This window comes from Opisthorchis viverrini (genome assembly GCF_000715545.1).
Source record: "Opisthorchis viverrini unplaced genomic scaffold opera_v5_2, whole genome shotgun sequence".
NCBI lineage: Eukaryota > Metazoa > Platyhelminthes > Trematoda > Opisthorchiida > Opisthorchiidae > Opisthorchis > Opisthorchis viverrini.
Genome location: NW_008751658.1, coordinates 3,595,402 through 3,667,490, shown reverse-complemented (window position 1 = coordinate 3,667,490; position 72,089 = coordinate 3,595,402). Strand labels below are relative to the sequence as shown.

Sequence of the window (72,089 nt, the reverse complement as noted above, 5' to 3'; positions counted from 1 at the left end):
AAAGTGAGCTTTCTTTCGGATGGAGCGAACAATCTTGCTTTGACTGAAATTGCGAAGGTTTTCTTTGCCAATTGTATGACGGGGAAACATGTCCGTCTTTAGCTTACTTAAGCATTTTCGTTCCCGCGTGCTCCTTCTTAGGAAGGAGCTTTGCAGTACAGGACGCGTGCAAAAAATTTAAGCAAATTAGCAGAAAAATTTGTGGAAGCTTTTACTAGAAATAAGAATTGGTGTGTTTTTCCTAGCTTGGACTACGGATCACTGCCACCTGGACGCCGAGCTGTGTTACGTTTGGCTCCACAAAGCATTTAGGAGAAAGCGTGTTTGGTTTACAAGTTTACTTCGGGTGTTACCGACCATAAAGAGTGCAAGCTTAGGGAAAACAAGCACTTTTGGGGTTAGTCTTACAAAAGCGAAATAGTGGGAAATTATCCCCTTGCGAACTTTACGATGAAAGCTGCGTGACTTGGGAATTCGGACACAGGGGGAGAAACCACTTAAATGCACTTACATAGTTGACTTTGGTTATAGCGGATCGGAATTGGTCGGAAAGGTGTCGCAGTAGGTGTTGAAATACAGAAACACCCTGCATCACGGAGTTACGGATGGATACACAGGATCGAGGCTTTTGCCCAAGTTTCCCGGGTCGGTTTTGTTCTTGTCGGTCAGTGGCTATCGTTCATCGGGAAGAGACAATTGAAAAAAGGGTGTAACACTGCTCTTTATGTTCTCAGCGCGGGGCAGTATGCTTGCTAGCGCGAGGATTCGCATAAAAAAACGTCTAATAGTGCTTTAAACTGGGTTCTAGAAGGAGTGTGGACAACCGTCGGAGTAAGGTCATTCCACGCAGCTACTACCGAAATGAGAAACAATTTTGTTTATTGAATGTGTGTGCCCTGAGCTTGAAAATTTTCTTACCATGCCCCCGCCGTGTGTTTGCTGGGTCAACGGTGAAAGAACCTGTTTGCCAAGCTTTGTTCGAACAGGGCATAAGTAAGAGTTAAGTCCCCTCGGAGGCGACGGTACTCCAGGGGAAAGAGATCGAGCATCGCGAGACGCTTTTCGTAGTCCACGGATTTGGGGCCGGCAACCATTCTCGTAGCGGCCCGCTGGACACGCTCAATGAGGGCGACGTCTTTCATGCGTCCTGATTGGAAAACTTGGTTGGCGTACTCCAGGAGCGGTCTGAGGTAGGTCACATAGAGTATTTGGAAGTCCATGCGAATAATACGGGAGAAGGTGCGTCGGATCATCCTTAAAATGGCGAATACTTTTTGGGCTGATTTCTCATGGTGTAGTAAGAAGGAAAAGTTTGAGGAGACCCGGATGCCCAAATCTTTTTTGGCATCTATCCTCATGATGTTTTCTGGTCTCTTTTCACCATGCATAACAAAGGCATTCGCTGAATCCCCTCCAAGCGACACATGGACGCACTTTTCATCATTCAGAGGACGGTGATAGTCCAACGACCACTGCTTGGCAGCGTCTACATCCATTTGGAGGGCAATGGCATTGGAACTCCAGTATTTCAATTCGTCCGCAAAAAGTAAACATGGACTCGCAAGGACGTCTGGGGGGTCGTTGACGTAGATCAGAAGCAGCAGTCGTCCCAAGACGGAGCCTTGAGGAACTCCAATGGAGACCGGCGCTGGAGAGGAATAGGTCAAGCCTATTCTCACTCGGAATGATCTGTCTGATAGGAACGCCTTGATCCAGCGAAGGATTTTCCCTTGAATCCCGTAAGACCCGCGTTTGTGGAGCAGCGGGACATGTGGGACCCTATCGAAGGCTTTTGAGAAGTCTGAAAATATGGCATCCGATATGAGTCCTTCGTCCTTGGCTTGGGTTAAGCTGTCCATAAACACGAGCATGTTTGTCACGCAAGAACGGTTTGGGAGAAATCCGTGTTGAGCTGGAGATATCAGATTGCTGGAAGTAAGGTGATCTAGGATGGCTCGCTTCAGAATGCGTTCCATCACCTTGCACGGCACGCTAGTGAGGCTTATAGGCCTATAGCTGCCAGGCGATAGTCGGTCACCAGTTTTGTATATTGGCGTGACAATCGCTTCCTTCCAAGCAGGGGGAAGGCGGCCTTCGTCAAGCGACTGACGAAACACCAAGTGTAAATGGTTTGCCAGTGTGGAGGACGTTTCTTTCAGGATCCTCGGATGGACCTCGTCGGGTCCCAATGCGCAGAATGGGTTGATCTTGTCCAAGAGTTGACGAATGTCCTCCACCGTGAAGACCAAGTCGGTTAGAGGCTGTTCGTAGTTTCTCCTTGACAAGAGTGGATGTGACGAGGACGCTGGGGCTGAGTATAGACACGCATAGTGTTCTCTGTAAGCCTCAGATACCACTGTTGGGTCATTCGTCGGTTCTCCGTTTCTGTCCCTCAAGGAGAACGCAGATGGCTTGTTTCTGCGGCGATGTCTCATGTACTTGAACAGTACGTTTTTGTTTTTTTCGAGCGAGGTCCAGAATGGTGGCTTGTTTTCGTATGTTCCATTGGCGGATTCCCGATTTACAGCGGTTCCGCATTTTGCGAAATGCCAGCTCATCTTCTGTATCCCCTGTAGTCAACTTTCTGGAAAAGAGTTGGGACCAGAAGTCGCCGAATCCTTTTTGGCATCCTGTGGTTCATCCGAGTGCGTGCCAGTTTTATTGGGACGAACGTCGCGCCAGCCTCGTGATTTTTCTGGACAACGATCCTATATAGTTCCTTCACCAGAGCTGGTCCCAGGGTGACTTGTTCAAGGAAGATGCGCATTCCTGAAAAGTCCGCACAGCAGAAGTCTCGAAGCCACGTTTGAGGTTTGGGATTTCTGGCCCAATAGCAGATAAAATCAAAGGTCAGCACACAGTGGTCGCTATGTCCCAGTGCAGGACGCACAAAATCTGGAATTAGAATTTCGCTGCTGATGTTCATGTCTTGAGTGCTGATAAGAGGTTAAAATGTTCGTTTGTAGGCGTTATGGCGAGCCGATTTATTCTGGGAATTCGGGTGTTGCAAACGGAGACTTAGAGGATGTGTTACCGCACGACATGCTGCTTACGTATATGTAGGGCTTTAAATGAGACTGCTTGCCTGAAACCGGAGGTGTTTATAATTCGCTTTGAATTTTAGAAAAAATATTGGGAGATTTGGACAACAAACCTGTAGTGGATAACGCTAGCAAATACCAGTTCAGAGTAGTTCAGTCAAGTGAGTAAAAATAGGCGAGATGATACAACTCACAGTTCATTGGTACAGTTAGTTATTACCTCCACAGTAAATGCAAATCAATCTCCATCCTGGAATCTTCCTTAATATATTCCTAGATACTTTCTATCCCGTCGTAGTCTGAAAGTTAGCTCACCGCCCGTTAATTCACTGACAGCTTAACTCGACACAGCAAGAAGGGAACACGCCTTTCACGAAGTACAGAATTTGTGTTGTGTGTGTGCGTCCATATTTCTTTGCTTTCATTTAAACAAAAGTTATTCGGTATGAAGAGAAGAGGAATAAGCTGAGATTTAGTGAGAGATAGAAAGTGGTACAATTTGAGTAATGAAAAGTTACAAAGAAAGTACTAATGTACAATGGTCAGAAGAATCGCCATAAACCAGCCAAAACCTCAAGCAAATTTGGACGGTCGCAAGAGAGTACATGGGTTGCATTTACAAAAGATTTTCATCGTACACCGAAGCATCCAACGGATTCGACGTTTCCCCCTAAGTTTTTACTTGGTTAGTCCTTTTCGCTCTTCTGTCTAGGTGAGGATCCCAAGGCCTCTCTACGTTGAGAATTATGTTTTCCGAGGCATTAAATTTCTCGTTCAGATTGGACGGCTTTAGCAACTCAATTAGTTGGCGAGATGGAAGCCAGTTGAGTGGAAGATCGTAGTGACAACTGATGGGAGGGACGTGTTAGGGAACTCGAAACTTTGAAAATTATTTCAAAGTTCGCGCGGTTCAGGAAAGCGGATGTTGTGGCACTGAAGTTTAGCAGTTCCAGTTTTGAGAATTCTATGCAGTTAATAATAGTAAAAATTGTTTTTTACTTTTATTTGTTTTAGTGGATGTAATTTCAAGGTCACTTATCAGCCAAAATTGGAAACTTAGTGAATGCTCAACTGATGTTCATATGAACCAAGAACCCAGTTAGTGGGCGTCTGCGTCAGGGTTCAGAACTTGTGAGGAATCTGTGCAGAACTTCTGCTCCAATGTTTGGCTTTTAGGCCGTGGGAGATGGAGACGTTTAAGAGGCAGGAAAGCTTTATTTGTTTCGCATTAATAAAAAACCCCACAATGCCCTGCATATCGGGGTCTCTACGGAATGCAAACCGTCAACCTATTTGGGCAGTTTTGTTTTGGTGCACCACCTTTGGACCTGGGTGCGGCTTGGGCACGGACTTGTTTCATTTATGCACTGTTTCCGCTTATGGATGCAGAAATCTTCGCACACTATGCGGGAATTTCCGCACCCGGGTGCAGATATGCTGCAGATATTTGTGCATCGGCGCTCACTGGGCAGTGAGGGCTCAAAGTTTCTGATAGCTTGTTCATAATTTTTCAAGAAGAAATCCGAAGTTTACAGTAATATTGCCTTCACCTGTTGGGTTGTGGTATACTTACTGTGTGAAATACTTGCGATTCTCATTATGTAGCTGACGTTTGGGTGGTTAGTGTTGCCCTTAGTGGTGAACGCTCCACCCTTATTCAGAAGGGCTCATAGAATTGCTGGATTGCTCTGGGTGCATGACGCTGCGAACCCACTCGCATTTCATCTAGATTTATGATTGATTAAATTAACTTTTGGATGCGCTAGGCAATCTCCTGATTCTGATAGCTAGAGGACTGCAAATGGACCATCTTATCAGTCGTTTACTGGCGTTTAGAATGGTTTACTTGAAGAAACTCCTTCTTCAGTATGCGATCCAATTTCGAACACATGAGGCTTTCGTGGTTGACAGGACGTGGTAGTCCAGTAAATTTTTTAACATGCTTACGTAAGTGGTTCCAAGTATGGGTGGTAGAAGTCCGTCTCACCCCTTGGTAACTACTTGAAAGTCGGAAAATACGTAATAGACCACCTACGACATGGAATTCCGGTGTGTAACTGCAATTACACAAAAATGCCACTTGTGGCCATGTGTTGGAGGAGGTGACCCAGTCTGTTCATTGACATCGGTTCTTTTCAATTGACGGCTAGGTAGTGAAAGGTAGCCTTGGTGCGACATCATCATTGGCGAAATAGTACAATCTACCACTGAAAGTCAAGTTGATGCCACAAATGTCGGTTGACAAACGCTGATCGGACTTTCTCAGATTGGTACTTAGTTTTGACCTCCATTACTCCTCCAGGACTTATGCCGCTACCCGGTTAAACAAACCAGGTTGATTTACCATATCAATCAATTCACCTACACTTATTAAGTTTGGGTTTGGCCCCATTCAACTACGCAGCAACATGTTCAATGTGAAAAACGAATGAAGAGCTTTGTAAAAGAATTATTCCATTTATTTAAAACGGTTCGGCTTTCTAAAAGTCTGTTTGAAGAGGAAAAGCTCGACCGGGATGTGCTTTGTCCACGAGCAAACGCCCTGAGGGCATTTGTACCTTTGAAGTGTTAGCGAAGTATATTCGATCGCATATCATTTGAAAGTTCAAAGACAAACCGCAACAGAGGGAAGCCTCACTTAACATCACCAGATGTGACGGACTCAGGAGTGAATATGCTGTAAACGCATATGCTTCACCGGAAGAAAGAAGAGTGACAAGAAGTTGGAAGGGAATTTCCTCATCGTCAGACACTGTTCGTGTCCGTCAGACACTGAACCGTGGCATCAGCCTGTTAGCTGTGGCATCGAAGGTGCTTTCTGGCCTTATCCTTCGAAGGTTGATTGAACACAGAGATAGACAGATCCGTGAAAACCAAGCTGGGTTCCGTCCTGCAAGAGGTTGCGTCGACCATATCTTCACCCTCAGACAGATTCTGGAACAGCGACACTGCTTCCAGCAACCAGCAATAGTTGTGTTCCTTGATCTAAAAGCTGCCTTTGACTTTGTGGACCGCCAAACACTATGGCGCTGTACGCTAACTCCTGCGGCCGTGTAAAGGTCTACGGGAAGCTCTCTCCTGTGGTGTCCGACAGGGTTGTCCTCTTTCACCTTTCCTCTTCAACTTTGTCATTGATACGATCATGGAAGATTCACTACCAGCCTCTAATGCCTGTGGGGTCGAAGTGCTCCCTGGGCCTCCGCTCACAGACATCGAGTACGCAGACGACGAACCTCTTCTGGGATCTGACCCCGTGGTAATGCAAACAATACTAAATAATCTAAATAATTCTGCCTCGTGGTTTGGCATGCGCTTCACACTTGCAAAGTGTAAAGTGCTACTGCAAGACTGGGTGGGCTCCAACCCTAGACTCATTCTTGCGGATAAACCGATTGAGTTAGTAGACAAATTTGTTTGCATAGGCAGCTGTATCAGTCCCGGTGGTCTCGCAAAAGATGGTATTCCTATCCGGATTGTGAAGGCCAAAGAAGCTTTTAGGGACTTGTGTCACCTGTGGTGTATGCGCGACATCGGCCTATCTGTCAAGGGTCGAGTTTACAATGCTGCGGTGCGCTCCATATTACTATATGGATCAGAAACCTGGCCGCTGCGCGCCGAGGACGTCAAAAGACTTTCAGTGTTTGACCATCGATGTCTTCGGAGCATTGCCCGAATCTGGTGGGAACACCGAATCAGCAATGCTGAAGTACGTCGAATGGTATTCGGGTGAAATAACTCACCCTAGATAGATGAACTGATCACACTGCACAGGTTGTGCTGGCTCGGCCACGTGCTACTTATGCCGGTCAACCGACTTCATCGAAGGGCTCTTTTCGCCCAACCACGTGAAGGGTGGAAGAGAGCCAGAGGCGGTCAAACACTGACTTGGCAGCGAAGTGTGAAAGCCATTACCAGCAAACTCAGCTGCACTGGTCACTGCCGTCTTCCTGAATGGGGACCCCGAGACGGGCCACATCAATGGCTAGAGACATTATCAGACATGGCCCACTTGCGCCCCCAATGGCGCTCGTGCATCAAAGCTATTGCCTTCAATGCAGCGCTCCTTTCCCAACCCCCTCACTACTTGACAGCCCACTGACAGTGCTGGATTTATGCACCAATTTACCAGCTTGCGCGTGCAATGCGCAGCTACCTACCCCGCCTCCTAATCATCGCTGAACGAAACTGCGGCAGCTACAACCACTGTACGACGAGTACGCAGTTATTACAGCTGACAATGATGATGATGATGATCAGAGAGCTTCTGACTATTACAGGGGTCAAATGCAGATTTCGAAAGAACAACAACACATGTTTTGATCGTTGAGGAGAGTAAAACTGTTCCAAGACATGTCGCATGATGAAGACATGATCGACGCAACCGTAGCTAGGGCAAAACCCAGATCGATCTCCCCGAATCTTTCACTCGTTGACATATCAATCGGCGAAGGATAACACCAGGGAACATCTTAGAAGCTAAAGCCTCCAGTCCAATGCCACTACAATTTCTGCATGCTACTCTTGCACTAGATAGATATAAGACTTACCATATAAGTGCTCCGTTATTTCGGATTCCTACTGCGTATTCCAGACATTTTGGATTAGAGTCGTTGTGGCAGCCACGCCAAAGTCGATATCCTCATCAATGAGTACAGATTTTAATCAGTCTGGTTTCGATGCTTTTTTCGCTGAGGCCTAGAAATTATAAGCTGAGCTTATGTTGAAGTTGCTAGACCAATTTAACCGTCCCACTTTGTTTTCGCTGGTCCTTCTAGGGGGTCAGCGAATGAGTTTTAGATGAATCGTTCCTCACAATGTTTAGCCAGTCATTCAAGACAGTTTTCTGAATTGTTGGGGGTCCTATCTGTTGTCAAGGCCCTTTCACTAACATCAATACCTCATCAAACGTTTGATCTGCGCATTGCCGCAACCTGCATTTTCGTACACTTATGTCATCGGTCTATCGTTCGGCTTTATATATTATTTGGCGTTTGAAGGCTCTATGCGCATTATCAAAGTCGACTTTTTTAAAGTGTAGTTTTTATGGCTCCAAGCAAAGTGGTTAACCACAAGAGGACTCCGTTTCCTTAGGAATGCGCGCAGAAAATCCGGTAGATGATTGTGAAAGCTATGCTTATTTGCTGTTTTGACCTTCTATGGTCAACAAATTGCCAATAATCTAATCGAACTACGGGAGTTTCTTAGATAACGCAGTTTGATAATATTTAGCTATGGCGGTTATTTTTAGGTGAACCTCCCATACATTTCCATAACCTAACACATTTTATGGGTGATATAAATAGATGCACACGCTCAAACAAGGCCGTGATTCAAATTCAGCGGTAATCTTGTTTTAGAACTCCACACAGGTAAATGGTTTCCACATGGTCCATTTGAGTCCACGGCTTGTTTGCGGATAGTTACATTCAGGTATCACGGTGTGGGGAACTGTGTTGTCCAGAAATAACGGGTGGCTACCAAATAAAGAAGTCATTCCGAATTATCCATTCAATGTGCGCCAACGCTGAATCGGCCACCTAGTTGGGCCTCCTCAGGACCCGTCAACTGCATGGTAAACAGATATAATATAATAATTAATAATCGTTCAGCTGTAACACCCTTTCAGTGCCTAGCTAACGTGCCATCCGGAGGAAGCACGAGGGCTGGGATACTACCAGGTTGCCCAAGCCTAGACAGGGGAAGTCGAGAGGCAGATGTGGGTTTCGAACCACCGACCCTCCGATCAGTAAATTCGTGCTCTAACCACTTGATACATCTCGCCCAACAACTTGATCCATCTCGCCCAGATGAGTGGCTCGGATTTATTATGTTCAATACGTTAAAAATCCCACACCTGTACACCACGACTATATGTTTAGAGTAGGATTTAACTGCAATTAAATATTTAAGGTATAGGGCTATTTGTGTGGATTTTTGAGTGATTAAAAGCACTGTGGGCTGAGAAGGGATATGCGTATTTTAAAAAGTTAGCCGCATTTAAGAAGCGCTTCTATGGGATGTCTTCTGTATAAATTGCATGCACTGGTAAACTGGCCTTGTTAGCACGCAGCGTAGGGGCGTGTTCCTTTAGTACATTGGTAACCTCTGGAGGGTTTTGAGAACAAGGAAATGTTTACTATCTTCAATTCAAACGCGGCATTCAAAAGGATATTTTCTTTTTGCCAAATAATGTGGAGGTTTTGTTTATTTATTCTGTACAATAACTGTCTTTGATAAACCTGGGGTGAATGCTGTGGACATCCGCTTTATTACGCCGGGTTTTGCTAATAAGGACGCTTTATGCAGTTGTGTCCAGTTTTCTGGGGGAAAGGAAGTTATAAGTCTGTGAAGCATCTAAAAATGCATAAATGTTACGCAAGTAGTAATAAAATTGTCACTTCAGGCTCTCCGGTACACTTATTAAACTGTATACTGGGTGGCTGAAAATCAACCATCACAGTGTTATTCCAGGTGTGGTGATGCGATTGTAAGATTTTCTAAAACAGGTGCATGCTTTTTAAATTACTAAATGAATCATGATGCCATTTGGTTTATTACAGAAAATGTACCCCATCGCGCAAAAGTAGTTTGCATATGCAGGGTTTTGGTGCTGGCTTTTTGGTTTCTTGTTCAGTGAATTTATTGAATTGCGGTCACTGACAATCGTTTAAATAAAAATCCAAATGGGGACCATTAGGTTACATCCTGAAAAGTTTTGCTATAAATGCGGCAAAAAAGTGACATTCATGCCTGCCGGTTACTTAATGGGGTTGGCTACTTAGCTGGCACAGCCGAATTTTGAATCATTATCCGAAACAGGTTACTTTGGGACTACATCTCATTAAACACCAGTAGTTACTGCCAAATACTCCATTGTTGCTGTAAGTTTACACATTATTAGTCCATGTAGGTGCGTAGTTGATTTGTTTGCCCTAAATGCGGTTTCGGTAATACCACTACAGTACGGATGCTGCTTTTCTATGTGCTTAAGTACTATGCTCCTTAAATTTCACAAGTACGGTCCGCTGTTGCGGTTCCTTTAGTAAAGTAAAGAAGCAGGCCCCGAAAATATCTTAAGCAAAAGTTTCTTGAGGGAACGCCAGGCATGCAAGGCATCCTTTATTTCCGTAGAGCGTTGTGTTACGTGTTGAACAAGATTGATGGTTTGGGCTGCTCAAGCGCTATCCTAAATTATTGAAGTCGCAGATCGAACTGAAAATAGGCACAAGATAACGAAGTTTCTACAAGAGCCGAATTAAGGACAAAGGGCCAAAAGCAGCATACTGCCTCTCAGATATTGTTCTTCCTCCACGAAAAATGAAACTCAAAGGTAATTACTACGGTAGAAGTACCGCATATATTTTCGCGAAACTAACACACATCTGTTGTTGTACTCATGTAGAAAGAATCCCTTATAACCATGATATTGACAGATATATTCAACGCTGGCAATTTGTTTAACCCATGGGAGCAAGAATGCAACGTTTATTAAAACGAATAAAGTGGCAAACCTACCAGAGAATGAGGGTTATCACACCAGATGTGTTTGCCATGGTATGCGTTTTCGATCCAAGGTGACAACTTGGCTATTAAATCATCTAAAAAAAACAGATGAATGTTTGAAGGAGAAAATTGGCTGTTTCGTGAAGTCCGTTAGGGAATCTCCAAAATTTGGAGTAGGTGATAATCAGATCTTTAGTGTGAACCAACGTGAGTAACATGCAGAAGCAACAGACGCACCTTGAATCGGAAGCCGCCAAAAAAGCATCAGATGCTTGTGACATCATTGAAAAACGTCACAGCAAAAAATTCTAGAACCCCGTTGACCAGTTGTCCGTGGTTCGTGGCGTTTTTTCACCTTTCCGTGCATTTTAGTTGGTTGGATCCCAAGAGTAAAGGCAAAAATGGCATAGCTTATTCTCAGTACTAAGTGTTGTGACTTAATGCATTACCGGCCAATAATTGGTCTCTTACGGACAAATACTGAAAGACGTCAGATGAAATAAGCAATCTTTTATATCAGTTGAAGCGGTAGCATCCAATGCTTCTTAGCTTCAGCAGTTAGACTGTGCAAGACTTATCAGATTCTTTCGTACACCGGGGTACACAAGTATCATGATGCATGAAGATGTAGGATGGAATTATTTTAACCACCGGCTGCACTATAGTGGCTTTCTAATGGTGGAGTTCACATAGATCGTTGTGCTCCTTGCCCTAAATATGCATATCTACAACTGCGCCTGAGGATGTCTGTTAAAAGTACACTGTTCAGAATCCCTCATGGTTTCCTGCAAAATAAGGGTTTGCTTAGAGTTAAGGGCCTTTTAAAGGTCCTACGCTTATGTTAAGAATAATAGTCTGTTCATAATTTAGTATAATTATGTTGGAACTGACATCCGGTTGGCAATGTTTAAATTTCCGGGAGGTTGCTCCACTCATTGGCTACTCATTGGCTACTACTCGTTGGCTGGTTGGCGGACACTGGTCGTACTTCTGTGTGTAAAATATTGTTTTTAGAATCCATCAAGAGCCGTTTAAAATTTGGGCGTAATAATCAATAAGATGTGCGATCAAGCATTTGCTTTTCTTACATAAAAGCTAGTAGAATGTCGTAATTTGACACAAAAGGTTTGAATAGCGGGACAGTTTTGACTTTATTACACGTGCTTTATAACTACTGGTAAAATGGTGGCTTTTTCATGTATGCAGGAACTGTTCAAGTGCTGCAGTTACAAATTTCGTGGAATTTTATGCATTATCGGTGGGATTTTGATACACCTGACATATGGCTACTCGTACACTGTTGGTGAGAGTGATGTTAATTTTAATCCTTATTTCACAGGCAACATGGCACCTTACATCGTGGATTATATGGATTTCCATAACCTATCTGTGAATAGAACATCAGTTGTTTGGTTGGCGTCCGTTGACTTTTCGGCGCAGTCGGTTGCCATGCCAATATCCGCATTTATTGCAACAAAGACTGGTTTCAGATCTGTGGTTTTCTGCAGCTGTGTATTGCATAGGTCAGTTTCCTTAACACGGCCCCACGTACATATTTGTGAATGTTATAAATAAACCGAAAACTGAACGCTTAAGGTACTGCGAGCAATCATTTCTGCACTCGTTATATTTTAATTAGATCACTGAGAATCTTGTTCCGTTTTAGATCACGGGACAAAATTCACCTCATCCCAGTTCATTGTAGCTAAAAGGACAAAAGAAAATTTACGCAGGAGGTTTGCTTCAAACGCATCACGGCGCCGACAAAATCTCACAGAGGACCTTGGAAGTGCGTTTCTTTCCACACCTAAGCACATAAGTATCAAACCGCTCATTAATCACCATAACGTGCAAGGCATCAGCTTTATGTTAAGTCTGTGTGAATGTGAAGTGATACTGTAAAGAACTACAGCATTGCAAAACGTAAAAATCGGGGCCATCTAATCAGGTGAATGTCGAAAATACGGTAAAATAACACGATAAAAATCACTTAACTTTAATCAGTTTAGTTACTGTGACTCTACAGAAAGTAATGTTGATTAAAGAATTTTGTGGACCTGGCTCTTGAGGTAAACAGATAAGTTCGTAAGGCGTAATAAACGAGGTGTTAGTGTCACGTACAGAATAAAGTAACGAAAATGAGAGAAGTCATATAGAGCATTACGTCCTGTCAAAGTATCCTTTGTTGTCAAAACTAAGGGGAAAATATTCTTTTCGGGTCAGAGAGTGGTAGAAATGCTGAGCTATTTACCAGTTACTTCGGGTTTTTTAGTTCGTTATGAGTGAGGTAGGCTTGATGTCGGATTTTGTGGCTCCAGAGAAGTATACAGAAGTTCTCCTGAAGAAGGACACTTAATGTAACAATCTATTTGGTCTAAACACTCAGATATCCGAGTCGTGGCTAAACATCCTAATATTCTGACTGGCATGGTAGTATGTAATTCTGACCCAGGAAATATACTTCACTGCGTACACTATCAAAAATTATACATGACGAGCTTTTTTCACAGTTTTTTGTTTCTTTTTAAGTGACACGAAATAAGGGCTACTGGGAAAAGTTCACCGATTGAAAATTGTAAGGTGTTATGTAGTAACTTGTCGGCATAAAACGTCTGTGCCAACGTCCGGTAGGGGATAATGTTTAATAAAACGGTCCTGTAACGCTATAAACCTGACCAAATACAGCTTTTAGAGCCATATATCTAGCACCCTCACCCAACCAAAGGATATTGATAACGGATTTTCCAAGCAGGCGGAACAGTGCGTATATCGTGGTTCATTCTACATAATTTGTTCTAACGTGACGTAAGCAGGTGTTGATATCACTAAGGTCATAAATAACTCTCACATGTCACGTTAACAGCCCTAGAGTTGATAGGTATCATGGTTCACCGTATCCGACAATTGCGTTGTAATCCGTTTTATGCAGTTATACTATTTGTTTTGGTAATTTGTTGGAGTGCGGTTCAAAACTTTGAAACTACCGGCCAGTTACTTTCTTTTTGTTATCTTATAAATGTAAAGCCCAGCTGACGAATGTTTGCGAAAATTTTGAGACAGCTGTGCACACACCTGACTACTACAAACTGTTACTTTCTTTCATATTTCTTAGAGCCAATCTATTCGAAAGCTTAGAGGCGTTCCGCTTAATACTTAATTGAGTTTTGTGTTGCTTAAAATATTTAGTACATGGAACCAGAATCAGCTGTAGGCATTGTGAGTCTGCTTTTAAATGTTTGCTTTACGTTCCCATCCACAGGCTATCATTTGTTTTAACTCATGTTCTTTTACCAATAATAATGATTTTTGTGCGGAGAAGTCAACAAACGTTTATTCAGATTTTCTTCATAATGTAAACATTGAGCAAAATGTAGTAGTTTATTTATTGAGAACTTTGGAACCTTTCCTCACTGCTAAATCTTGGTGGGTACAGTCCATCTATTTCTTGGTAGTTTATTTGTTTAATCACGCATAAGGAAGGCAGCCAAGACAGTGACATCTATGCCGTTCCGTAACATGATCTTTGATAGTACAGTTGACGTTACTGCACGTAGATTTAATGAATCTGATGACTTCCTTTGCAGTATGCTGTTTTACTGTCTTAGTGTGTGCAGGTATTTCGCAGACGCTTGTGCGTATAAACTGTCTTTCCGATTTGGCTTACAAATGCTTAATGTTAGGGACTATTGTGTCTAGGAACAAGCCATCTGCGACACTTCCAGTTAGACCAGACTTTGAATTTTGTGATAACTCGGCGAAGTCCACAAAGGTTTAAAGCGGTCTCTTCCCAGAGATGGATTGAATCCGAATTCCGATGATGCCTCCAACAGGCTACCAGGATTCGCATGTTAACGTACTGGTGCAATGGACATGGAACTGATAGGGCTTCACTTCATCTCAGCCTGGTGCCTTTGCATTTAAGTTTCGTGTGGTGAAAAATACATTGGATAGTCAAAATAGCAATCCTACGGCGACCGTTTATAGAATTTCTCGTTGAAACTAACGGTTTAATTGTGGCGATGTGCTGATGTTTGACATATGGTAAACTTTTTACCGTTTGCTTGTTATTCGGTGTGGTTATCCTTGTTTGAGCTCTTTAGCCTATGCGATTGTAGAACTATGGTCGCAAATTCATTGCACTCATTATCTGACCGATTACGTTCAAATAATGTACGCTGAACTGGTGGTGGTAAGTGTTCAGGTTGCTGTTTATCCGTTTAACGAGTGTGGGGACTGACTTGCAATCTTTTCGTCACCATTCGAAGGGACGTCGTCAAAAATCACGCCCTTGTGACAGCTCCTTGAATGCTGACGAAAAGACTCTAGCAAACGGTTCAGCGACCACTTAATCAACCCCAAATATGAGAGCCAAATTCCTCAGATCGCATCCAAAGCGAACCTATTTTAAGAGTGTACTTATAAACATGAAATGACTGCTGATCTGTACTCATTACGTATGCTGGAATTTATAGAGGCTGCTTTGCTAATTTCATGTTATTGTCGTTGTGTAAGCCATGTCCACCATATGCAGATATCTATTTAAAACACTTTCAATCGCTGTAGTTACAGTTGAAGTGATGAAGCCAGCTGTTAGTTGACAAACTAGTTTGACTTCCAGGACTATCAGCGCCACGTTTCACTGATACGACGAAGTTGAATACCTAACCGTTCGGTGACAAGCAGTCGACAAGAAGTGTGATTAGCTCACAAGTAGACGATATAGCGCCGCTTACTACGCAGTCATAAGAGTCAATCACGTGCGCACATGTGCTGAATGGATCTCAGAGCAATGAAGTCTCAGACAGAGGTTTTACTATCCCTGACTTACTGCACACTTCATACATAATGACGTTCACTGCGCTTACCTAGTGTCCATTTATTGTAATAACCATTGTTGATTCTTTTGGTTTGTGTACGTTCTCAAATATTGTATACATGATTGAGTGGTGAAAAATAATGTACATTTACCTTCTACATATTTACTTTTAGTGGAAGTATTGCACTGACTTATTTTGCCGTCAACTGGGGTTTCTGGGCAGTGGTACTTATTTACGGCCTTCTTGGAGGAATCGGATTTGGAGCGGGATATTCTGTGATTATTGCAGCGGCGTCAGAGGTAAGTATTTATGTATATAAAAACTGGATTGCATCGAAGAATCTCGATGCATGATTACATCCAAAACTTTCATCTGAAGCGATTCATGCAAACTGTCGGCTCCCGAGTAAAGTGGCATCTACTTATAATGCTCACAATTGCACATCACCTGAACTAAAAAAAACTTTGAATGAGAAAACTTAGGTCGATATCAACATGGAAAAATTGGTATTTTTCCGTATAGACTTTTCTACAAATATGGTTTCATTTTAGCAAGTGAGTGATAGAATAGTTTGTATTTTTTTACACATTTGCGATTCGTATCTGTTTTAAATTTGGTGCTTATCTTAACTGTGGTTTGTCATCTTCAGTTTATTCGCATCCTCCATCGCATTAAGCATTCCAGCCTGGAAGAATGTCCATAAGAGCAAAATTGAAAACCTGAAACTGCCTACTGAACCAACGTAGAACCCTTTCTTACCCATTCACTTCTTACGGCTCAACATCATCAATGATTTTTTAAATTTTTTCACAGTGGTTTCCAAGCCGACGTGGTCTAGTCATGGGCCTAATCCTTAGCGGGTTTGGTGCAGGCGCGCTGGTATTTACACCAATTCAGACTGGTTATATCAATCCGGCTAACTTGAAGATAAATACAACCACACGGTAAGTTAAATCTTGTGCTCGTTGATGGCTGAGTTCTCAATGATTCGCTAGGTGCGCACAACTCATCTTTACACTTGCCTCTACGTCCGAATCTGCTTGCATTCCACTACTCCTTTTAAATTTTGTCGATCGACATGGTTAGCGACTCGATTAAGAACATGTAAATAGTATCATCAGGTTATCCTTTTGCGGATTAATACTGGACACTATATGTGCTATAAGCAATCAGGTTTTGCATTCATATTATGCTATTATTATTATTATTATTATTATTATGCAATTCAACACCCCATAAACCACTTGAGTTAGGTCTCAACTCTGTCAGTCCTGTTTGGTCGTGAAATCCTGATGGAACATGGAACATCCGGAGGTTTTGAGGTCTTGGGGCTCACGTCCAACTACATACCAAAGAGGAGAACCAACGGAGAACTTAATGCAATATTTTCATCAGGTTTAGTGAACGGACGGATGACTTCCAGCTTAGCGAAGCCGGTTTATTGCTAGGTTAGGCAGCAGGGGTTCGTGTCTATCGATAGTGCACCAGTTTTGACAAAAATTTTAAGAAACGTGTCCTACCGATCAAGGCAAAATGCCATAACTTCGTCCAATATAGAACAGAAAACCTGAGCTGTTTAATCTGCTTAGAATGTTCTGCTTCACTTGTTACGGAAGACGTTGATGAATGAAAAGAAAACTCTCTACTTGCGAGAGAACCATAAATGTTCTATTTGAGAAAACAACAGCCGTTGCCGCAATTTTACTCGTTTATCCGTATAAAGTCACACGTACCGAACAAAGGGTCGCACAGGTAGCACCATGGATTTCGAGCGATTTCACCATCCCCTGCTACTTATTTGCTCATTTGATCATTGAGGTGCGAGATTTAGATCTCTGTGCAGGTAATTTATTTAAGCCGTTGTGCCGCACAATCTTATTTCACTTGCAGCACATTTTCCCAGCTACTTAAATCAGTAACCCACCACAACCCATGTCTCTAGGCCAAGGATTTGCTAAAGCACCCCATTTACCTAACAAACTTCTCCAGTCATCCATTCTTTCAGCTACACCTACCATTTCACTTGACATAATAAACGCCCCAGAAAATCGACATCTCCCGGTGTACAAGACTAAGCCCCGGTTTAATCTTTGAGCCACTTGCAAGTTATATACCTTAATGCTTACATAATTATTTGCTGAAGTAAGGGCGCCGTGCTAGCTGGTGCACTTAATCTGTTGACCGGACCCTAAACTCGGTCAAAAAATGGTCGCCGGACAGCAACACTCAACTGCTTTTTCACCGTCATGCAACCTTAGGCTGGTGGATATGCGCGATAGACCCAGTTGTTGAGCAAAATTGAAATGAAGCAGTGCTATTCCAGGAACCGGATCTAAATATAAAATATACTGTCAGACGCTATGAACACCGATATCATCCATCACTCATCATGGCATTAGCATAATTAGATGTTAATCTTTCCGACCATGAAGTTTAAATTTCAATGGACTACATGCCTTTGATTCAGCCAGTTCATCATTCTTTTATGATGCTCAACTGTCAACTAATTTAGGTGTACTCTGCCACACACATGATATGATAACCTCTGAGTGAATATGCTAGAGCAGGGTTGCCTACGTTATTTCTTGGGCTGTTGAAATCCATCTGCTATTACTACATCACCCTTTAGTGGATATGATGACGGACATTTTTGGGTGCTTAATTGCACCACCTTTTTCACTTTCTCCACTACTCCTACTCGTTAAGCAATGGCTGCTGATTTTGCAAAAAAATACGCCAATATACACGGTGAACCAATTCTACAATACTGAGTGTGATTTGTGTAGGATTATTCGTGTTCTTGGACAATTAGTGGAGCTGCCTTGTTTGTGGCCATTGGACAATGCAACTGAATTTGCTCTGCACGTCTGATTTATAGGTGAACCCGGCCACCCATGCAGACCAACCAGAGACGTATAAACAACAAAGAAATGGGAGAATATGTCGAGCCTTAGCTGCTTCTCATTCAAGGGTCCACTAAAGATAGGGCCGTGGATTGTGAATCTGCAATAACTTCAAGAAAAGTGGTTCTCTCAGATGGACTCAAACGCCTAAAATTAAACGTTTTTTCAGAACTTACAGATGCAACAACGTTTTACTAGGTGAATGTCTTGATAACCAACTTTCTCAGTTAGTTTTTTTATTGAGCATTAAAACTGATGAAATATATCATAGCCCTAAACCTAACAAACTCCAAAAAAATAGGTCTTAAAACATGTTTGAGTCATTTATGTGTTGTCTTGAAAACAATAGAGATGGTGATCAAGTAGCAGATTTAGGAGAATTAGCTCAGACCATTTTCCCAAAGAAAAATGATGTTTTTTGGAAAATGTTTTCACGCAGTAACGGAAACTTCCTGTTTCTTGAACGATAACAGAAGGCTTCCTTAACGTCTTATTCATCCAAATTATCTCGATAGTGTTTATACGCAACTTCGTAAAAGTTTGACATCGACGTAATTTATTTGAAAGCTTATTATTTGTACTTGTCCATTCTCCAAATTCAGAGGTTTTACAGATGCGGAAATTTTGCACCGTGTTCCACAGGCATTTTTACTACTGGCGGGCATAACAGCAGCTTTACAAATAACCGGACTATTGTTTATGCAGAAGAAGCCACAAGTAAGCGTCTCTCATGTATTTTGTTACTAAATACTTATAATGAAAATTCTCCAAATTCAGAGGTTTTACAGATGCGGAAATTTTGCACCGTGTTCCACAGGCATTTTTACTACTGGCGGGCATAACAGCAGCTTTACAAATAACCGGACTATTGTTTATGCAGAAGAAGCCACAAGTAAGCGTCTCTCATGTATTTTGTTACTAAATACTTGATAATGAAAAAAAACATCAAGAAACATTGATTCTTTTATGCACAGGCTAGTACTTTTAAGCAATTCGACCCAGGGCTTTTTCCTGAGCCTGTTGATCTCATACGGCTGTTTCACCAAACGTTCTCACCATCCGTTGATTCCGGACTGTGTAGGTCAGTTTCGGGAACTAGGCGCCTTCCTATCATGTTTTAGGTGTACTTCTTCTTTTTCAACTAACACTTTGGGAGATACATCATTATTATTTAGAAGACACAATGGTTCAAAACTGTGTGCGACATTTCACATGCTGTATTCAGCTACCTCACACTTTCGAAATTAAACAAAATCGGTGGCCAAAAACACTCTGGAGAACCCGGACCTTCATAGTGTGTAACAAGAAATTTGATAGCATGAGATTTTCTGTTTATTCCATTGCATTTTTGTTTGGCAAAATATAATAATCCAGCAAATACTATCTCGTTAGTTATTAATAAAAGCATTATTCGGCCTCAGCAGATATCAGAGGAGAAAAATCAAAGATGTACTATAGTTCAAAAGATACACATGAATTTTATATGCCAACAGCAGCTTCTGGCTTGCAAAACGGGTGCTTCACCAGCCCAGTTATCAAGGGTTATCTTGTGTCAATCTTAGTTTCTTAAAATGCGCCTGAATAGCCCCCACATTTTAAGTGATGCTTGCCACATTTTGGAAGTTTGCTTCTGATTGATTCAAAGTATCCAAGCCTAACAAAAACATTAGATTATGCAACACAACAGTGAATGGAAAATATAATCACATCAATTTTTGCATCTGTGTGGAATGAGAAATATAAATGTGTATGGTTTTGTTTTGACCTATTTTATTTACTTGGAGGTCGAAAAAGGTTTCTTTTTTATGGGCCTGTCTCATCCGAATTCTATCTTTTGCGCTCATATCTTCATGCTCAGACAATTGCAGATAAACACAACAATGAGCAGTTTGGCGTTGTCGAACGGGATTTAGAACCATCAGAAGTAAGTACAGGCTCAGTCAATTTTCAATGAACTCTAAATAAGTTTACGACAATACAAATCACATGGACTGCACTCTAATGGATTTTTGAAATTGTACTTGTATTAGTTGATACCGTAAAATAGACGCAACGGACGCATTTTGTGAGATTTTAAAGTAAAACACCGTGTACTGGAATAAGACATTATGCTTCGACGTCTTGATTGTCGTGCGGGACATTTCTAACAAACTTTTTAGCTGAGTTTGACTCGGAACGCCCAATGTTTATGCGTTTACTTTGAAAAACTTTGCCTGTTTAAGGTTGTAAAATGGATTATCACCCTGTCTTCAGTTTTTCTTGAGTATTGAGAACATTTGCAAAGCGACAACCAAACCCACAGATCAGTCCTTAGGTCTCACACAAACCACCAGAAGACAAATCCGAGATTTGAACTAATCAGACAAGTAAAGGTATTGTGATTAAAGGAGTAACCGAAATCAAGCAAAGAGTGCATTCTGTTGAGCAAATGATGGACGCTAGCCAGGATCATGTTTTCCAGAAACTGATCAGAAATTAACCGCTTAAAATATTTATAAGTCACGCTTAGAATATCTTGTTTGCATTGCTTAAGTGCAAGTGTAAAATGGCCCAATAATTAATACTTCATCCAACTAAGATGTCTTAGAAAAACAGCCATACAATTTGAAAGTTTGTTTTACAATCCATACACCAAGCTTGTCAAAGTGAGAATGTTGAAGCCGTATCTTAGATGTATGATGTCCGCCAGGGTGAACAAGATCAGTTAAATTAGACAAATTTAGTCCATTCAATGCAGAGCATCTTAGAAAACATAACGCACAAGATCAAATACTTATTTTTCATTATCCAACGACGTATAAGGAATAGAATAGTTAAAAACGTTGCAAAACCCGCCAAACTAAACGCAGTCAGAAAGAGTTTCTCTTACTACATTTTGACCATAAAGAGCTTATTCCAATACTACTCATTCCGATGACTTTATTTTTCCATCAAAAAATGAAAAATTGAGCAATATACTCTGTAATGCCCTACTAAGAGGCAAGATTATGTCGCTAGATTGTGGCCGTCGTCAAAGCCGCACCATAAAGAGGAAACCCGGAATAAGATGGTGCATATTTTATCAGACGTCTAAGCGTTATTTGGTGCTTTTTAGTTTCTCACAAACGTGAGATTCACTGCTTTCTCAGAAGGCGTACGTCGTCTCTCCCGTTAGACACTTAAAACTGATTTTTGTGTTTTTTGTTACCATAGAAAGTTGTAGACATTTAAATTGAACGCATTTCGCATACCCAAGATATGTCAAAATTATAACAATGATATACTAAATGCACACTTGTGATCTGCTATTATCAGCTAGGCGAAATAATTGCCTTGGAAATCAGTTGACTTAAATACCAAGTCTTTTTAGTGTGCTTGTATTAGAGGGCCTCTGGTTAGTGACGTTCCCTGTAAGTATCCATTCCCTTCGGAATAAACCTAATAGAATTTTATATCAAAATTTATTCCTCCAACATAGCATCAGGTGAATTTGGAATTCGACAAGTGAGCTATCCATCCTCGAACGATGATGTTTCCGAATTTCCGAATTTTAATGGTTCTAATATATGATGTGCAATAGCCCGTTTTATGTATTCCGTGGAAAACTTCTGGGAGCCCTTATTACTTATTTTTATACGATATATGCCAACCTAAGTGGTGAATTTGCGTTAAGGTGTGCTCCTTTCCAATCAAGTCTACACTAAGTGTTCTAAGCTATCACAACCTGTACCTTCTGGTTGGGTAGAAAGTGAGAAATTATCGCAGCTGACAGACGAGTAAATGTCACACTTTAACTTAGTTCGTCAATATTTTTGTTTTATAGTAGATCCTGTACATATGCGCTATTTCTATGCCATTGAAATATCAGAGCTGTAACTTACTAGAGGATCTAATGGAGAACACTGTGAAATCGGCTAAAACGCTCAGCTTCCTTACTATGACATTCATTTGAAAATCGACAACTTTGACGTGAAACTTAAACTGTCGACTTGAATGGCGGGATAACTTGTATGGATAAAATTCGTTTAGTTTCGTCTTATGCGAAATGCAGCAAAACGAAATGTTTGTGCTGGTATGCTGATACTGAAGTTTGCTGATGATTGCCCTCCCCTTTACTTGAGACTGTTCCTGGTTCGAAATTTCTCGTGGGCCAGAAGAAACACTAATCATAATAGTGTTCTAACCAATAACTAGATCCACATCATTTACCCAGTCAATATAGACGAAAAGTAATGCTAGTTGTTATCACCTCTGCTCTTCTTGAACTCACTGGCCTATAATTTATAAGCTTGCAAACCAACACCGCTTCATGTTGATTAGGTGAATGTCAACGCGATTTATCCCCCTTAATCCGTATCACTCACGATTCCCAGAAATTCTACCAAACTTGATCATTTGGAGGGATAACGAAAACACAGTTGAAAGATTATTTATAGAAGGGTGTCAGCGGAGTTTTATGTACACATCATTCGAACGTTATTGCTCAGACGTCACGAATTGTATCAGCGTCAATTGAGAATGAGAGTTTTGGAGAATGAAAGCAATGGAAGTTCAAATGCAGGACCGTCGCTTCTCCTAAAACGGCGAACTGTCCACGTTTCGCAGCACACGGACGTAGGTTATTGGTGAATGGTATCGAGATCTGTGTTCACATCTACGTTACCCGCGTTTGAACAGTTCTACCCCCATTCTGGTGCAAGTATCCTACTGGGTTCACGGCAAAGGATGCGCGCACCGAAGTCGAGTTTTGCTCTTGTTAGAGTCCAATATCAGGGAGCATCCTGGACCCCGTTGGGGTTTACCTCTAGAGATCTGAAGTGCCAAACAATCCAGTTAACCGTGCTCAACCAGCCCATGTTGGGTCACCTAAATTACCACATCTGAACCGTAAAACTTTTTTATGCTTGAGTGAATCGATTGATTTTTCTGGCGGAAAAATGATAACCCCCGCCTCGCACGTCAGTTATATGCAGTTTGAACTCTCATACGTTCCGCAATATGCGATACCGGTGATCTCTAATAAAGGTAAACACGTAACTCACGGCTTATTTTGTGTGGAAAGTAAAAAACGACTGAACCAGAACAGAATCGAGACTGGTCGGAGCTGTGAAAATTAGTTAAGTGTTTGTACGTACATCTATTTTTAGTGCGGTTATTCAGGCTCATGTGAAAAGCAAACCACTGAGCCTGGGCAAAAGGCATTGCCAAGAAAGCTCTATATGTGCCCAAGGTCCAATGGTTCCGCTCATGATTTAGAATAACTGCCTACTCTTTTGGTGTCCTCGTTTTAAGATCCATGTAGAATGAGTACTTCCCTAATACCTTTATTTGAGGCTTATCAGAATTTATTTTATTTTATAAGTTTTTCTTTGAATTATTTTACAGGTTGGTTGACATAACACCAATGAATATTTTGAAAGCTATGGACTTTTATCTTTTATGGTTTTCCGTTTGTTGTGGTGCCATCCCAATCACCCTGGTGACCTCTCTGTTCAAGGTGAGATACGGTTTCCTGCAACAACTCATTGGCTATGTTTCCCGTTTACGAAATATTCTGTTCAAGAACGATTCCTTACAATGAGCAGAAGTATCTGGTAATCAATATTTGGTTCTTCCCACGCTTAATTTTTACGCATTTATTTGTGAATTTCTGTTTTTGATCACGTCTGGAATTCCTTTATCTCGTAAAAACTGGTGTCGTACTTTATGGATCTCATCAAATCGTGAATCAACTCTTCCCTCGATCGAGAGATCAAATTTAGAGATGTAAATGAATTTTTTTCATTATGTACCTCTGCTCCATCCAAAACTTATATTCCTTAAACAACCATCAGTGAGAGGTTTCAGCATTACTATGTTCAGAAGATTTCGTGATAGAAGAAATAATTTTGAGTTACCACCAAACAATTGTTTGTCGAGATGGTTGGCAAATTACACAACTAACTTAGATTGTGCTCAAACTACTAACAGTAAGTTTTCATCATTTATTCCCAACATTGCTATATGACATACAAACATTCGTGGTAATAGAAGAAGCTCGTAAACATACTAATGCTGTGTTTATTACACCTTGATCATGTTAAGCGGAGTAACCTCTTATATCTGCCGATAGTAATGTTCATCCGGTTGGAATGATTAGTTGACCACACTTTACGTTGAAGCGGAACTATATAAATAAGCATTTTTAAGAAATGATCGTGAAAAATGTCGTTTTTAGCAGGTGACCGACACAGAAACATACCCCATAAACTAAGAAGGTTTATAGAGGCTATTTTAAATTGTTTGCAACTAGAAATGGCTTTATTTTTGTGGTAGAGGTTTTTATATGTATAATAACATTAGTCCCTTTGTGTTGCAACAGTGAGTATTTGCAATAAAACAATTGGCTATATGCATTCTTACCTAACCACACACTTGCTTGATTTACGGGGCTTTGAGTTTCCTAATAGTAACGCAAGGAAATATCAAATTGTATTTATTAGCCAATGGACCGTATAAATGATGACATTTAGTCGAAAGCTAATGCGTGTGTACTTGCCCTACGCGGGGTATGGTTTTCGGGGTTAGTATACTGCCTTTGGATTTATTGCATGTTGGACAAAGAGGCATGTGTGCCTCAGGGGTATTGTGTTGTTATTTGCGTCTTTCAAGTGCCACTCAGGAAAAGAAACATCAGCGAACTTATACAGCATTACGTGTTCCGTGGTCATTCAAACATGGCTCATGATTGTTCCTTTTTCATAAGTTCAGGTGTAGGAATGCCAAATGCTTTCTCTATCTTCTTCTTGATAGGTTTCTTTTCATAAAAAATTACATGACAAATAACGCAAATTCGTTCGTAAAAAGTCACATTAGTGTATCCACAACTGCAACGGTCTGTATGGAGCAGGAGACGTCGTCGACATTACGTACACCTGCTACGAGAGATCCAACAAATTGGAAAAATATGGCCATTACGAGGTAAAGCACCTTATTCCTACGTCTGAAGCAATATATCTGGGTTGACACTAGATGAATTATCTGCCATAATGAGTGAATATATAGGGGTTGAAGAGTACAACTGTTTCAACCCAACACAGATGCGGTTTGGGTTTCCATAGACACACTGTTTAACAAGTTACTAGTGGTCTGAACCATTTGATTCTAGTAGTCCTATTGTTGGTATTTCACCTCTGATAGGCAAAAGAGTGGGGAACTTCCGCATTACTTTGGACCAATAAATATCAAAAAATCTCGATTACTTGTGGAGCTGGTCTGTTTCATGCTGGACAGATTTGATGCCAAAATGAAACTGCTTTTTGGTCAGTAAGCCCTCTCGTTCCGAAATCAGCATGCTTTTTCTTAACTGATCGTCCATAACCTTAACTCATTAAGGTGGCTTATATTTGCTTGCTTTTTCGATGGCTTAATTTCTGGGAACATATCCCAGAAATTTTTGCATGAAAACTGGATGTGGTTCTAATTATGTCATTGAAAATTCCCTTCATGCCTTCTTGAACTTAGTCTTTTTCTCGCCTCTATCAGGTCTTTGGGAATCGGTACATTCACGACGATCTCTTTCTGGCTGGTGTTTCAATGTCTGCGTCGGTATGCAACTGTCTGGGTCGTATATTCTGGGGTCGCGTATGTGATCGGATTTCGTTTAAAGTAAGGTAGTCTATGAAGTTGTCCACTAGAAATTACCATTAGGCTTGCACAATATAGAATCTATACAATTTCATCATAACGACATAATTTTTATTCCAAAAGAAGCACGACTGATAAGTATCTTCGAGGGTTTCAACGTCATTAAATTACGGATATTAATTTGTTCACATAAACATCCTAATTAAGACTTATCTGGCTATAGTGGCTACTTTCATTAACTACAGCTTTTACGGTGAATAATATACCTGGTTTATAAAGGTTTCAGTGGACAGGAAATAAAGTGTGTTTTGGCAGAACTGATCGCTAAAAGTGATGGAAACAGTTCGCCTATGGCCGGACCAATTGACACCGAAGTTCATTTTGAGATGGACTTTTCAGTGGCGGTGGTTGGGTTTTCAGCGTCCACATACTGGTGTTTTTTTAAGTACTATACAATGTTAAAGTCAAACAAAGTGGCCCAGTTCTGCAAAACATCCGCAATTTTAGTTTTCCTTGTTTATTATGATGAATGAATGGCATAGATGAAAGGCCCGAAATCCATGCATGCATTTGGAAGAACTGTTTTCACAATTGATTTGCTGTTTGTATCCGTCACGCAAGGTAATAGACGCTTGTTAAGTTTTCCTTTTTGCTATAGAAATCTAGATTTTAAATAGAGTCGTGGTTGGATGCCATTTGCTTCTTTATAGTCTGAATGCCGTTTCGAATAGTGTATATTGGCCATATCTTTTCAAATAATAAGTTCGACGTCAGATATATAATACGGGGTAGATTCAGCAGCACTGACATGAAGCTATACAAACAAGCTTACGAAATGCTAAAGTGTTCAGAAGTAATTAAGCAGCCAGAGTATCGGTATTTTGTGCAAGGTTTTGAAGGCTGTCTAGTTGGCATTTGAGAACCGGTACAGTTATTTCGGGTTGTATACACCGTAGACTTATGAGATGCTCGAATTACCCATAAAGCCATTTGTAGTGTCGTACTTGTCGCAAATTAGGGGCAAAAATATAACGATAAGATTGCTTGTTATACCTTGTCTGGAAATGGCTTAGTGTTATCCCCTATTAATGAACCTTGATAGAATATTCAATTTCCACATAAAATGAAAACATTCTTTCATTTGCAAACGGCAAACGATGAAGCAGACTAAACGGTATAGGTAAAACTGTTCAAGTGTAACAAAAATTTGGTTTTAAAAACAAGATGCCTCTATTGTGCAAATGAATAATGCCGTGTCTTTAGCTTAGGATTCTGAACGCGTAACTGCTTGTGGGGTTGCCAATGATCAATTTTAAAGTTACCTATTTTGCTGATCCTGTTGAGGCTTTTTGTCGTCAAAAAGAATAACGTTTTCGATCTTTTGCATTTGAAGCAAGCACCATATCTAGTTGACGCAGCGGTTACGTTTCGCTTATTCACGTATTATATTATCGGGTTAAAGGTTTATAGACGAAACAAACATTGGATAAATACATTCACAACATTGGTTGTTGATCACATGGCTGTTGATCTGTTCGCCGAGCTTGGCAATTGGCTTGCAAACGTTTCGTCACCATACGAGGAGACATCATCGGTGCGCAGTTAGGTGGGTACTCCTTCCTTGACTGAGTGTGTTTATATAGCAGTCAAAGGCTATCTGTTATCTTCTGACGTGAGTCGCTACTTGAAAAATTCGTTACACTTCAAGTAGCGACTCACGTCAGAAGATAACAGATAGCCTTTGACTGCTATATAAACACACTCAGTCAAGGAAGAATTACCCACCCAACTGCGCACTGATGATGTCTCCTCGTATGGTGACGAAACGTTTGCAAGCCAATTGCCAAGCTCGGCGAACAAATCAACAGCCACCTGATCAACAACCAATAAACTCACCCGAGCTACCATTATTTCACCACATTACCAACATTCATAACAGCAATTTTATCCCTACAAGACCAAATTTTACTAGTATATTATAAGACAGGTAGTTGATAAACGGTTCCATTCATAATGTCAAATGATTCTTAATCAAGTTACCGGCGTGTGATGAACGATTTGCAAGCTGTCTAAGGTGCAGCCAGTACAGTTCGCTTAAGAACCCATTTGGCAAATTGACGAAGAATTACAGAGTCATGCTCTACCTAACAAAAGACGTTTATCTTACTTCATCGAGTATTAGGAGTTTGAAAGTGGGTACGCTGGCAATGTAGGACCTAAATGCCTTCCAGTTCAGTATCTTTCAAGTGCTCGTGGACCTCACAGAAGTTTCCAGAATTGGTTTATAGCAAACCTGTCTAAGTACGGCTTTAGAATTCGATAGGATTGGTATAAAGTTTTTCCTAATGTAGTATACGTTTGGCTCCTCACAGGCTCATTGAATATACAAAATAGCAAAAATTGCATCAAATTCGTCCTTTTTTGGACGCTCAACTGGGCATTTTAGGTGGGACAGTCGTTAAAAATCACATTGGAATCCAGTTATTGGAAAAAATTGGCGAATCTACTCGTCAACGATATACACTTAAACAACCCCGAATATGTTTTCTCAGACTCTTCAAAACTGAGTACATTTGTGGTAGTGAAACTTTTAGAGTCCGCAGAGCTTCCTGATGATTGTGTTTTGGGTACCAGCAGACAGCACTAGTACCGGAAATTGCCGCGAGTGGTTAATATGGTTTTTTGATTACACAAGGCAACCTTATTGTTATAAGTCTGCAGCCTATGAGCTTATTGGAGCAAGTTGTTCCCTCCAGTGTATCATCGGAAGGTCTTGTTATGTTATTATGGGCGGAATTATTCTGCTCCATTAGTCAAGCTATCGGATTACTTTTAATACTGTTGAATAGTATTGCAGATTACGCTACATAGAGACTTAACACCTTCTTTAACCCTTAGGTACCTATGAGCTGCGTGTGCATTTTGTGGGCCGTGCTTCTGTTCAGTTTCCCATTCATTTCCGTATTCACCGGTTCCGGCGCAAAAGCTACGTTCGTCCTCTGGGTTAGCCTTATGTTCTTGTGTCAGAGTGGAATTTTCGTGTTAGCCCCAACGGCCACCGCAACAACTTTTGGGGCAGCGAATTTTGCCGTCAACTACGGGATCATCTACACAGCTTTCGTAAGTTATGCCACTTCGCGTTTTCATGTGCGATAACCGAATATATATCAGTAAATTTTATACCTTGTGGTTTCTGTTACTTGCAGCTTGTTGGGAGCCTGGCGGCATCTATGATGACAATTCTTGCTCCCGCTGGAACTTCCGTCGACAACCACTTTTTTGTGGCCGGAGCAACGTCCGTAGTCGGTGGGTGGATGTGGTATTCTTTGGTGTTCCACTTTAAAGCAATTAGATTTCATAACTGCTTACTTCTACAGAAGTTTTAGAATGAGAAAATTCTATTTCGACCGTTTAGACGTTAGTATGATCAATCCAAAAGAGCTTTTGTAAGACGGGCGCAGTAATTGTTTAAGAATTATATCGAATTGAGCAAATAGGGCATTGTACATATTTATTGTACGAAATATCTGAAGTGGAAGGGTACAGAATTGGTCACCGTCCCCATACGGTTTGCTATAAAGTGTCAGCGCTAACTTGGTCTGCGTGCGAAATGGCCATATATGTTTAGTTTATCAAAATGCTCTTGTAAATTATACATGTTTGTTCATTCAACGTTATTTTGCTTGATTTATTCTCATCTTGGGACCATGGTTCTATGCCATTCATTTATTAGGTTGAACCAAAAGTTCAACCAAATAATTCAAAAATATACTTGGGAGACACCTTAAGAATACTCAAAGAAATTTGTCCGAATATATTGGATAACGGAAACCGACAATCTTTCTAAACTAGCGTTCCGTTCGCCAAGTACGTTTTACAGTTTGCCCTTTGTGTCAGTCAACTTAAGAGTAGATAACCAACCATCGTGAGCCAACTTCTGATCACGCCGTAGAAAGCTACATTCACCAGTGTCAGTGAATCCCAGCAGTATGGTAATGCCAACTGCAGTTTGCGCTTAGCCACATCTGGATCTCAGAAGACTCCCTTCACCATATGCGCACTTGGAATGAAAAAAATGGGGGGATAATTCCAAAGTATGCAGCCAGTGACCACACTTACTGAGTCACATGGAGACAACTGGACAACTGATATTCGCGGTGCATGTGAACGATGGCCTGGTGGCCTGCAGCACCCTGGTAGCACACATGAACAGTTAATTTTTTCCATTATTCGGCACGCACGACGACACTCATAGACAGACAAACCCAGCTCCGATGTAGTTTCAATAGTTTGGAATGCTCGATGCTAATCTAGGTCGTCTGAAGGCATAATACGATAAATCAGAATTCAAGCAGTATGATGGCACGCCGTGGGCAAACAAAACCCACACTGGAGGCTTGTTTTGATAAACTGCTTACTTTCCGCATAGTTTGAGACGGCAGGGACAACTGGTGAGTTGATACCCCTTGTGTGCACAAAAAGTAACATACAAGCCAGGCGACACACACGGGAAACATTGACTAGCGAATGATCCGAGTCTTTTATGTGTTTCGATTGCGGAATCCCTTTAAAGGACAGCACGGTCTGTTATCCACTCACAGAAATTTATACCGACACCTAATTGAGATAACGGTTAAGAAATTTATTATTTTCATCATTAAAACGCTGTAGATTGATTAAGCAGATTTGGTCCAACATCAAGCACACGACCTACGAAGTAGCACAGGTCTTGAGAATGCAACCATTCTGGCCGTGATCAGAACTCCGTTGATCAAGGTCCCAAACTAAACTGAATGAAGGCCTGGTAAGTGGAAAGATCATCTTCGAGCTGTGCACGCAAGTTTGTGTAAATTGATGCACCACTTCAAAGATTTCCGCTTCTTCAATGCTGTAAGTTACGACAAGAACTACTTGCCTGCACATGCTGCTAGAATTAACCTATTACTAACCACGGAGTACTCTCTGTGGAGCAAGCTCAAACGATGTTTCACATGAATGCATGCTATGCGTTCTTTAGCTTATAGTCCGGCTTCGTCTCTGAGCGTGACGTTCCACTTGATTTCACTGCTTATTCGTGCACTCAGTAATCATTTTGAAACAAGGCTCGCTTCATTCTTTCTAGTGTCACATCACTGGAAAGCGACTGTTATTCAGTCCGTTTTGTTTTATTTCTTCCAGCTATGCTATTTACTTTGCTGGTGATTGACAGGAAGATACCATATTCGTTCAGTATTTTCAACACTTTGGTCTGCTTTCGAACCCGATGTTTCCGCTGATGAGAATTGGGCTGGCTTGATGAAGACAAATAACCATTGCTTGCTGTTGACATTTTTCTTTGACTATGACAGGTGTATTTTCTCATATCCATTTTTAGACACTACTACAACTGTTCGTTTCTCACTTTTGGGTTGGGGCCGCAGATTGTAACCGATTTCAATTTGATGAAAGTAACAGTAACATGTTTGATACAACCGTTTTGGTGTTTACGTTTCACTTGAGGGGATGAACAAGGGAAAATTTCAAGAGTGACCTCCCGCAACTATGTTAGAGACGTAGACGCAACACACGGCGAGCTCTAATGCAGCTAGGATGAACATACTAAACTGGATGACCATGGCAGCGGAGGTTTAAAAGAGGAAGGAGGAATTTATCATCAAAGAGAGGGTGCCGGGTAGTAGTATAAGCAAGCCTTGCTCAGACATTTAAGCCTCCGTAAATGGTAAAAGTATCCCTTCTCTGTTGGCTTTTGCTATCCATCGATCATTTACTATTTCACTGCTCTACTAATAATATTATCTGGGTTTAAAAATGTATCTTCAATCATTCATCCCCGTTTTCTTGAAGTTGTGAACTGCTTCAAACGCAGCAAGCTGAGTTTTCTCAGAAGTTACGGGATGCAGCAAACAGAAGCCATTATTTTAAAATATTTGTTGCGACATATTCTCCCTCCTTTTGAAATGATCTGCAGCATCAGCAACCGCTAGTCGATTTAAATAATAAGCCCTGATTTTTTTCCGATGGATGTTACACTTGGATGTTGTATTCAAGCTTCACAAGTGACCGGTAGCACATCCCTCAAATAAGTCCTGTGAAACTGACATCGTTTGAACGCTGATTTTTAGGGAAAATATTCTTTCTCTCAATTTCGGAACAAACGCACCTTTCGTTAAGTGAGAGAGTCGTGCCAGTTCAGAAAGAGAGTGTAGAATATCTCAGTTCAAGAATGTCTATTCTTGACCACTAAGTTTTGATGTCACCATGCATCCATTAAAACATCATGAAGTGCATTACTGAGGGATGATTATTGTTGCTCTCTTTCTAACTAAGAGTGAACCACACACCTGCTTGACTGCTCATTACTATCAGGGAGTCACGGATAAGGCCGTCATGTACATCTTGTCAACAATCTAATGCAGCGGTCAAATAATCGAGCACCTCTGCATGATAAAGACGGTCTTTATGAGCATGATTTTATCTAACCTGAGGAAGGACCTTAAGCAGCCACTACACATGAATGTTTAATGGAAAGAACAAGATTGCAGTATTTAAAACACCTTAGATTTGAGGGAGCTTATCGTCGAAATTCGCACAGTTGGTATCACGGTAAAAACGAATTCATCACTCTCGGTCAGAACGCCCATGTCAATCAATTTTCACAATAGGGACGAAGAAGCCATTCGCCATTGGAGCACCTTGCTGCAGATGGTCGGCTTTTTTTTATAGATTTACACAGTGTTGATAAAACTGTGGAACCAGACAATGTACGGTTATTTAAACCTACCGCGAGCGGTTTCTGAATAATACTACTACCTCCCAGCTGGGTATTCGGTGGGGGGAACATGCACACATTTTTCATGTTTGCAAATAGTTTGGATAGTAGACTTCATCCACATAAAATGAACGCATGGGCTGGGCAAAATGTGCTACCACAACTCTGTGTTGTGGTTCAGTTGCTTTACATTTATTGATAGAATATCAGGTAACGTGCCGGATAGTTTTGTTCAAAGCAACAACAGAATTTTATTTGCTTTCCGCGGTGCTAATTACATTTTCTCAGCGCAAAAACATCTATTTCATTAGTCTTGTGTTGACTAGATCCTAGAACGACCAGCTGCAGTAGTATACGCGCAGCAGTGATAGTTCTCTGCTTGGATAAAACAGATGTACAGTGTTTCTTGGTTTTTTAACATAGATCGGCTTCATCTACCACAAGAATCAACTCAGAGCCATGCGTAAATACTCCACGATGACTGACACTCCAGGAGGTACAGTGTTTTATTTCCTGCATATTTCATGATCCTGCATGAATGCCGAATGCGCAAAGATGTTATCTGATTATTTCTACCAAATAAACTTACAGAAACCCCGTTAATCACGGACAAATTGAAACTTCTTTTGATAAGCTAAACCTACTGAAGCTTTCGTGAGACTGCAGCAAACACGCTCCTACACAGGTAGCGTTATGTTGTGTCAAGCACTGCTCTCCTACTAGTGGAGCTGAAGGGCACTCGGCCATTTTACAGTACAGTGTGTCATTAGTTTGAAACATATCACCTCTCATTGAGGTGTTTTACCTGTTGAAGCCCAGCAGCATGTTAGGAAAAGGTGCATTTTTATTGTACTCTTTTTGGATGATTAAGCGGCCGTTCAATCATGGACTTAGATTTCAACACCCAGATACACGTGTGTGTTTTTGCCTGCAAAGTGGTGAGCCAAACATGCAAGTATTTTTGGGTTTCCCAGAAATACAGGAGACTGTCGGATCGGATGCATGTAATTTACGGAAGCCCAAACAACCCAACATCACAGATCTGTGACCCATATGAGAATACAACTAAATGACTGTCTTACGTACGGTGGATTTTACTGACTTGGTCGATGTAATTGTTTAACCAAATTTCGGAGATCGCCTGGCTAATCGCTGCGCGAAATGGACAGCCACCAACCCAGTGCTTAGACTTTTGAATTCCTGACTTACAAGTTTTTAGTGATAATACCTGGTCAATTCATGCGTAAGCTAAACAGCATGAAATAACTGGTAGAAAAGATTATGTGGTGAATGCTCGTCTGCAAAAGTCGGAATTCAAAAACAGAAGTGCATTTCGAATATCAGTTCCAATTAGCGCAAATTCCGAACCCTGGAGTACTTCAAAGAGCTCGTAGCTTTCTTCGCGAACGCGTGGTGTCACATTGTAATCAGATTCCATAATGATGTCTCATCATAGCATGTGGGTATGATGAGGTAAAAAGATACAAAAATATTTTGAATGGCTAAATGGAACATAACAGACTTGGTCACTTGAAGTTTTCTGTCTATATAGGCTGCACAAATTTGAGACTGTCTCATCGTATAGTGAAGAAATGTTTGCATTTCAGTTGCCAACCTCGTCGAACAGATCGACAACCAACTGAGAAGAACATTCTGACCAGTGTGACGGTATTGACAGTGTTTCCTAATGTAACATATTTATCACAGATGATTGTTCTACAGTCACGTAGAGCACCGCCGCGAGTGCTAGCTGTGTAACATTTGTGTGGCTTCTAATAAATAGTTTTCTACAAAAAACAAGGGGATGTTATTAATCCATGATTTCAAGATTTCTTCTTTGACCAACATACTGCATAATATATTGAATGTTATCTTGGTCGTGACATTTAGAGAATGTCAGGAACTGACTCAATTAGCAGTACGTACAAGTGGTACTATGAGGACGGACGGATCTGTACTATGAATACAGAACGTACTATGAGGTTTGGAATCAATTAGCTGAGTTATCATCCCGTAAGTGGAATCAGTCTGTGTCGAGTAGACAGCTCTATAACTGTTTTGCTCTAGTTGTAAATCATCAATAGTGCGCATTTCACAAATTTCCACGATGACTCAACCCAACGGCCTTCAGATTAGTAGGTGAAGACTAGAAATTTGACCACAAGGTGGTGATTGGCAGGTTAATGGTCTCTTATTTGGCCAGGATATAACATCATTCATACTTAAACCATGGGATTGAAATCACGTGATGTCGATTGAAGTGACTCTCTGAGTGCCGAATTCAAATTCTAAAGTTCACTCGTCATGTAAACTATCGATAAATTGAGTAACTAATACGGAAGGATACGATGAAAGCCAGTCAAAACTAAAAAAAACCCTTATAATGTTATGCATTTCCTAGTAGCTGTGGCAACAATAATTCACAAGTCGGATGAACATTTTAGCGAGTGCACACCAGAAAATTCACTCCTTTCATGGGCACATGGTGTGAATTCCGTAGTTGAATGACGAGTAGTGATTATCCCGTTTAAGTGTGAGGTATCCACATTCCTTATCAACAACTCGCGGCTAAACCGTTTATCCCCCAGCCACAAGCGAATACGAACATATCTGAAGGTTCGCATGGTGCATACTGTTGACAATTCTCAAAGTGGATTAAACAGTTACACGGTCTTTCTCTGCTTTTCGACTCGGACCTCACTTAGAGTACCAGAGCTCAATGGGAAATGTGTACATATACCGAACATTTACTAGGCTATACGGTAGCCAGGAATCATTCCGAAACGGATATAACAGGCAGTTTATTATGCCAAATAGCCTCTGTGCAAAATTTTTGTCCTTTGAAATCTCTTGCGCAATACACCTTGGAGCCAGTGAAAAAAGGATCTCATATAGTAGCAAACATTCCAGTTAATAGACAAATGGGGCGTTACCTGCCGGAAAAGATCTCAGTTGAGATAAAAAATAGAGTCAAGGGAAAAATGTAGATTCCTTTGTGTTTGGATTGGGGACAGGCTCTCTGCGCCGTCACTGGTTCACATCTACCAGGACAGGCCATCTGCTATGATCCACATTGTGACTGAATAGAAATTTGGATTGCGGACTCTGCTGACACTTTTTAAGCCCATATTCATTAGGGTACTTACAAAGACAAATTTGTGCATCTTGGTACAAAGGGAATCGTTGCTTTACTACTTTATAGAGATCAGCTCACAGGGTGCAAATATATTGCCACCTAATTAGTTCCATACTACTCGTGAAGCTCAATCAGCCAAATAAAAGCCAAAGTTTTCTAACCATTTTCTCCTATGTGTGAATCACGAAGTTGAAGCGTACTATTGTACTACTATCCGCACTTGAGAGTAGGTAGGTATTTCAATAATTAAAATGCCGTTTGAACTGCCTCAAGAGACCAACAGATTCTTCCATATAGAAGCCATGATAATCAGCTAATAGACCAACGAGAGTTTGTGGCCTGGTGGTTTAGTGGGGTTAGAGCCAAGCACTGCAAAGCTAGGCCGTTTATCTAGGGTTTGACCGTAAGGTCACTCCTTGGTTTCTGGTTCAAAAATGCACGTGCCAAATCTTGTTGGATTTTAACGTGAAGTAATGAATTTGGGACACTCCTAACCAGTTTAATTTCCTTCCGAATTCCTCTATGTACGAAGTACATATAAGCAGCTTGTTGTCTCAGAAAATATAGCGATACCGCGCATACCTATCCTTCTGGTTGAGGGATAAACTGCCGACATCGCATAAGCCCATTTTGAATCCATGGGCTAATTGTAATGCTGGTTTTAGTGTCACTCCCGTATAAACCAAGCGCGGTTGCCAACAATGGCAACAATAACAGGCTTAGTGGCACGTAAAACCTGGAATTAGTGACTAAACCCATCAATAAGGATGTAACGTTATGTGAAACATGTAAACAGCGGATAAGTGAATGCAACGTAAACACGGCAACTAGGTGCTTACTTTAGATCGTGCAATTATACAGGTTCATAAATGGTGGGTTAATTAACTTTGATTCAAAATTTGGGTCCTTCACAAAAGAGTAAGTACGGACTAGCAAATGCACCGAATTTTAACACTGGACTACATATCTTCGGAGTCCAATTGTCGTTATCAATTCAAACTGACAACGTCAAAGTGAAGGATTATTTAACATTGTGGTAAATAGCAGAACATGATTAATTTCCAGATCAAGAATATGAGGGCGTATGTGCGCGAAAGGAAATAATTGACCGGAGAAATGAAGGGAAACGGAATGCAAATGTTAATACAAACAACAGGCAAATGGGTGCTTAAAAAAGAGCTTACAAAAAGGGTGTTGAACATATCAAACAAAGCAGACTTATTTTCTGTTGTTTCATACCTGTTACGAAATTCCTCAAAATGATCCTAAGAAAATGACACCGGAATTATTTGCTGCTATCCTCAACGTATAACGTTGGCAATTAGTTTAGAACATATACTGGGAAAATGCGGTTCGTCAGTGCCCAGGCACGACTATGAATGGTTCATAAACCTGGTATATTCACACGTTTATCATATTTTCAGCTTTCACTGGTGTGGGGTCACTGTTGGTCAAGATATTTTCGAACAAAATAATAACGTAACATTTAATCTGATTTATGTGGCGAGACGATGCCTTGGTTTGACCAGTTGGATTGAGATATATCATCGGCGTGACTGGAGACAAGTCCGTCTGATACATTCAAAGACCACGCCATCTAATTTAAACTGTAATATGTGGCCCTGTTTTGAAATGCTTTGAAATGCAGAAGCGCCGTCGTTTGATGGATGTAAAAATTTAAGTAAACCCAGTCATTGGGACACAAATAGAGATAGCTGTCTACAATAACGACGAAATTTAGCCACAATTTCTCCTTAAGTGAAGACATCAACAAGAATTGTGAGGCTAACCAGGATCCCAAGTGTTTAAGTGACGAACTTCAACTATAAGAGCTTTGGATACCTCAGTGTTATGTGCGTGACTTGTAAGCGGACATTATCAGGCCACCAAATGCGATGGCGAAGCGACCAACCAAACCAGACATGCGCACCTCGGCTTCTTATCCTTTAGCAAAGTGCTGAGTTTGATCCCTTGTTTATTCGGGGGTATTCCAATAAGTTATGGCCATTTTTACGACCATAACATACAAGCTTGCTAGAGCTTCTACAATGCTTTCATGCTAATACAAAAATGAACATTTTTGTTGTTGCGAACTTTTTCGGGATTATGAAAGATTTCTTCTCGTAAGTAAAGCCCGTCATTGCTGAAAAGCTGAGAACCTTCTTGTAACCGTTTTCCTTTTATTGAAATGCCTCAGCAGTGCACATCCCACGAAATTACAAGGAGTCTGGTTGCCAGCGCTTGCTAATTAGTAGTTTGAAGACAATCACCCGGCAACAAACAACGGTGTGGTTAGGGCTTAGCGCCTTCCCGGAATTTTGTTGGACACGTATTGCTGATAATTCTAACTAAGAATGAAAAGCTGCACAAGTTGCTCTATCCTCTGTCTTCATTTTCACTCGTTTGAATGCAATATTTTTTGTTTCTTTATTCCGGAAATAGGCAGTCTGCATTTGCCAACTACCTAGGGGACTGATAAAGAGCGGACTTTGTTATCTTTTTTGATCATCCCAAATTATTTTTCTGTGATTTCAAAACCGGTGACAATTTCCAGCCGACCTAAATTAGTAAACTTTGTTTTTTAAATGCAAAAATCCTGCAAGAGCGAAGAGTTAACTAACTAGTGTGCAATCCAAGCTCAGTAATCATATCTTTGCAATAGGGTCTTTAATTGGGACAGACTTATTTTTAGGCTGAGTTCGATAGAGGAGAGAATATTTAGTTTGACGTGACTTGCTACATCCCGTTTGTTTCATTACGCAAGTAGCTGGAAAATCTTTACATTTCATTTTATCAACAGAAATAGCGGTAGCAACAATATAATCTATATATAAAAATGATAAAGCTACAATATAACCACTTCCCAAATGAAAAGATAATAATGAGTTCACGCCTGAGATTTATTCATCATGAGTTTGATAAATATTGTGTTCAGTTGCACTTGGACAATGCACTTCCTAAAACAGTTTAAGCAGGATCATTTTCACCAACAACAGCCTGAATATCACGATTCGGTGACGCCATTTACACTGAAGCGTTTTTTTAATGAAAAGTGGGTTGAGAAGCGGTCATTTTAAGGTTTGATAACTAATACTGAGAAATTATTAGGATTCACATCGGAGGATACAAATATCTCTACGGGAAACGGTCTACTTAGGAACAGAGTCAAGCTAAAATAGGGATATTTGCGCTTAACTTTTTGAGTCAGTTTGATCCAAAACTTACAAAAAAAAACACAAAATGCTAAAAGTAATCACATCAAAAGCAGAGTTGTAAAAAAAATCAGCGTATACTGGGCCCTTGGTTTTTTTAGCTAATTAACGTAAAATGTTGGGTCGGTTTCCTAAGTTTCAAGAATCTTTTGTTAGAAAGCCATATCGCTCCCCGGGCGGTTACATAGATTTTCACACCTAAAAAGGTTTTTCGCATGCTTTTTGGTTGAGAACGAATTTTGTACGACTTTTAGTAATTAAAGTGTGACAGGTATTCATTCCGTAATCAGACTAATTACTTCTGTAAAAACTATCATTTCACGGTATCGAGGCACAAAGATGTGCACGCCAAACACGAGTTTCAAAGCAATTTCATTGGGTAGCATTTCGCGTCAGGTTCGAAAATTTAAATTTAATAACCATCTGCCAATTTTTTCCTGCAACTTTAAGGAAAAGCTACTTCATTTACTGTAGTTTAAAAGTGGTCACGGAGCTTTTTTGTGAACGCTCTATCGGGCGGAATACAGAGGTGCCTAAAACAATACTGCAAACAAAAAACCAATTATCATTACGTTCATGCCTGAGCATGCTCCAAGAGAAGATTCTGATGATGCATATTGGAAGGCTGCTTGAGATTCATCAGACAGTATAGAGGCTAGACGAATAGATATGTAGACAGATAACCCCAAGCCTACCTACCACTGATTTACCAAACTTACCTGTTTTGACTCATTTGATCTAGTCAGAAAATTATTTGCCGAGAACGGCTGCAGTTATTGGGCAGGTACTCCCAGACTCAACTCCCTGCCGTCTCTTTGGTAAGTATCCGTCGATACTTAACTTTGATTAATTTGTTTCCAAATGAATAGACTCCTAACAACACAACCAAATCAACAGACAAAATATTGGTATTAAGGTTTACAAGATAACTGAAAAAGTTGCGTATTCATTTTCGTTAATTTCAATAGTTGTACAAGTAGGTGGCCGAGGTTTACATACCAAAAGTCCATGAGCAATCTATACATATCCATGTGCGACGGTCATAACTATGCTACTCGCTTTCACTCGAACGTGATAGATGTGGTTTTCTGATGTTCTCTATCTGTGCATGTGTATCTTGGTTGTTGTTCCGGGGAAACTTTTATTCCATTCTGGCTTTACCCAAAGCCTTGTGCTTGGCTAGCAAGCGTGAAGAGCTTTGGGATTTCATCTGTTTCTGGATGACGTCGTGTATTTTGGGGCACGACAAAATACACAAATACTTGGAATACGCTTAGCATCAATCAATATACACCAGAGCCATCATTATCTTTACAGAGTTATACCTTTATTTTGAAACCCTGGGTGTAGGCAAACAAAACCCTGTGGTAACCATAAGTAAGTTCCTAGGGATCGCCCCTTGTAAGCGCAGTATTTTAATGTGATGCTAATTTCTTTTCTTGTAAACCTTTGGCTGATTTTACTGCATTCATCCGCACTTAACGCTGACGCTTATTCGTATTCTGTAAGCTCTGGAAGTCGTTCAAACATTTCTTATTTCATAAGTTACCTCCTGAACATTCTTTAAAAATTGACCGTCTACCGTGTGCAGCATGGTTCCAAAGACTTTGATATTGCACCATTATACTGTGGTGGACACAACTTCATTTTGTAGCCTCTCTGTAATAAGACAAATGAACTTAATTAAAATATACTGAGTGGAATAATGGCGACGTTCACAAGGTTCTTCCTCAAAGTAGCAGGGTAGTTTAAACAGGTATTAAAATAAAACCTGTTTGTCAGAGGAACACGCTGCACTCCTCGAGCAAATGAAGCAATAGATTGTGGGCACCATAATCTTCAACTCTGTTACTAATACTACTCATAAATTGGTTGTAAACGTCACTAGCAGTGATAGAAATATCCATATCATCAGGGAATACAATGGGTATTTCTGGTAAAGGTAAACGTCTCCTGCTAACTCTATCCAATTTGAGGCCAGAATGGCGCTAATTTCATCCTTGGTCGCACTGACACCAGGAATTAGCAAATCACGAGGTGAATTTGTTGCTGTGATAGGCTTCAACCCGGGTTTTATTCAAGCGGATGATTCAAAATATTATTTATTGAGTAATTATTCCAGCCACAAGTCAAATTCCTATTATGTGAACAAAGCACCGTACCAATTTTCAAGCAGAGCAACATAGGCCGAAACGTAGCGAATCATCCGTCTAGCCCTGTGGTGAATTTTAATCAGATGGAAGTTCGAAATTGTTACTAATACTTAGATATATTTGTGTGAAACAAAAAACATCCAAACATCCGTTATATTAGTTGTTCAGAAAACAGTTTGATTTGTCGAGTATCTGGAGAAAGAGAAAAATTTATAGGGAATTGAGCCGTTCTACGTAAAATTTTTATTTCTTCCTCATTATTAATCATTTCAGAAATTCACTCGTGTTGCGATTTTCGAAAAGTCAATCTTTTCTTGTCAGATGCAGCATCCTGGTTCCTATGTATGCCAACTCAGGCTGGAAACGCCCTTGAAAAAAACCGCAGTGCTAACCTATTGTTAATAAGTTCGAAACGCAAACCCTGACAATAATGGCATCAACGAATTACACTTGACGTAGCATTGTCCAAAAACGTCAGACTCGTCTGACACCTGAAGGCAACAGAGCAACAAATGACGGTGGCGTACAATGGAAGAGTAATTTTTTAGGCCCAACAAGGATTATGGAATCCTTCGTTCCATTGGTTAAATAGACTATGTTTCGCTAAAGCACTGTACTAACTGAGAGTCCCATTAAAAATCACACTGAGCTTTAAGTCGGCCAACGAATGTTTAAACAATCTATATTTCTCAACACAAAGAAAAACAGAGTGCCACTTGCTTATTATTTACAAAGCATTTAACCCCACATAGTCTTCTTAGACAGGGATGTTCAACCATGTATTATTTATTTACCAGAGGACATTTGAACTACTGGAGACGTTTTATGGCAGCTCCGGAATCTAGGAAGTGTTCCAAGGATAAAAGTGGAACGTTCAGTCTGATTACAAGTACTGTTGTCACAGACTTTGACAACCGATGGTTTCTGAATTTGACGATAGCTACTAGAGGTACATTCCCTTGGTTACTGAATACCGCACACCGCAAAGTGGATATTCGACTGGTCCTTTGTTCTATTAAAGTAGATGCTGAACACGTCAGCCATGTGACAATCTCTTTCAAACATTATTGTTGTCCTGGTACATTCTTCTGGATTTTTATGGAAAAGTAAAACATTAAACTGAGTGTCATCCATATTGTCCATTAAGTCGCTTGTGTGAATCTGATGAGGCTACACATCACATCATCTATCGTATCATGACCACCATCAACTGTGCAAACGACAGTTTTCTATCGATTGCACACCGGGTGGTTGGAATTCTCACTTGCTAATTTTTACCCCGGATAAAATAAACTTGACAACTATTATTCGTTAAACATTATGCAAAGGTTTATCGGTAGTAGTTACGCAGAAGTAAACGGGATTCTTAACAGCATAGAGTGGTTTTTAATTCAAACGGAAAAAGCCTGTAAATTATCTGTTTATTATTGATAGAAGGATTTCCTAATTTGAAGGCCAAATGGGGAGCACAATGTCACTCAGGTGGTATTTTCGTTTGACTGCGCTTGTGAGCGCTAAAGTGAATTGAATCACCAACTCCTTAGAACGAGGCATTAATGGCGTACAAAAAGATGTCGACCGGTAATGGTATGTTTACCTTCATATGACCAGCACCACATATTTGAACACACCCCACCATGTGTCAGACATTTATACATTTCTGATAAGCTCACGTGTTAGGTGCTTTGTTGAAAGCATGTGTTTCTTGGCAGTGTGGATCCATTATTTGGCTCCGAGCTTGAGAAAACTATGGACGGCTACACTTAAGAATATGAAATGCATTCCGCAACTGTTGAGATCTGTTTTTGCGCTGCATTGAGCAGAGCACAGAATTCTAAACTCAGCAGCTTTTTTCGAACACAGAATATTTTGCGAACTGTCATGATGCTAGATAAAAAACATACTCAAATATCTGACTGCTGTTTTTGTGGTTCTAAAACTTTGCAACATGCTGATCAATCCAAAAAATAACTGTTTAGGCCTTGTTGCATAGGCTAATAAGTTGGGCTCAACTGAGAAATTTTGGTTTCCGGTGTGTTTTTAAGGCCATGATTTCCAAAGAATGTCCCAGAGTTGCTGGAAAGAAGCATTAATGTTTCCCGGGTTTGTATGCTGCATAGTGGATTATTCGTACAAAGTACTCAGGCTAGTTTTTAGGTCCCATTTGACAGACAATTAGAACTTGACACCCCTTACCTGCCGACCAAGTGACTTCCCTAAAGGCATGTATACATACACTCCAGATTTAATATGAATTTATTTGAACGCTGATGGCATGTAAACAACCAAAAACGCACAAAAAATTGATAGATTTGCCATAATTATGGTTAGCTTTGAGCCTTGTGCTGATCATTCTTGCCCCCTTTAGGCCTTCTGAATTGTAAGCACTACCTTAGAAAGGAAGACGGCCTTCCTTGCGGAGTTGTTCATTAGAAAATGGCAACTGACCAGTTACAGACTATTGAACAGGGAAGCAAAACTCTCATATGCGTCTTGTTAACAAAAACTGAATGTCCACCTTCTCCTTGAAAGCGTCTCCCTGAACTTTCCTGGATATTCATTGACTGCTGCTCAAATCCAAGCAAATGCTACGAAGCGACTCCACGAATTCCGCAATAGATCTCCTTTTTCAAGTGACACAAAGCGAATTTAAAAGAAGAAAAGAAGAAGTGGTCAGTTAGGATAGTCTAATTAGAAGGATTCACACATTCGTGTATTTCAGGTGACCTTGCATTGCTCTTCCCTCCGGTCTTCTTGATGCCTACGAATTCATAATTAATATCGCGTTTGTACCTACCTAGCATGGTTTCACTTGGGTTAAGTCAAGGACTACTGCACGGAAGTCGAAGCCTGAAGTGGCATATATAAATGTGACATGCGTGCACTCCAACTAAGAGTGTGATAGTGGGCCAAAACAATGATGCGTAGCATCATAACTGTGAACAGACGTCTTAATTTTAGGGGTATTTCCTTGGGGAAAATCCGCTGTGTTATTGGATGTTTATGGTGTTTTTTCAGCCGGCAAACTGCAGAGACAAAATAGGCGTTGTCGAAAAGGTTGTTGTCTAGCGGTTGCTGGGACGCAACTTAGAGATTTGAATTATCCAACACGGAAAATTTCCTACAAAACACGATCTTTTTGTGTTTTCTACGGTGTGCAATGACCGTCAGCCACATTTTGGCTTAGAAACATGAAGAGAAATATTGGCACATGAAATATTCTGCACATTATTCTGTTTTGAAGTCCCCATAGATATAATCTTCAAAGTTCTGAACAAAGTTCGTTATTTCGGACTATTGAATATAGTTCCTTGCAATGGAGCCAATAATGGAATAAACAGGGGTCTTGTAGGTAACACAGTATTGAGGAGGGAAGTTCTCCAAAATATCTACATTGGGATCGACAACGGAATGCAAATATTAGGTATTTAAACAAGCCTATTGATTCGCAAGTGATGACATATCATTCTGATCTCATTCACTGGAATCAGGTTGCAAACTTGGACAAGTAAATGACCTTAAAATCCATGCTCATGAGCTACGTGAATTGAAAGTTTTCAAGATAGTAAACTAAAAATTTATGCCTGTGCATCATACACGATCACTGTCCGCAGTGAGCACCGTACGTCGTATCTGAAGCTAATGAAATGTCTGGCCAGAGTTCAAGATAAAAAGGCGAAATTCACCATGAAAGCCGTGAAATCGGTTTATAACAAGCTAGTTTTGACTAGTGTATTCTGGAAAAACATTGCTGTTGCTATTTGCTTTGCGCATGGCTTTTGTTTGTCAACAAACTAGGTTTACCACAATCTCACATGATTATTTTAACACTTGTTGAGTTCTATCCATTTTTGAGTACGAAGCCATTAAAATCTCCCTTCGTTCACTCAGATGTTTCCAGTTAGCAGGTGGTTAGGTTTCCAGATCGATTAGCACATTCTGGCCAAGTTGATTTCAATAAATATACAATTGAAACGGCGTCCTTCGTTTGGTACACGCTTTCAGGACTATCAGTAATACAGATTCGACACATTATAGTGTGAATATTTGCATGATTGAAGAAAGCAGTCCATCAAAATCACTTTGTAAGATGTCAACAAAACGTCGAAACAGATCAAGGAATTGATTTCAATAAACACTAAGGAAGCTAGTACGACTATAAAATATGCAACAGATCTCGGTATCCATCAGTTTTGACTCCTCAGTACCTTAAAGTGGAAGCTCGCAAGGATTCTAAAGTTAATTTTGATCTAGTCGTCTGAAATTTTAACTTTTCTGGTCACTGTTTTCCTCAGAAACTCTGCCTAAGATGTTAAATAACGCACATCGTGTTATTTGGGGAGAGACTTGTGTCTGTGGAACAAATCTCCAAACGCAGAGATATGCAAACTTTTTAAAGCCCATCAGAACGGAGCAATACACGCAAAACGACTGCTTGATTTTCTTTGTTATGCAGTGCACTTACTGTATAAAAAGGTTTTCTCTTAGTTTGAAAACACAATTCGAACCTGACGCTTATTCCGTCGAATAGAGTTTTACTTCTTTTAACAGAACAGAGGGGCAAATTTGCTTTTGGCCAGCCGCAGCAACTGGAAGGGTAATGATAACCAACTTTCTCCCTGCCTGCCTAATCGTCCGCCTAGATTTTTTCGCCACCTGTATAAAAACGCATAAAATAACCGTTCAGCTGTGGAACCCTCGAGATGCCTAGGGGCTATGCAACCCAGAAGAAACACGGGAGCTAGGATATTTCTAGTTTGTTCAAGTCTAGACAAGGGAATTCGAGATGGAAAGGTTTAGCACGATATCAATTATCGGACCAATAAAATATTCTCAGTTTTGAATAATGAGAATCCCTTTGAAAATATCTCGTAATGCGCTGGTTGCCTTCGCTGTTTGTTGAAGACCTACTTGTAAGTTCGGGGCAACATGAACATCAGAACTGTGATAATCGACGTTCTTATGTGGATAAGTCATCTGCGTAAACGCACATATTGGACCGAAGTAAATCCGTTTTCCCTACCGCCCTAACACTATTTCTGCTCCAGAATTGCTCATAAAACTGTTGCATGACCTCAAATATGTTATTATTTTCACGAAAACAAATGAATTTATGATCAATTGGTCCTAACCGCTGGTATAAAACTGTGCACAGAGTTCTATAAAGACGTTATCAAAAGAAGTATTTATTACTTTTAAGTTGAAAATAATCATCGTTTATCTGTTTCGTGGACATATCAAGAGTTCTTCTTCAAGCAGATTACACTGTCATCATGCCAAACATCGGGTGCGAAAGTGGACCGGCGCGTTCAGAAAGTTCAAAGAGCGTGGTAACTTCCTGTCGACCACCAACAGAATAGACACAATAGCTGTTGCGAAAAAAAAGACAGAGAGGGACAAGAATTTAGGTAAATTGAAACGCTGATATGATAACTGAATTTGGTAAAGCAAAAATGACTACATATATAAATTGAAAAATCGAATTTTATAACCACTGTGCATTTTATGAGGTTCAGGACAAGAAATAAGCTATGGTGACCCTTGTGTAAAATAAGGAGAATAAAATATAATTTGAAGATCCGAATGAGTTTAAATTTTTGCCTACAAACATGATCTCGGTAAGGTCATTCTCGCGTAACTATTCATGGAAACATCATGTAAATCTATTCATTTTGACTTACCGTATGTTTGATTTTATATATATATATATATATATATATATATATATATATATATATGGGGATCGAGATGGACCAAGTGGATAGAGCGCGAATATACTGATCGGAAGGTCCGTGGTTCGAACCCGACCTCTGAATCTCGGCTNATATGGGGATCGAGATGGACCAAGTGGTTAGAGCGCGAATTTACTGATCGGAAGGTCCGTGGTTCGAACCCGACCTCTGCCACTCGACTTCCCCTGTCGAGGCTTGGGCAACCTGGCAGTACCCCAGCCCTCGTGCCTTCTTCGTGTGGCATGACAGCTAGGTACCGAAAGGATGCTACATCTGGACGATATATATGGTATTGAGCTTATGTAGCCGGTGACCAAACTCCTTATCGGGGTTTACCTCTGACTTCGAGCGTGTACTGCTTCAAATCGGACATGCAAAGCGGCCTTTTTCATTCCTTATCTGTGGCATTCAGTCGACAATAATACATATGCATGGTTTAGACTGATTTTACCTAACTTATTTGAAAACCAGCAGCATTCTAAAATTTACTGGGGTAAGTGTATAATCGTACTTGGATGTCATGGACGTATTCTCTGTCTGGTTATTACAAATGAAAAGCCTCGATCTACAAACACTATCTATTTGCCTATTGGACATCTATGATCATTTAATTCAGAACGGATGTCAGAGGCTCGGTTTGTTGCCGTCTCACTCATCCATAATATTTATAAAACGATCGACAATGCCGGAAGTAGGCAGATTTTGTTTGTTTGAAACATCCTTGTGTATTTAGAAGAGATCATGAATATTGTGCTGTTAACCTGAATTCAGATGACTCAGGTACCTTGAAAACGCAACGGCTAAAGTGTAAGCAGGACGGCTATATTCTCTATCTGTTAGGCATTTTAGGTCTACAACAGTACACTTGGGCCAAATGATATACGGTGGGCAGAAGACCATGATTTTATGCCATCATCTTCGCACTGCTTTGACCAAAGTCCAAAAAAGCATTATCTTGAAAAGAAAGAGTTCCACTGAGCTCTTGGTGCAGTATGTCTCAGTAGGACCCGCATTTCCATAAGTGCTGGTTGTTTCCATTCCTGACAGCGGGTACTTTCATGATTGAGAATGCATTCAGACACACCTGCCTGTTTTGGTTGCTACGCCATACGGCGCTGTCAAAGCTGCTACATACGTACATCAATTGTTACACGACGAAATCCAACCTAGCGATAAACAGGGAAAGCAGAAAATGTATGGACAATTTTTTGGACAAACAGGTAGTTACTGAAGAAAACCACTGCACTTTTGTTTGGATAGGAATAAACAGACAGTATTCAAATGAATAGTTAGAATCCGTGGTACTATTACTAGGCAAAATATTTTTTATCACACTACCTCGCAGCATCGGTTTAAACTATCCACTCACAGAGTAAAGACATTGCCCCAGCCACGAAGAAATGGCCTTCAATGGATGCTCCGGCTGGACCGAGATTTGTCATCATAGATGCGATCAGACTCCCAACAAGCTAAAAGAATAAAATCAAGCAATGTCTTACGTGAACTTTCGAAGTGATCAGAACCTTGATTAATGCAATTTCTCATGTAAACTGCGTAAATCAGCACAACTTACGAAAGCTGTGTAAACAAATCCATAATTGACAGCAAAATTCACCGCCCCAAAAATCGTCGCGGCTGCTGTTGGGGCGAACACAAAGATGCCGCATTGACACAGAAACATAAAGCCAACCCACAGGACGAACGTGGCTTTTGCGGCAGTACCAGTGAATACGGAGATGAATGGAAAGCTCAACAGCAGCGCGGTCCATGAGATGCACATACAGCACATAGGCACCTTGAAATAAAATAGGCATCAAATTATGGTGTGAAAAAGTATACAAAATTCGAAAGTTTGAGAGAAGAGCTCTCTGACTGACGAACCAAATATGTTGCAGTAGGCCCAAACGACTCTGTATACTTCAAAAACTTGAAACACCAGCGGCTTTTGAAAAATATCTGGATTCCAACTTGCTAATTTCATTATTATCCGACACAACAAAAGACGTCCTGGTTACAGCAAAAGTAACCTTTAGCTTGGAGTAAAATATCTACGGAGATCGTGCAGTAAATGAGTAAAATATCCTTTAACATATCAGTATAGCATTCCACATTTCCGAGGGGAACGTGTACACTTAAGGCAACTATGCAATAGGAAATCAGACTGCTGTAAGTCGGAGAGCTGCAATTATCTGATTCACAACCATTTGAAACACGATTGCCGGAAGACATACTTTATGACGCAAATTCTATCGAAAAATTTAAAGGCAAAGGCGGTTCTTTTCACCTGGTTGTGTATATTTGTCAAGACACTTTAATTTTCTGGTAACTACAACATTCATTTGGGATTGAGGTTTCATCCTGTTGATAGTGACAATCTATTCTGAAGGATTGACAAGCACTGCTTCATTCTTCTTCGGAATCATCAGCATTGTGCACCGCACGGGATTTCAAATCCACTACCTTCTGACCAGTAATAAAAAACTTGACTTCAGTCCATAGGCCAATAAACATTTGCGTGATTATTTCTCAGATGGGATATAGCGTCTATCATCCTTCAAAGACAGAAAACACGTTTCCACTTATTGACTGGATGCTCGGTTGACGACCACTAAGACAAAACCTTCATACATTTTGTAAAATGTTCTTCCTCCGAGAAATTCGTGCTCCGTTGATGACATAAGGGAAATTAGCAATTTTCAACTAAAAATTTGTCATCTCGCTGACACCAATCTACGCCCAACCAACGACCAGACGGTCTCAGGTTCGAGGATCTACTGGCTTTCGTTGGTTGTGCGCAGCTGATGACACTTAATGAGTCTAGAAATCGTGTACATTACTTCCTGGCTTGATTAGCCTCAACCAAAAGATGTAATCTCGTTTAAAGTTCATCAACTCACCACACTAGATCTTTTTAAACGGTCTCCTTGAGGACAGCACCCACATTAAGTGTGTCCAGATATTGTTAACTCGTTTTTTTCAGGATCCGTTGGTAGGGTGGCAGTTTTTCGGCTTACAAGCTTACATGCGATCATCACGAGTTGTCCCAGCAAATTTAGGAACAACGTCACTGCAGTTGGTGCTTAAGTAAGATGTATTATTACACAATGTTCTTTAATCTCAACTTCCCCCAAAGTTTTCGGACTACTATTTATGAACGATTGAAACAAGTGCATTCAACCTCGTCCAGTGGCAAAAGTTTTGTTCATCTGCTTTATCCTTCTTAGCTTTAAGTTCACAATGTAGCAGCTGTTAGATCAGCCGCAAGTATTAGTGATAAGATAGATGAAAATATATGCCAGATTGCATGAATAAAAAAATACTAGTTTAGACCAATAATTACCACTCTATTGGCGAATATACACTCACTTGCAAACTAATTTGGTTCTTTCGAGAGACTCACCTGGAACCCAGCTGAATCTCTCGTTCATGATATTCTCAGGCAACTGAATGTGTTGCACCAGCAACCTTATTAGTCTTGCATTACAAAGATATACATGTATCGCGATATTTCAAATGTCGTAGCGACTAAAACATGAGGCGGCTTGCTGCAGCACATCTAGTTACTCAGAAACATCAGCCGGGTTCTAGATGAGTCTCTCGAAAAACCAAATTAGTTTGCAAATGGGTGTATATTCGATAGCTGCGCCTACCTGTCGAGCCCCAAGAAGGGCGAAACCGGTCGTGGGCTGTCAATGAATTTTCAGCAACCTTATGAGTAGTACATTACAAAGATATACCACTACTAGTTTACAGTGAAGTTATAACCTAGAAAGCAGTTATCCCTTCCACATTGAAGGCTACGTCACCAGCTTCGGGAACCAATGGTGTTGTATATTCCTCATAACTCAGGCGTTTATTCCAGTCTTTCCTCAGGAAAGCAAAATACTGGGCCTTGATTTTCTGTTACACGGGCTGGTTTACAGTAGGCTTCTCCTGCCGCTCCTGAGGTTTAACCTTAAACAGTTTTCTTCATAGTGTCGATTGCCTCGACTTCGTCAGTGCACTACTGAATTAGGCCAGTTAGCGTGCCTAAGAGGCGTTCTTCATTGGGTGACGAGTGTTGTCTTGTCGATATCATAAGAGGCGACATACTAGCTTTTCCAGTTGTGTGAATGTATCACAGTTCACTTTCTAGACTTCCATCGCTGAAAATGGTCGGGTCAACTTTCTAGAAATCGCGGACATTTGAAGACACCATCAAATGTCCAAATTGCTTCAACTTATGGACCACTGAATCCATTAATACAGCAAAACTCCTTTTATTCGTTTGAAATATGAACGTTTTATTGGACATTCTGTGGAAAACACCACTGCATTATTATCAACGGTAAATTTATTCATTCCAACATGTGAATGTGCTGCGTTCATGTGTTCATCCCGATTATTCATTGCGCTTTGAATGACCCATAAAGTGCATGTGATTTTGCGGACACCTGTTCACTATTCGGCAGATCCAATTACCAGCCTATCCAAATTGATCCCTAGCTGCAGCCAAGATGTTTTCATTTGTCAGCTATGTTTCGTCTTTCAACATAGCTGTTCAAAATACTAGTGTGTGACGTTGTGGTCCTAGAAATTTTATCTCTTGCAAAGTAATGTCTCCTTGCGTATTATATTCGCATGATCCGGAGATATCAATACTACTACAAAAATAGTCGTGGTTAACCACATCACATATAGAATTAAATCTCAAAGTAAAGTGTGCTATAGAGCAGGTGATACCAGTTTGACCTGGATGTTAGTCCTTACAGATACCGGTGTTTGATAGCAGTTTGGTTGAGATAAATGAAAAATTTTACTTGCGTATCTTGCATTGTTTTACTGCTGATTGAAACGCACCACTTCATCCACGTACGCAAATACATTCCTAAAATGGAGCCCTTATTTCAAATTCGCCTGCCAATTTTTTGAATAAAAATGTGCATTGTTCGATCTCCGGAAAGAGTTTAGTGATGGATACAACATTAAACCACATATATAGGTACTGTTAACCAGAAATAAATCATGGAAATGATGAAACGTTAACTCAAACCCATTGGAAAGCATTCTACAACCTACATCTAAAATAGGATAAGTTTGCCATATTTGTCGGTCTGCATGAGGCATCTTAAAAGTTTGGCTGCCGAATTTATTTTGTTCTAAACTGTGGTATTTACACCATCGCTAAATATCTCTTCAATTGACAGGAAACCGACTTGTTTATTACATTTACGTATTTAGTTCATGCTAAGGTTGTCGCCGGTCAAAAACATTAATCTACCGATCTCAGCGTTCTCGGTCCAGTCTAACTCGTGTTCATATACGTTGCATAGGAAATTGATGACTGAGACGTTCTTACTACTGTCTTAGGACAGTTAAAGCAGGTCCTGGTGTATTTTTCACAAGCCATTGTGTCACATTTACTGAACACCAGTAATATGGCTACTGTAGCCCAGTTAGCCAGAACACATGGTGCAGTGTGCAGAAAATGTTATAAAACTCCCAAAGCTACCATGACTTCAATCGACTTGTCTGGTAATGCTGACTGGACTTCAGATCCGAATAGATGATTTAACGTGAATTCGGTTTGATTAAGTGGATATTCTCAATATTTGGCTTGCCGTTTACTTTAGTAAATTGCCTATTGTATGTGCCAGTGGCGAAAAATCATCGGCATTGGAAACGTTCCCTACGACCGTCAAGTGATTCTGACAGATATTTCTAGCTTTGCATCAAGTTAGGGTAAAGAAACCCCATGTTTGTGATATATGAATAGCAGGAAAACAGAAAATCCTTCCTGAAAACCAGTACTTTCGCTCGCAGGCCGGTACATTCAATTCACTTAAAACCCACAGTATGAATGTGTGTAGCACAGTGACAATCAGTGGTGGCTTTCAGTCACTCAGTTAAGATCAATCAATGATTTGCATTTCCCGTTTTCTTCAAATGAATCAACAGCTAACCTTCTGATGACGTAGTATTTCAAATTGAGCAGAACGCCTAACCAAATACAGAGAATAAGCAACCAAAACACAAACAGACTAACCATGTACGTACTTAGTGAACGAGACAAAAGTGATAGATTATCGAGCTCTTGAGATGTTTACTGGTCATCGGGATCGCAGAAGAGTACAACTTATTCAGCTTATCTTCGCAATCTACTGAATGTTCATTGATTCACATGTCGGTCAAATCAGCAACAAGATCTCTCAGATATTATTCGTGGGAAGCACAAATAACGACAAAAATTATTTTGGGAAGAAATAGAACTTCACACAATGTGCTCAATATTTAATGCTGGGTTGGCTTTCTGTTCGCTGTGGTGGATAGGCCTGACGAATTAGGCCTTAGCGGCATGATGTCCTGGAGCTGTGTACCTTATATTCAGAGCTTCTAACATTTCACGGTAAACACATTCAAAACAAGAAATTTCATACTCAATTTTGCTGAAATACTAAAACAATATTGGTCTTTCTCAATGATCTTTCCAGCGACTCTGGATGTCGCATCAAAAAAATCTGGACTCAAACTTTGTAACAGCGGTCACGTAAGTAAACCTTGTATTCTGGATTAGACAGTGTTCCTTCTTTAAGCCTACCACACTGGTTTGGTTGAACTTGAGAGGCCTACTGCTATCAAGATCTGTACAGATCCTGTTAGATTGCAGCGAAATAAAACATTTGTTTTGCGTGTCTTGTTTTAGCATCTATCTTCCCATGGCAATTACTTTGACCGGTTTAGACGAATTCGTTTACAAATGTTTCTTGCTCAAACAAATGGACTCGTTCAAAGTCTACATTATATCTCATACAGTATTAACATTTAAAAACCGACGTATAGGTCGATTACCAACAAACTTCATACAGTATATCAGTTCAAAATACCGACTTTCGCTGGGATAAGCGTCCATTATCCCTAGTCAAATCCATGAGGCCTATGTGAGATTTGTGTGATACTTCGCATTTCTAGCATCATTATTTTGGTCTCTGCAACTATGCGTCTCCACCATCTATGGACGAATTCTCTACAGAATGGTCTGCGTAAGTTGGGTCAATTTAGATCTCTTTACAGAAGGCGCCAAAGTCTGAAAGCGTACCCTTTTACCACTTCTGTTTCTTGCAGATAGGCTGAAAGATCATCACCTACTTTAGTCATCGAAACAATCAAACACCAACTTTTCGGTAAGCTATCACCCAGTTGCTAGCTAACATACAATATGAACTACGAAGTAGGCCTGAATGACGGAAGAGTCAACTAACAGGTGACAAGCTCAAAATCCAAGATCGGAGCAATGAAAAATAGTAAGTTCCAACAATCCAGGCTGATCACACTCAACACCGAATACCAAATGTGTGGTTGATCGGCAGGTGCATATCAGATTATATAACATTTTTCCGAAGTTTGAATCACACTCAACATATAGGTATGCTAAAGCATTTGTGAGTAGATTGTTGCCATTGATCATGCCGCTTCAGCGACCGAACAAAATGGAAACGATCAGTTCACTACAAAAAATGAAGGTAACGTATTTAGAGACAGAAAAACATTCTGGTTACACAGAGAAATTTACTTCTTAAGCCAACATTGTAGGCTAAGACTGCATCAAATGCGAAACAACTAGTTCATGTTCGAAAACAAATCGGAGTTATTTTTCGCAAACAAGCGATGCGGTTAATTTTGCACAAAAAATCATAAACCTGGGCTACACATAATGCTCCTTGAAGTGATCACTTTTATTTATCTCATGCGATCCTCAATGAATACATACGATGAAATCCAAAGCCCCATCACAGCCCAATACATTTCCAAATAAGGCTTCGTTGATTCCTACTGTGATCATCAAAGGAGGCTTTTCATTCCCCACAGTTTAGCGTTGACAGCATCAGCTTCCTTTGATATTGCTTTTCGACAGCAAATTGTCAAACTGAACCAAACCATGATTTATTTGAAAGTTGCCCGAAATATTATGATTTGTGTACCATAATTCCTAGATTATTTGCAGTATAAGGTTCCTAAAGAATCATGTGCGAAAATATACATAAAATGAAATCATTTGATGGTAAAAGTAAGACACCAATCATTGAAGGACGTTTTGTATAACAATATAACCAAACAAGTTGCAATCTGCTCGGTCTTAGGTTAACCACTGGTAAGAAATCGCAAGTGTCTTACTTTAAATGAAATACGGTCACAAATCCGACCCCAAATAACACGACCAACAGAGTTGCATACAGATGCGGCCATCGACACTCCAGCAAGAAAGATATCGTCGTAGATATACCGGCTTCCAGCAACCTGGTTGTGGAAAACAACCGACACGAAGCTCAATAAGCTGAAAGCATTTCACGACGGCATCTTCACACAAATTGATATCAAACGAAGGGTGGGTGTTTTGAAGGTAAATTCAGTGGCTGAATATACATGCTGCTGTTGACTTTAGACAAATACGCGAAAGCAGGAAACAAAGGACGGATATCCAAAAGCTATCTGAATAGTCACCTATCTAAGCATCATCTAACGAATCCGGGCGATTATGAACCGCCGAGGACTGAAACTGGATCAAAATTAAACGTGTCCAGGATATTACGCAACATTTTGTGTCCATAGCTATTGTTTTAGGTAGACACTAGTGCATAGTTTACGTGACCGAGATGTAAACTGATTTCTTTCCACAGGTGAAGTACTAGATGGAAACCTAACAGAACCATATACTATTGATTGAAGCGGCCCTCTGGATATAAAAACCCCACTCAAGTAAATTTTGAAGCTGAATCAAGTCAGCTGTTCAGGTCAGATAAAACCAATATTACCGAACGGAGGGTAGTCGGCATACGAAAGATTAACAGCAATAATAACCACGGTGTACAAACCACTAGAAAAACAAATGGGCCGACCAATCAAGGATCAGCATCCATGTGCGTATATCTTATACTTAATTTAACCTAATAGTTATTGATAATAAGAGCTTTGTGTCAAATATCTGCAGAAATCCCAATGGGGCGATTTGTTCAACAAATAAGGGCATATCTAGATCTACTTGCAAATATACAATTGTGTTTTGGTCTTTTATCAGACTGCGTTCAAATCAATTTAAGTTAACTACAAGAAATTTTACGTTAAGGTGTAAAAAACGTTCAAAAATCAAACCGAGTTTACTTTCCGCTTTCAATTTGTCATGAGTTATTTCTTCAGTTTTGCAGTTAAAATTCAACAAAATCTTTTCTCTACATTCAGTGAATTAGTAGCATTAAAACAATAGAAAAGCAATATTTTTATGCTTTGCTTGAAACCTCCGATGAGCACACAACTTATTCTGCTTATGCTTGCACGTTACTGAATATTCCTTGGTTTGTTTGTCTGTCACATCGGTTTGTCCGTGCCCAAACCTGTCAAATGTTATTAGCTTTATACTTTTTGGTTAACGGTAAGCTTGAGTAAGCGGTACGGTAGTAAACAATATGCGTATAAGTTTATGATCTGTGTGTATAGTAACAGTAAAAACAACAATTGGACTTACTGCTTAATTCTGAAGCGTAACCTTCAGGTTTGATTTTTCTGCCTGGTAATGTATTTACTCATTTGTGGAAGTTTCGCAAACTAAGTCCGACACCAATTATAAGGACTTGCAGGCGACATGCCGTCATTCAGTACAAACGGACCAGTTTGACACATGGCGATCTCTATTTCTGCTCATCCACGGATCACTGAGCTTGATACGCCAAGTGCAATCAGAAAATTTCAATATTACTCGAAAACAGCGCATTCGTAACAGCTGCGGTGATCGCCATCTGGATATACTCACTAATTCTGATTTATCTAACCATGCATTTCACCAGTAACTCCAATTTTGAGTTAAGAATTGATCAAACTGTTTGCAATATACACTTTCACTTGGCAATCTGTGAGTAGTTCAGATCGTAGAATAAAATTTCACCCGCAGTGCTGGATTATTCTTTTGACAGTAGCACCTCACAGAATAACCAAAGAGTGAGTTGTAAATGACATGCGATAAACAACAACAAAATTGTTCGGACGCTGAAAGTATTTGGAATCCAAAGGTGTAGGTTGTCGTGGTAGTGGGTCAACTCCAAAAATGCACTCTCATCTCTTGTAACTGTCGCTTGAAAAGAGCAGGCCGGATAAGCTACAGCCATTGAAGTAGTCAACTGTAGAACACGTTTACTCACCTTATACAAAGAAGTCACCAGGGTAATAGGAATGGCACCGCAACATACAGAGAGCCACAAAAGATAAAAGTCCAGGGCTTTGAAAACAGTCAGAGGCGGTACGTCAACCATCCTGTTGAGGGTAAGTCAATTAAAAGGCATCTGGTGATAAGACTGGGTACAACCTACTGTAGCGGAATGATAAAAATCACAAAGCTAATAATCACACCAAATTATCCTAAAATCCTCAATGAAAGACTATTTTGGAGGAAGCAGTCACTGGTTCATATTCCGTTAGCTTCGTAAAGAAGCCGTATTTATCGAAGATAAATCATGAGCTGGGAAACATGAACCGTGATTTCAAATGTTCAAAACTACTCTGTCCAGTATCAGACTTTCTCCATTGGGACAAATGTATCATTTCTGAATAAATATTCCTGGGCCGATAAGACGGCATCTAACTGTAATAAAAAATCCGACAGGATTCAATCAAATTCATTTTCTTCGCCATTGATCAGGTGGCTGTTTATTTGCTCGCCTCCTAAAAACATTTTGTCAGCTTGCGGAAAATATTAACTGCGCAAATTGACGAGTAGATTTTCCACAACCTCCCGCTTTGATACACTGTTAAATAGGTTAATATGAGTTGCTTTGACGTTTGTTTAATATTGTGCAAGTAAACAAACAACAAATCCAAAAATTTGCCTAAATTCCAAACAAACCAAACACATTACGTAGCAGCGTACCCACAAACAATCGCGTACTTATATTTTCTCCCCAGAAACAAAGATGAAACACTTACAAATCCAGCGGGTCACTGGAGGTATATTTTGATGTTGTTCTGATATATTTGCGATTTAATTACGAAGCACGACAAGCATATCAACTACCACCTAATCAACAACCAATAAAGTTCTCCGAGCAACTGGTAGTTGGAAATATTGTCAAACTGACTCCGTGGTTAAAGTGAATGGGGATTATTTCATACATAGTGTCAATCGTTATAAATCTGCCTGAAAACCAGAACTTTTGAAATTGTGTGGAAGAAAACATAAACAGACGTCAAATTGACGGTAAAATAACTTCGTTTGATAGACAATGAAGCTCCGTACAAGAGTACGTGTAAATATATTTCATGACGGCGGGATAAACAAATACCAGGTCTCACAACCCATACTAAATAATTTAGGTACGTCATATGACCCAATTATCGCTCTAACAATGTTATAAACGGCAGATGCCAGGTATTGTGGTTCCTGAGTCGACCATGGTACTGGAATATCCAACGCCGAACACTAGCATGTCCTACCGCGTTTTTTCTCATGTGTCTTGCTGCAGTCTAAGAAATAGGTTTGAGCTTAGTTTTCCGAATCACAGGTTTACTTAGCATCATTTTGATGCTTCTAGGAAATTTTAATCTACCCAAAGTAGCAAAATGGCTTACTTAACTAGAGAGTTAACTTTAATTTATCAGTTTTCTGACAGTGGCGCAAAAGAAATTGTCTATTTAGGTCTGTAGAAGCCTGCGGACACAGTGCAAGTCAATTATATTTATTGCTGCAAATTCAAATTTAAATGTAATAACATTTTCATTGTCCCATTTGGGCTTTCATTAAAAAGTTTTCTGGATGAGTTAAAAGGTACACAAAAATCTGAATTTTCATTGGTTTTTCAAATATAAGAATTGTTACGCCAGTCCTACAAACAATGAATTTAGTAAGAATCCCGTGGTTTGCTAACGAAATCTTAATATTGTCATCTTTGAGGCTTTATTAAGCTGTTCGCTAATGTGAAAGAAAGTTGGGAAATTTGTTGCCTCACTTTGTTGGATCCGTTTCAATAAATCGTCCTTTATCTGCTGATATAAATAAACACAGCTTGACAATTCCAGCGTCATCTATTTGTGTTGAAGTCAATATTGGGAAGCTTTCAACAGAACGTTTGGCAGAAACAGCCTCAAATTATGGTGGTTGTGAAACTGTTATTATAAATGTAAATGTTTATGAACTAAAAGGTCGACTACTTTGTAGGACACGAGATCCCACCCCTTATCAGCCTGGTTAAATATCTGCAAGAATAGAAAAAGCTGGGCAAACACATCGATGCACGTCACGTTAGCTTGGTTGGAACCGGTTAAAAAATTCTAAATCACTGTTTCCCACAACAAACATCACTCGGAGTATGGTGTAACTTTGAAATTTGTTGGCAAGATGCACAAATCAGAGGGCCATTCTGACAGCCCGTGCTATGCGCAGTTCAAGATTTATATGGCATAATTATTTCCCACTGGTCAACAAGGAAATCTCACCTGCTACGATCCCAATTCACGTAGTACTAGAATGGGAAAAAGGATATCAAACACGGTTGACAAACCAAATTACTGAGAGCAAATGAGCAGATAATGGAGAATTTGAAGGCTCTCACACAATCTGGTCTGCAAATTCTGGATGTTATTAACCTATCAATAAACTAACAAACATACTAATCCTGGCAGTTCATTAAAAGCTGTACCGTGCATTATTTTGAGTGTTGTTAAACAAAAAGATCTCTGCTGCTGAAAATTAACGTAAAAGAAAAGGAATAATCTTGGAAGCACTTTACCAGTGTTCGCCTTACTACAGCGTAAAATCCGGTGCAAAATCTATCTTTTTAATATGGACGAAAATTCATATCGTACATTTATTAACCACTTACACCACTATTATATAGTCGTAGTGTTCGCACACATATCCTCATATCTCGCTCCCATGATCACCTACAAATATACTCAACGTTGATGAATTTTAAAGTGGCTAAGTGACAAAGGCATAATATAAAGTGTTTTCCATTGGTGTTGCGGTGGTTGTTCGTCACAGCATGGCATAGAGAGACTAATTGGTTTGATCAAATGTTTGAAAAGAAAGTCTCTGGGACTGTGTCGCATAACATGTGAACCGGATAACCGGTTAACCTCTCAAAGATCGTCACGTATTTTTCGGATTACGGCCATTTTACTAGAACGTTTCGTCATCCAGCTTGATCGCCAACAGAAGAAAACTTAGCTTCAAAACTTTCGTATATCCGTTCATATCATAAAGGATAATAAACCAAAGAAAACTGAAACTATCTATTTTAACGAGTTGATGTCGGTCTTCGACCAAAATTCGCTTGCAGCCGTTGGTTCGGAACCCTGTTCTTCCAGATCAGGAAAAAATATCGAGTGTAGATTTTTGTACATACTTTTTCGCATTATTGGCATGATGCGCCAAAGTGGTCGCCAGTGCTGACGAAATGCCTGCCAAATATCTTGATGCGATATACGCATTTAAGGCTTAACCAACGTGAAAGTAATTTGAAAGGTAATGGAAGCACGAATGAAGCTCTTCAAATATCTGCTTGTTCCCGATCGCTGGAAGATGAATACCAGTGAACGGAAGAAGGCCTTCGCTGCGGAGCTATTTATTTGGAAATGACAAATGAAGAGTTACAGACTACTGGACAGGGAAGCAAAACACTCATATGCATCTTGTTTACAAAAACTGAATATCCATCTTCCTCTTGAACTCGTCCTTTTGACCTTTTCTGGATAGTGATTGGCTGTCGCTAAACTCTATGCAAATATCACAAAGTGACTCTACAAATGCCGTAGTAGATCTCACTTTTCAAGAGATGCAAAGCGGATTTAAGAGAGAACATACTACTCGCACGCCCTCCCATCAGCAGTTATACCAGCAGCTGAGATATCATTCTACGTGGAGCTGTCAGACACCAAATGAACCGAAGCAAAACCACGTTTCTTGCGCCTTAGATCATGTGCTCAGTTTATGAATTTCACCATGGAGGTTTAGCTGTTAGGGACAACTATGTTCACTGCAATTGCCGACATCAATCGGTTTGAACATTCCAGGTTTCGAAAGATTAAATAGTGCACATATATGCCTGCGGTCATTCTCACAGGAAAACTCATGTAATAATTCTAACATGAATGGTAAATCGTTTTTGGCTTAAGACCACTTTCCTTAATGTAAAGTAAGGTGAAGCTGGGATAATGTTCGCACCCTTAGTTGGCTTTCTTCTGTGGAAATCGTTCTGATGTATGCTAACTTGTCAAGTCGTCTAGAGAGTGAATTGAACACATTCTCAATCGGCCCTGCAAGTCGTTAATTTAAACTGAACGTTGAACTTAGTAAATTGGCAAGTTTCTTTCAATTGAATTTTTATATGATTTATGCGCGCTCGGGCATAATACAGAAAATTCACATGTTTGTTTCCAATTTAGCAATTAATTGCTTCTGTTAGGGCGCATGACTAATCACACTGAAATTGACAAGTGCCTAACAAATTCCAACAATTTAGTCGGTCACATAGTTTATAGTAGCCAGAATTCTAAACTGACGACATTGCGATTCATTCAACTCGCGCAATCCCTATTTAAGTATTTAAGTGGTGACAGCACAAACTGAGATTTTGATCACTCTTACGAAAGTCAAGTCTGAAAGATTTGTTCAAGCTTATAATTTTTTCAATAATTTTATAATAGTAGTATTGGCCCCAAAATCAATGCTTTGACGTTCCCTGGACGGTCGCATATCTGCTCGGGTTTCACGGACCCATGTTCACTCAACATGCACATCTAAAAAGCTAATCTGTCCCACGATAGAAATAAGGGAAATAATGATGCAAAACAAGGTAAACAGGAATCCATTCCGATCGTTGGTCATTTTAGCTCAATGCACTTTTTTGTTAAGGTTAAGCAGGTTCCTTTAATGAGATCTGTCAATCCCTTTTTGCAAGAAAACGAGACATTCTCAAACCTCACTTGCATTTAGATACAAGACTGCTTATCTGAAATTTCACCACGCACTTTCTTGATAGAAGTTGAAATGAAATCCGTTGCTGTTAAGAGTATTAATCCATCCGTCGGCTGTTACAATCATTTTAAACTATCTTTCGTCACCACATATTACTACATTGACGTTCATAAGTAATTTACTTATACAAGGAGCTCACTTGCAACTGTGTGCTATTTGGCTTATCTAATAAGTGTATGCAGTTCTTGTGAAGTGACAAAATGACTTTTGAAAAACAATCAGTCATAATTAAAATAGCCACAGTATGTCCATTGTAAGAACATCCGAACAGACAGATACTAAACTAGTATCTCCCACCCAATTTTGTGAAAATAACTTGAAACGAATAAAAGAAGATATTGACTGACAGAATGTGCTGAACGGCGAATAACTTTTTGTAGCCGGAGAGCACAACTGATGAGGTTATGTCCACCTGATGAGACTTAAGAAAATGAAACCGGTAGTGGCAAGCCGAGGAGCTCCACTCAGCACTGTCAGTCACGCAGTGTCGTTAAACTGGGGAAAAACGCTAAACATTTTGTCAACTTTGGCAAAACTCAATGTCACCTTTATGATGATAAACCAGTAATCATTGAGACCACCGTAGTATTACCTAACCCTTTTACGGGCCTGTGAGCTACTGTGATACAAAAAAGTATTATTTTCCCCCGTAAGCTGCTTCCCCCAGATAAAAGTTGCATCAAATTTTATAAAAATATATACAAGCATAACAATTGGAAGAAAACGGACTGAGTAGCCAGCTTTCAAAACAACCACAACCGTACTTACAAGATTGGACCGCTTCGTCGTTTTTTCGTCTTCGTCGAAGTCTATGTTCTGTTGGTGATAAAACCAATTAATGCGTGCAACTTGTGGTTTACATTTGTAGTTCAATCAAAAATAAAACTTGCGGCCCAAAACCAATCTTATTTTACTTAGTTAAAATAATTTACCCTTTCGCTTTTGAAATCCATGCTGTTGCACGCTTTTATATTTTTGGGATCCATAGTAAGATGATGATTACCCTCGGATCTTAGCTTCAACTGTAATGTCGTTTTAGATGTAAATTACCAAATTTAATGTTGCTAGGGGTGCAAATTGTAAATATCTGCTCCACGCTTTATTCTTTTTCCGAGTCTTTCAAAGCTCCGACTAACAGATATTTCATGCTCACGTGATAGGCAATTTTGAAAATAAAAGCCGCTATCACTACCGCTGATGATAGTACAACGTTCCTCATTATTTGTTCGAGATGGCGTACGGAATAGGATGTTAAAGAGAAATCACATTATTGGACCAAACACTTCTCGAACTATGCTGCAATCGGGTAACTGCCCAAACATGTGTCTGAATCTTGAGCAGAAGATAGATTCGTGAAAGAAGCAGGCTTCTAACAATTTTTTTAGTCAAACACTGGTTCGGGTTTAATCGACACTTCTGAAAGCACTTTCCATACTCAACAAACCAAATCAAGCTGTAATCATGTTTATGGCGTTGGTTTATTATTCCTCTCATAGTTTGGCATGTTATATATGTGGAAGTGAGTATGGGACTATTTAAAATACAGCGACCAAAGTTTTGGTCACGAGTACATCTTTCCTTTACTTAGTATGTGTTGCAAGCAACGAAACGACCAATTTTCAGATAATATTAGGACCTCAGTGGCAACTCTCCAGGTAACACATCTAGTGTTTTTCCAAAAACTTTGGAATGTCTTAAAGAAAGCTACACAGAGCAAACAAAATCTTTTGATGGAGTAATTTCACGTCAAGCGTTGGACGAAAATTCCATAAGGGTTTCAAAATTTGGCAAAGGAGCAAGCTTTGAGAAAATTACGAAAAATATTATTTCGTCCTTTAGCAGCAAACTGAAATTTGACGCGACTTAACCGACTCCCTGTTGCTATGCTTCTGAATAGGCAATTCCTATATAGCTCTGACGAATATGTTATCAAAGACCATTTCAAAAGTCTTTGAGATTAGATAATTAGATATACGTTGGCGGACTGTGAAGGAGCTGGACACATTTACTGCGGATTTCAAAGATGTTTACGTGTGAGAGACAATCACGACAGACTGTTTTTGTAAGATTGTTAAAGTATCGCACTTTGGTTTTTTTTTATTGTTCACTGGACTCAAGATTTGTTAGAATATATTTGACATCGTAGCTGTCATTATTGCATGAACCATTTACCACACATTACTCATAAGGAAAGGTGAGTGGATGGGCAATCAGGCTAGCAGCCACAGATTCGAATTTTCCCTCAGTCACGTGAAGATAAGCATAACTTTATGAGGGTTATCCAAGTTCCTAAAACTACACAACAAATGGCATAACTTAACATTTATGAAACGTTTGAGGTAGATATGGACTCATATAAGGTATCCTGGGGAGGACGTGCACAAAGAACTTCTATATTCTTGAGCACAAATTCTGTATAAACTGAATCCAGTCTGTGGATGGTGCGTAATTACTTTAATGTCTAAGTAATTATGGCCTCATTAAATTCTCAATAAAAATCAAAGGATGAATAGACACTACTTACCTCTGAATAAGTTACATTCCCGCCTTCAGAGCCAAGATGTTCATTCTCTATAGCGGACTGTGAATGCGTCAAGAGACGTTAGTAATTCTTTTGACTGGTGGAACAGTTCATAAATTTAGTTAAATGGCTTATTTGTTTGGGTTTTTCAAATAACTTGAGGCTTTACAACTGCGAAGGGCTTTTGTTTGCGAGTCACATATCTTAAATATCTACTGTACAATATAGAACATACTATGATTACTATATGATACCACTACTATACTATACGACACCTGTAGGCTGGTGGTATTGTTCCAAACCCTGTGAACGAGCAGTTGACAAACAGCCTATATGTATATCGACTGAACTTGATTAATTGTTTTTTGGGGCAATCCGAACAATACATGAGAGCAAGCATTCTAGGATAACATAGTGGAATTTTTCACCCATAGCGGACATTTGCTGGACTATGCATAGTATATGTCTGTGACTAATTGACTATTACTTTTTTAACAGAATAGCTTAGAGAGCAAGATAAAGGAAACATGCCACTCAACACAACTGGGTGAATAGAGGGCATACATGGTTCAGCCTTAACACCCTTTCTGTGCCTTGGTGCCATGCTTCCTGAAGGAGGCATGAGGGCCGAGATACTGCCAGATAGCTTAAGCCTAGGTTAGAGAAGTCGAGATGCAGCAGTCCGGTTCAAATCACGGACCTTTCAGTTAGTAAGTTCGCGCTGTAACCATTGAGCCATCTTAATGAGCTGTTGTATGCTGGGTCATAAAATCTTACTTAGGGTGAACGGATGCTTAAAATTGGCTAAGCAAAACACGCCACTGCCGATGTTGGCGATAAATAGTTATTTACAACCCATGTGAACTATATATGAACTGAGTTGCAACTTGTGAGAAGTTTGTGCTAGATGAGACTCGCGAACAATGCCTGTCTGTTGCTGGACGTGACAAATGGGGAAGGGTGTGACTTGTTAAAAACTCATCAGCAAAGCAGTTTCCCCAATTCTTTGGTTACCAAAACAACAATGCGAATAATGATAAAGTTTATCGACTACAACTAAGTAATAATTTGACTTCAATCCATTCCGTCACCGAGATTACAGTCCTTCGACAGGTGAGCCATAGGCAGTGTTGGCTCGTCCAAGAGTTTGCTGTTCGTTTGATTTGTTTGGGAATGCAGCTCTCGTGAGAGAAAGACTGTTCAGCTACATCTTCTTTCATTAGCATATCAAACCTTGGAATTTTGTCTTAAAAAAGCTCCACCAATTATGGATGGAAAGGCAAAAACTACAAATTTTGATGATTTATTCTGCGGAAATTCTCTGAGTTAGAGTTACCCAGATTGTCAGCACAGGCACAGAAACATCAAGGTTACCCACTCTTTTTTTGCAGGCCATCTAGGTTGCAGTTACCAGAGAAAAAAGGCTCACTTGCGGTTTTTCCTGCATGAGCAGAAATCCTATTATTTGCAGAGTTGCTGTTATTCCCGCTAGCAGCAGGAACGCCTGTGGAACACGGTTTAAAATCTCCGGTTGCGTAAAGCTTCTGAAATTCGGAAGTGCGCATATATTTCAGCTAAAATTCTTAAATACTCTTCCACCAATAAAAATAAGTCTATTAACCCGCGTTCATCTCTGAGGCTAACGTGGTCCTCAAATATCTACTGCAACACCCGATTTGTCAAACGTGGCAAGCAAAATAGCGACTTGCAAAGCAGACCACTAGCTGCGTTGGCATAACTTTGTTTTAGGAGCACAAGTTGGACTTCTTTAAGCAGCTCCAATTGAGTGTCTAAATCTCGAGTCCTGGTCAGGCCTGCTGGAATCTTTATCCTCTGTTTCCTTCTTATCAACTGCGTCGTGCAAAAATTACAAAAATAAAACATCATCATTTACAATGAAACTGTAACCTGTCACTTTTCTACTTTGCACGCCATAAATGTGGGTTACGTTATAGAAAAATTGCACAACTTTTTCTCGTGCGATTGAGCTACAACAATTTACACAGTTGACGTGGAAGTAAAACAAGTTGTAAATATATCTAACTGACATGGCTGTGTCACAACGGTTAAAACAATTTGCATTATTTTACGGACGGTGTGTGTTATATAAAATACAACGCCACCACATAGTTTCATCGTGTTTTCTCATCCTGGGAAACAGTGCAGGCTGATCCCAGCTTATTTATTGTGAGATGAATATCTTTCATCACCGAGCGTTTTAAACGACTCAGGCAACATGTTTTCGGATTATTTTGCCGGCATCTTGACTGGCTGGGTCAATTTATCTCTTCACCGCTTTCTCACTTTAAACTATCCAATATAAAAAATCAACGTTCCCACATCTCGTGTTTAGTTTTTATTCTGAAATCAAATCCACTGAGGTCTTTCTATGTTTGTGCTGGTTTCACAAAAACTTAGTGTAAGATTTCGAGCAAAACAGATGAAAATTTTTAAAACTTATCTTCTCGACAATTGCTGTCTTTATCCAGTTAATAGCTGAAAACCCTAACTGGTTAAGTGATGCTAAGTATAGAACAAAAACAGCTTCCTTTTCTCTTTTTTTCTGTATCTGTTTACTGCGCAATCAAGATCCATTCAAGAATTGCGCTGGTGAATACTTTTGACTATTGCGTTGAGCTGTGGCGCTGAACATTTCTAAGAAATCCATGAAGACCAGGAATCCTTTACTAGCTTCAACAATTACTATGGCAATAAATACGTGCATCACGTCTTCCTCCAACATCTCGGTGGTTTTTTGTAACACTGACATGTATATTCAACCGAATAAACGTGATCGGCAAGGACGGGATATTGATTCTTAACAAGAGTCGTATACGGTCATTGATGGGAATATGCCATAACTGTGAAACAGGTGATGGATTTCGTGGAAGTTCACTAGCGCAATGCATGAAAAGCACCGTAAAACGGGTGGCAGCCTTAAGAATAATACAAACATGCCAACTTGCGAACTGCAATTTAGTAGCAGAATAGAACTTGTATGGTGTTTTGGTACTCATTTATAGCTAAATCCTTATTATTTTGGATTATTTAGTTGTCCAAATTTCGAAATAAATTCTCAGGTATTTGGTAGGTGGCCTAGTCGTCTCTTGTAGGTATTTGGGATAACACAAAATATTCGCGTGAATCCGAGTGAAACACCGTGTAATCTTGGTGTCATAACTGGCGTGCAACACTGCAGACAAAATAGCTAATTTGAAACCAGAGACGCTGACCAAGTATTCTCTGCACCACACAATGTGAACCCCCATGTTGAATACCCAATCTTATTTACTGTTGGCTTTCTCGGCAGTTTCCACTCATCCAGTATTCAAGAGTTTTAGGAGTTTCTCCTACATAAGCCAGAATTATTTTCGTAGGTTGGTAGTTAAACCTATTTTCCAATACCATCAAAGCGGTGAATGTGTACATTCATTCGTTGCAGAGACACTCAAACAGGGACCTTCAATTCAACATATAAATCAACCTTTTATATTCACAAACAGCAAAGTTCGTTTTGTAAACATTAATTATTCGTCTAAATATTTCACTCAAACCACAAGGCTTACAACCTTGTTCCACGCAATTTCTTCGAATGCTCGCAAAAGCTGACTTAAACACGATTGTTGAAACATTTTTGTACTTCAAAGCAGCTGAAGCAGTTTTGTTGCCAAAAGGTTGTAGTTCTTTTAATGCAGGTAGGTTGTTGTAGACTTTCCGCGCAAGGAACCAAAAGCATCGTATAGTTTGTGATCTACTCTATCCAATCTTCTGTTTTGCGTTTCTTCAAAAGACGACTTTATACCAGACATGCATGTTTTTGTAATAAAGAACGCCCCGAATGGGAAATCATTTTACTTCACCTGTTCACAATCACAAAAGCTCAGTTTGCAAGAATGGCACCCACAAACGCCCATATCAGGCGACGTGATTCATTCAGAAATATGTGCAATCTGAAAAAAATATAAGATAATAATTGAGTTTATTCTCTGCTCTTCCGCGAGGAAACTTTTGCTAACCTATTTTTGTTCCTAAAGTATTTAACAGGGTTATGCACTTCCAGAAGCACTGAAAAGTAGTCGAGTGTGAAGAGGTTGCAACATAGATGTCATTGGTAAACTAACATGTCCCCAAAATAGTTTGCAGATGAGTGTATATTCGCTAATTTCGTGCAATTTGGTTTCAAGTAGAACATAAGGTTGACGGAAACCAGGGGACTGCGCCTACCTGATGAGCCCCAAGAAGTGCGAAACCGGTCTTGGGCTGTCGAGTAGTCCTCAGCAACCTTATGAGTAGTACATTACAAATAACATGTTGCCACTTTGTAAATCATTGATCAAAGTCATCAGCAAGTATAAGCACTCATAAAAGGCTCACCCTGTAGTGGTGTTAACCTTTAGATTGGCGGGGTTGATAAAACCGGTCTGAACCGGCGTAAATAATAGCGCACCTGCGCCAAACCCCCCAAGCACCAGGCCCACAATTAGGCCGCGCCGATTTGGAAACCACTGAAGAAGTGTAAGGAAACAATGATGGTAAATCATAAAGCATGCCGAAAAATCAGAAGCTTTCAAGTGGAAGACTTAGATCTTACTTCGACATATCTAACTTCATGTTTTTTTATATGAAACATTCATTCGTGATGTATTTAATTTTTATTCGCATTAAATGACGAGAATAATGGATATTTTTCAGGTAACGCAATGATAATAGCGTGTATATTAATTGATAAAATTTTGATTTACTTTGAATAGTCGTCTGTCAATAAGACGTAAGCCTTTTAGGGCACCTTTTGTTTTTTTGGCCCGACGCAACGTTCTTATGCGATGGTTTCCAGTTGTCATGTCAAATTATCTTTGAAAGAAGGCTGGAATGACGAAATCATTAATAAATGTGTCTTCTAAATTCAAAAGTTATAGTTCCTCTGACATTTTACGTTTATGTCTCTAAACAGTCATTTTCTTCCAACTGTATTCGCATCCCACATCAAAACAAAATGCTTTTCAAGAAGAAAATTCAATTTAGGTGCAAGCAAAGTAACGAAGGATACCTGATGAGACATGCAAGTAGTGTGTGGTTTTCCCGTAAATCCACCTCGCGTCTATCAAAAAGTGAAATCTCTTCCGGAATTTTTGGAGTCGCTTTGTGGCGTCTCCTTGCATATGAGTGACAGCTAATGAATGTCCAGGAAAATTCAGGAGGACGCGTTCAAGGAGAAGATGGATTTTTAGTTTTTGTAACCATATATATATGTGAGAGTTTCGCTTTCCTGTCCAAAAGTCCGTACCTGTTCGTTGGTGTTTTCTAATAAACAACTTCGCAGCAAAGGCCTTCTTCTTTTCACTGATATGTTTTGTCCCCGTTATAATGGCTTTTATTCCGAGAACATTTCTCCTAGACGTTATCTATAGTAGATGTATGAGGGATTTTTTTATGGCGGCCACCGTCTGTTACTAGTACTAACAAAAAGGCATCGATTTGGTTCGGGATTAGATTCAAATACCTAAACATCTAGTTTTTTCGCTTAAAGAATACTAGCGATAAAAATGCCTTTGTAAGGAACACAAAATGTTGTTTTAAAAATTGTTGTGTGACTAAAACATAACAGGAGCCACACGCACCGCACTGAATCTCATTGCTGATCCTCTTATCAGTCACATCTACTATAAATAAATTCTAAGGTACAAACCGCCCGATAAGAATGAATAGGAATTTGGACAGAAAACTCTAAGAAAAAGATGTCTACTTTTCTCAAGATTCAGACGCCTGCGTTCACTAACTGAAAAAAACAAACTAAATGAACGGCTGGTACTGTACCATCCGGGAAACTCAATTTGTAATGAAAGAAAACCATTTGGCTTGTTTTTCATCTGCCAAAACTTTACTCTGTTTTCATAATCACAAACATTCTGAAACAGATGTTAATCGATAAAACTTGTTTAAGCAAAACTGCTTTTGTGATTAATGCCGTCTTAAAAGCTATCTCATAAAATACACTTATAATGGCTTTCACATATAGTTTCGGACCATCAGCAGAGAAAATGAAGACTTAAACACTATTAGTTTCCACCATTTGTATCTACTTAGTATAACTCACCTCTGATGCCGTTGCGATTATAACTGAATACCCTGCTCCAAATCCGATTCCTGTGAAGATACCATAAAACAGAACCACTGCCCAGTAGCCCCATCCAACCGCAAAATACGTCAGTGCAATGCTCCCACTAAAATTAAACATATGAGAAAAAACACGTGTTAATATCTGTCTATCTTGTAACCTTTACGAAAGCTTCTGAATAAGCAAGATATGTGAGCGATATACCCTGCAAATGGGTCTCAGAATAACAGTGATCAGCCATTCTGGGTGCCAAGAAATGATCACCTGGGATTTTAAATATTTAAACACTTCTTGTTAGGGTAGATGAACTACCATAGAACCAACTGCACATCGTTTGGACTTGGTTATTTTAAAAATTTTTGTGTTCTTCATTGGGCTTTTCAGCTGGATTTTCCCAACTACAAGCTTCATTATTAGAGGCCAACGAAAGGCTATATCATACGCAGATTTTAACATTGGAACATACAATAGCAAGAAAGCGAGACAAATACGATTACAGGTATGCCTAAAATATGTAATTACGGATAAATCTAACTTTAAGTACAGTTATCTTCCAGTGGTGTAAATTCCTGACTGAGAATCAATTAGAAATGTGATCAAACGATTTTCAACCAATGTTCCAGGGTCATTCACGCAGCCTAAATCCACCCTAATATGCTGATTAACGGACAACAAAAAATGGAGATCAATGATCTCAACATGTGAAGATATGATCGATTAATTCCCGGCCAGGGTGAAACTCAGGTTGATGCTCGCAAATCTGACTGTTCAGATGCTGTATGGTACTACAGAGCGCTTTAGAGGCTACAGTCACTAAGCGGATGCTTTGTGGTCTGCGCAATATGGAAATCAACACTAAGGCGCGTCAATCCGCTTGGATCCTTTACTGACTCAAGATTCTTTGTTGGAGTCATCTGGGTATCCACAGGGTATTAACTGTCTTGACCAGGTATTTTGTTCCACTGAAGCAGTAGAACTATACCTTAGGCCTCCATCAGCGGTACGGGACAAGTAGCACAGTTCCAATAGAGTTGACTTTGTCCCCAGACTTAATGGGTACATACTGACGTTTTCTACAGTGTGTTTTATCTGTCCTTTGAAACGGCGACTTTGTGAATGAATTGAGGTCCCACCATCTCCGGATCTCGACTCACTAAAACACACTCACATTCTCCTCAGATCCCTTCGACCGGGTCAACGGATATTTTGGCATTGTTCGCTGTTAACTCCATTTGTGGGCTTTTCAAGTCCATTAGTCCTCTCTGCCTTCAGTATTTAGCATTTGATAGCTTTGAAAGCGCTTTCACAGTTGACTGTTACTGGTGTCGTTTTATGGCTTTAATTGAAACTCTTACCTGTGACGAGGGATAGTGCTATTTGGGGGAGGGGTATGAGTGACCTGAGCAACCTGTTTCAATCTTCATCAACATCATCGACAGCATGACATCATTGTTCAACACCGATGCTTCACTGCCGTACAGCCATGATTTATTTGAAAGCCTTATTGTAAAGAAAAGAGTAAAGGTGGACGGGGGAGGGACTTAGTGCTAGCTTAACACAATCATTCCGAGGGGCCTACACCTCCAG

The 72,089-nt window shown here is 40.0% G+C and overlaps 2 protein-coding genes across 2 annotated transcripts; one reads left to right on the top strand and one right to left on the bottom strand.

The window, feature by feature from the left end:
• Window positions 1-11,744: 11,744 nt before the first annotated feature.
• On the top strand, window positions 11,745-33,686 carry T265_12494 (hypothetical protein; the record flags this gene model as incomplete). Its single annotated transcript, XM_009164018.1, is given in 11 exon segments — window positions 11,745-12,067; window positions 15,534-15,660; window positions 16,175-16,305; window positions 18,878-18,981; window positions 19,053-19,156; window positions 23,606-23,740; window positions 25,768-25,890; window positions 27,332-27,463; window positions 28,768-28,989; window positions 28,995-29,175; window positions 33,547-33,686. Coding segments are annotated over 11 exon segments (1,722 nt in total).
• A 14,537-nt stretch (window positions 33,687-48,223) lies between these two features.
• Window positions 48,224-71,715, bottom strand: T265_00234 (hypothetical protein; the record flags this gene model as incomplete). Its single annotated transcript, XM_009163942.1, has 10 exons — window positions 48,224-48,340; window positions 48,445-48,666; window positions 55,023-55,145; window positions 57,038-57,149; window positions 65,762-65,931; window positions 68,612-68,669; window positions 68,762-68,892; window positions 69,445-69,671; window positions 70,482-70,608; window positions 71,671-71,715. The coding sequence occupies 10 exons, from the start codon at window positions 71,713-71,715 to the stop codon at window positions 48,224-48,226; spliced, it is 1,332 nt and encodes a 443-aa protein (XP_009162206.1).
• Between the last annotated feature and the right edge of the window lie 374 nt (window positions 71,716-72,089).